At 45.9% G+C, this 70,911-nt stretch overlaps 2 protein-coding genes across 3 annotated transcripts; one reads left to right on the top strand and one right to left on the bottom strand.

Annotated features, from left to right (window-relative positions):
• Positions 1 to 692: 692 nt before the first annotated feature.
• Positions 693 to 57,989, top strand: BAZ1B (bromodomain adjacent to zinc finger domain 1B). Of its 2 annotated transcripts, XM_067309535.1 has the most exons (19): positions 695 to 887; positions 7,793 to 7,909; positions 10,089 to 10,233; positions 11,158 to 11,356; positions 15,851 to 15,972; positions 16,889 to 17,086; positions 19,192 to 20,887; positions 26,104 to 26,242; positions 26,754 to 26,884; positions 32,592 to 32,703; positions 40,267 to 40,365; positions 40,792 to 40,969; positions 41,999 to 42,184; positions 46,645 to 46,792; positions 48,323 to 48,470; positions 50,333 to 50,451; positions 53,126 to 53,277; positions 54,988 to 55,091; positions 55,732 to 57,989. In XM_067309535.1, exons 1-19 carry the CDS (start codon positions 775 to 777, stop codon positions 56,096 to 56,098), a joined length of 4,473 nt encoding a protein of 1,490 aa, XP_067165636.1. In that variant the 5' UTR covers positions 695 to 774; the 3' UTR covers positions 56,099 to 57,989. The 2 variants fall into 2 exon arrangements, with proteins under 2 accessions (XP_067165637.1, XP_067165636.1); XM_067309536.1 differs by lacking the exon at positions 53,126 to 53,277 and having other exon boundaries at positions 693 to 887; positions 55,732 to 55,814.
• A 7,216-nt stretch (positions 57,990 to 65,205) lies between these two features.
• FZD9 (frizzled class receptor 9) lies at positions 65,206 to 67,367 on the bottom strand. The gene has a single exon (XM_013956690.2). The coding sequence runs from the start codon at positions 67,314 to 67,316 to the stop codon at positions 65,565 to 65,567; it is 1,752 nt and encodes a 583-aa protein (XP_013812144.2). The 5' UTR covers positions 67,317 to 67,367; the 3' UTR covers positions 65,206 to 65,564.
• Positions 67,368 to 70,911: the final 3,544 nt, after the last annotated feature.

The following is a 70,911-nucleotide window of genomic DNA, read 5'->3' on the forward strand; positions in this document are numbered from 1 at the left end:
CCCCAGGGCTCCCGCCCGCAGGCCGGGCTTCGGGGCCAGCGCTGAGGGGAGGCTCGGGAAGCGGCCTAGGCCGGACACCTGCCTCCCGACCACTTCCGCGCCCGCGCAGCGGACGTGCCGCCGCCGCCACCCCCACCTCCCGCCGCGCCGCGCTCCCCAGGCACGGCAGCCCCCACACGGCAGTGCAACTCCCCCTCCCCAGCCCGCCATGCTCCCACAATGCCGTGCGGCGCGGCCCGGCGCGGCGCGGCTCCCTTTTAAGAGGCGGGGGAAAGAGGGACACGAGCCGAGCCACGGAAGACAAAGCCCAGCGCGCGGCCCTGCCGCGATGCCCGGATGGACGAAGGGTGAGGGGCGGGAGCGCGCCCCGATTGGCTACCGCGGGAAATGGGCGGGGCATATAACGGGGACACAAAATGGAGTCGCGCTCTCTGCCACTTACATAACATGACCTCTCACCTTGCGCGCGGTGCAAGCGAGCTTGCTCTGTCGGTGGGCGGGGCAAGGTGGCGCGATTGATGAGCGTCTTAGCCAGTCAGACGCTGGCAGCGCCTACCGCTCTCCAATAGGCTTCCAGAGTCAGGCAGCTGGGGTGGGCCTTGCGGGGCGGGAGGCAGGTTCGGGTGCGCGCAGCGAGACTCGGCCCGCCGCCCGCTCGGGAGGGGGAGGGGAATCTCCCGCCATTTTTCAATCGTCCCGCCCGGGTTCCGCCGCCGCCGCCGGGGTCGTTGTGAGAATCCACCGGCTTCGGCCGGGACCCCTGTGTGTCCCGCCATGGCGCCGCTGCTGGGCCGCAAGCCCTTCCCGCTGGCTAAGCCGCTGCCGCCGGGGGAGCTGGGGGAGCGGTTCATCATCCCCCACACGCAGGAGGCCTTCCGCACCCGCGAGTATCCGCTCGGCCTGCGGGTCTGGGGGGCGGCGGGGTCCGGCCACCCGCGCGGGGGGAGGGGGGGTCGGAGCCGGGGCGCCGTGACAGGGCGACGGGAGGAGTGCTCCGGCGGTGCCGCTGTCACCCGCCGCAGCGGCCGGCGGGGCCAAGCGCTGCCTACGGGCCCCCGGGGCGGCAGCTCCCGCCGTTGTCAGCGCTCCGCCGGACGAACCGGGCCCCCACCGCTGGCTGGCGCGGACCTGGGCTCCGCAGCGGCCCTTTCTGCCCCGGAGAGCGCCCGGGCGAGGCGGCGGTGCCGGCCGCTTGCGGCTGCTGGCAGTGAGAGCAGCCCGGGGTTCCCGTGGGCTTGGGGCCGAGGACGGGGCTGTGCAGACAAAGCCGTCCCGGGGCGGCCCCGGGCCCACCGGGCAGTGGGGCGCTCGGGCGGGTTCCGGCTGCACCGTGCGCAGGAGAAAACGTGAGCACCTCCAGGGGTTAAATGCGCAGATTCCCGGAGAGAAGGAGCCCGGTGTTGCCCGGGTGCGGGACCCGGGTGTTCCCGGGGCGCAGGCCGGCTGCGGCCGGTGTGTCTGCCTTAGCGCAGGGACCGTTAGGTAAACATATTTTGACTTTTCCTGTACGTTCAGTGATGGTGTAGGAAGGACAGTTGTTCCCTGACAGGTTTCTAGGCTAACGTAAGATGCGATTAAACAACAGATGAAAGGCAAGTATAAGGCAAATAGGAACACCCCACTTAACTCTGTACAGAGCAATAGCGCTTTGAGATGTTGTTTCCATAAAAAGAAATTAACAGCTAAATGCTGCAAGCAACTGTAGCTGTCTGCTTATTCAGCAAAGGTTAGTAGATATCGATTTATTAACATAATTGAAGCAGAAGCAGTTCTTGAAAGTATCTGAAGCACAAATTTGTGTGAGAAATGTATTCCTTGCATAAGGGATAATATAGAAATCAGAGACTCCCACAACAAGGAAAAGAATAAAATAGGTAATAGAAGCTGCTTGCCTGTGGAGGACCTAGGTTTTCAGCCTTAATGTGAGTATTTTCTTTTGGATTTCTTTTGCATGAAAGATGTTTTCTGTGATTCCAGGAGATTCAGCATGTGACAGTTTTTGAGAGACAGGAAGTGGACGTGGGCAAATCAGATAACTGTTATAGGAGATGTGCAGCTACGTAGACAGAATTACCATCCAGGTTCTCTGTGTACGAATGAAGGAGCAGGGCTTATCCTGCACTGTAACATACAGACTATTACTTCAGGACCCTGGTGTGTCATCCGTAATATAAGAATCAAAATCTGAGAAACTGAGGACTAAAGGAAGGACTGAGACTGTAGTGGAAATGCATAAATATAGAAACATACCTCAGAGATCTTGTCAGCATGCAAAACAAAGGGACTCCAGAACTTATACAGACTCTTGTATTTGAGAATGTCTTGTTACTTCAGTATGCAGAACAGCCAGTTAAAGCCCCTAGGAAGGATTAGGTAGCTTTTGAAGAGAAAATGTGCATTTGAGTGCAGATAGGCATTACTAATGGATTCAGCTCAGTAAAATGAGATTGGATAGGGTGTCCGTTTAAAGATAGATATTCACTTTTTAAATTTATTTCAAATTAGAAAATTCAGTTTGTGACTGAAAATCCTGATGTTGTGATGTACACAAACTGAAAGTAGCTCCATCATCCAACTGACCAGATAGAAATCTGTTCTCTTCCTCTGCAAGGAACGATGAGTGGTCAAAAAGAATGAGTTTAACTCTAACTACTATTTTTCTAAAAGATGTGGCTTTAAGATTAGTCTGCCTTTTAGGAACAGCTTAGAGGAGTTGAGGGACACCTTCTGAGAACACTAATCTGTTAGTTTGACTCTTGTGAATCCATGAGTAGATGGAGGACATGTTTCTGCAGATGCCCGGATGATATTAATAGTAAGGAAAAAAATAAAGGTTACTCAGCATGAAGAGAGCATGGTGTTAGACACAGAATAAGAATGAAAGAGGAAGCATATGCAAACACTAAGAAAGATTCTAGAGAGATGTTCTTCTCTTGCAGAAAGTATTGTACTGGGTGTAGTGGGAGGCTGACTGCCTGACATGTTCCAGAAAACTCATATCCGCAAATATACATCACGAAACTAAAAAGAGAGACTAAGTAATGTTGGGTTTCTATCTTGATTTTTTTTTTTTTTTTTTTTGGCCTAATATAAGCAAGGCAAAAACTGGAACAGAAAATTGCAAATGAGTCAGTAGGTTGTAGAGAGACAACTGTGAGAGATGTAACCTAAAGAAGCTTTGGGGGGGTTTTGGTCACTTCTGTTTATCCTGGATAATGCAAAGAAATGGCATTTGTGAATCCAAATAACGTGCAGAGAGGGACATGTAAAGAAGTACCAGAGTCTTTACTCAAATTGGCTTTTGGTTTAATTCACACCAAGGCCTGGCAGAATATGATCTACTTTTGAACTTCTTTTCTTTCCCTATTGAAGAACTATTGATTAACCCTTGCTCTAAGGGTGTGCAGGTCCTTATACCACGCAGCTATGAATGAGGTATTTGAAAGACATATAAAAGTTCTTTAGACTTTTCTTTAATGACTTGCAGTGGTAGATTAGGTTGAATAAAAAATGGAAATTGAGGTATTGTATAATAAAGATGAGGAGAGGCATCTGCCCTGTAGGCATGTATTTGGAAATTGTCTAAAAGCAGTGAACAGAAGGATAGACTGGTCAACAGAACTTGGGCGTTTATTTGGCTCTGTTTGTTTGTAGCTTTGCATGGCTTCCTTCTACTGCCAAAACCCCTAAAAACCTTTTAAGAGAATCCATGCTGGGTAGAGTGCCTTGCGTTGTAGAGAAGCCTTAGGCTTCTGGTCTCTGACTTGGAACGAGCCTTGTTAATTGTGTGGGTGTGGGGATGGATGAATCACTGGGCAAAGTCAGAAATAGACTCATCTTTGCTGGAGCTCTGTAGGATCCACTCCTGCAGTCATGTGAGGTGTAAAGTAAATGCTGTCTGCTTCATGTGTGATACAGGCTTATCCAGATCGTTTCGTGTATGCATGTGGGAAAGGGAACTGTCTGTGGTGCATGTACTGAGAGTTTAATGTCTATTGAAAATACAAAATTTGTTCTCTTATGGACAAATAATCTTTGCTGTTAATGTGTGGGATTACTATAGTTAGTGTTCTTGTATGGAAAACAGCACAGAAAACATGAGGAAAAGTCAGGCTGCATTCTGCATATAAGTTAAAGACTACAGTTCACATCTTCATGTGTAATGCCAGCCAATTAAAATCTGTTACAAAGACTATACAAGGCAGCACTGAAACATGGTCATGTCACTCTCTGAAAGCTTTGACACCCCTCTAAGAAGTAATATTTTACATAGATACTTTATGGTAAGTTTGACTTCTTAGCTAATACAAGTGGAAACAATTAAGATACTTTAAAGATGTTTCAGAGTTGATACTACTTATCAAGATGCTGATGCTGCCCCAGAAATGAGTAAGTTGTGTATCCACTTAATAGTCTTCATGTGCAGTGGTTAACTTGTTTACTTTTAAACATTTTTCTTTAAAAGGGTCCCTTTAAATTAAAAAAAAACCAAAAAACTTTGTTTTCTGGCTTTCAAAGTCTGAGGGATTTTCTGTGTGATATAATACATAACATTTGTTTAACTGTTACACAGAGAGTAGTCATCTGTTAAATTAAACATGCATGTTATTCATGGCTGTTGGGAGGATGTTTACAAGTAGCTGATATTCAGATTTTTTTATTTCTTATTGTGTTGGGAGTTTGTGGAAGTGGGAGCCCCAACTGTGTGCTGTCCATTGAAAGTGTGGTTGGTTATGGCACAGCAGGAAGACCTCACCTGCAGTCCTGAATCGGACCCATTGTATCATCTGAAATATACTGGGTTTGTTTCCAGTTTAAATGAAAAGGACTAAATAGCACATGTTCAGTGATTGTTTGACATATAGTAAACTTGCAGAAAAATTCTCCTGCTTTTTGTCTTTGTCCTCACCCCAGAATTTCAAAGCAGAACCTAGTTTGGGGGCTTTCTAGCATGACCCACAGGGGCACAAAGGCAGGGTAGACATGGTGGGCCTGAATCTGGAATGCTAGTTAAAGAATGTGGCCAGGGGTCACTGTTAGATGAAAGCTGACCAGCTGTAGGTGGAATTAAATTGCATTTGAGAGACAGAGCTGAGCTGGAAAGGGAAATTGCTATACCTGCTGTTTTTAAAATCGGTGTTGATCTTAAAAACATAGAGTTGTGATATGGTGGGATTGAGCTTGTTCTCACATGCATGTACAAGGAGAAGTCTTGGGAAAATTGTTGTGGATCTTCCTGCCTATATGGGAAACAGTGTTAGAAAAAAATATATGTATTTATCAACTGGAGCTGTGCATTTATTTGTTCTCCTTCCTGCTTGTGAAAGGAAAGGAGTCCCTTTGCAGGACTAGAGAGAACAAAGAGCTGGTAAATGTAGTAGGAAAGAAAACTGTAATTTTCTTCCCCTGGCATATCTCAAATATTTAGTTGTAGTTAGAATATTAAATTTTTTTTGTTGTTTTTTTTTTAATGGAAATATGATGATTCCTTAAAAAAAAAATCAATCTTTAGCACTTATGTGTTATGGCAGCTGTGAGTCCTTAGTATCTAAGTGATGTCTATGGACTTGCAGAAGAAAAGCCCAGGAGAATGTGAAGATGGGGTCTTCAGTTTCATTCAGTGACTGCTGTTGCTTTTTTGTTTAGGTTCATGTCTACTGTGATGACTGAATTTGGTTTTAACTGCTTTTCTTATGGGAAAGGCATAAGAAGGAAGAGTGTTATGACTGCAATTTAGTCATTATTAAAATTGTTAATTGCTGTAAATAGGAAATCAGGACTCCTGCTTGTATTTGATTTTCTGGTTAGTGTCGCTACAGAATTTGCAATCACCGTTTTGATCAAGAATCACTGTTTTGATCAAGGTGGTGTGCTTTACAAATGAGTTACTCTGTATGCTCAATGCTGTTCTACCACAATGATGAGACTTCTTGCCCATATTCTGTAACTCCTCTAGGAGGAAAAGAAAAGCAGTGGGGCTAGCTAGGAGTTACTAGTGTCCTGGTTGGCCAGCTGGCTGTTGAGAAATGGGGTGCAGAACAGTTGAGTTCTGCCATTTCATTTATGGTAGCCTTGATTTGAGACTGTCTTATCAGGCTTGCAGCAGACTGACAAAAAAAAATATGAAAAATTAATAATAACTTAATCTTTTATCCCTCATAAATCTGAGAATTCAAAGTTGGCCAGAGGGCTCAAAACTTATTGGAGGACTGTCCAATCAAATGGACATATCACCCAATCTAAGAGTAGGACAAGGCCTGCTGTCAGAACTTGTAAAACCGCAGATTTTTTCTCAGTTTTAAAATATGTTCCAGGCAGAGGAAATTCTAAGCCATCAGCAATGGCAAATTTCTCTGAAGGTTACCCTATTTCTAGTTTATTTTCTTGCATAGCACCAGTTGCTGTGGATATGATGCATCTGTTTGTCAGTGTTCATAGTGTAGCTGTGTGTTAGCTAAGGACTAGTGGAGAAACGTCCATGAAGACTGGATTTGTTGGAACTGTGACTTGGCTTCCTAATAGAATCTGAAAAATATTTCAGTCACACTAAAATTTTCTTGAAAAACAAAGTATGCTCAGAATAAGATGAGTGATTTGCTGTGGCTGGTAACTTTTCTTTCAGAGGAGTGTAGGGTGATCTGTTCATGTAGTGTGCTCTCTTTCATAATTAGTACTTCTGTGGCAGAGGGCTGAGCCTCTGTAGTTATTATAAGTATGCTTTGTGCTTTCTTTTCTGTTGAAAAATGCACTGAAGGCAAAGGGAAAGATGCTTTTCTTGCTTCTCTGATGTAATTTCTCCACTTAAATTACCACTGGTAAGGGTAGGGCAGCTTAAGCAGGCTGCCACGGGATAAACTGATAGATTTGCACTGTGTTAGTTTTTCTGATAATTGTTCCTGTACATGTTCCATCCATAGAAAGTATAAGGTGCCTTATATCTGTTTTCACTGTCAGATAATTACTTTTCAGGTAGAATGAGTAGAGCATGGACACAGATGCTTACTGCAGAGCAGCCAATGCTGTAATTTGCACTGCTGTCTGTGCTACAGTAACTTGCCTTTGCAGCTATTAATGGCCAGAGTAGCTTGAACTTGAGGCTGGTTATGACATAGGAAGTAGGTAATGTAGTTGATCAGAAAGATATTAATTCTATGCCAACCTAGGAGACTGCTCTTGATGGAAAATAAAGGAAAGGCATACTTTCTTGTGATTTTAATTTCAGGTTTTTGTGGTGGCATTTTTTTTCCCCCCCTCAAAAGATTAAAGGCATTGGATAGACTGAGACTTTGCATTTTGTATTTATAATGCCTTCCTACGGTATTAGAGCAGTAGCACATTACATGAGAGGGTTCCCCAACAGTTGTTTCTGGGCATTCAGAAACAGAGATGCTTAGCAGTCCTTACCCTGTCTGCTTCTCGTGCCTGTGATATTGTTTGTGCTGTTTTTCAGTGAATCAGTTCTGGAAAGCTGAAAAGTAGCTCAGCAAAACCAAGAAACTTTCAGCCATATGTGTTTGCCTGGTGCAGTTTAGCTGAGTTGACAGTGGCAAGGCATCTTCTGTCCTGCTAGCACAGAACAGGATGGGCACTTCAGCTGCAGAAAGTTCCAGTGCATCCTACTGGATTTAATGCAGTATCTCCATGGTAGATGCAGGGTCAAACCATCCTGTAATGTTTCTCAGCCTTTGTGCATGCAAATAGTAAGGGTTTAATTGAATTTGATTGTCTTGTGCTACTTTGGTTATGCTCTCTACTCCATAAATCCTGTTTTCCTGAGCTGCTGCTTCTACAGAGAGTATGAAGCACGGTTAGAGAGATACAGTGAACGAATATGGACGTGCAAAAGCACAGGAAGCAGCCAGCTGACACACAAAGAAGCTTGGGAGGAGGAGCAGGAAGTTGCTGAGCTGTAAGTATCAGTGAAGAAGTTGGTATGTGTCTATCTTTAGGCATTGGGGCAGAAGAGTGGACTTGGGAATGATGCATGTGATTGCTAGTTAGGAGGTAAGTAGCTTTTTACTGGCTGTAAGCAGACCTGGGGATTCTGGAGTTGAAAGCAAATTAAGTCCAAATTTGAGGCCATCACTAATACAGTTGAGTAATGTACTTATTTAGTGTTCTGTATCTTTGTGTTACTTTAACTGAAATTGTTCAGCATATGGTACTTGGCCAATTTTAAAGCTCTCTAAGTAATGGGAATTTTTCAGAGGAAAAAAATTCTTGAAGGAAATAAAGTAGAAATACAAGGACAAGCCACTGGAGGGTTTCACGTCAGTGAGGTCTACAGCTGTAAATATTTTTCCCAGATCTGCATTGGTATTGTGGTGGTGTCATTGTACTATACACAACAAGTATTTTGGAGTAAGAGTTTGAGAATCTGCTTCACTTGAAACAGTAAAGAACAAAGGGAAAACGGCAAGAGTAATTACTGTGTTCAGACCACCACTGTTTCTCCATGGTTGGTGTGTCCCTGACCTCCCCCTCTAGCACACAGGGTAGGGCCTGAAGCCTCGGTTGAGATCCAGTTTGCTCTCTGCTGTAAAAAGAGTTTTCTTCAAAGGTGCAAGTTCTTGGCTGAACTAACATGTATACCTTATTTAACGATTACTGAGCATTAGGAATTGATGCCAAACAAACAACATTTTTCTCTGTTCTATGAATTGGTGATATGGATTTCTGTGGCTTTTGTTCCTTGAATTAACTGGGAAGACTGTCATAAGTACTATCTAAGAGATTACATTTTCTCTTGTCTCTCTATCTCATGCATAATATAGATTTCTGATTCATTGGCAAGAAAATTAATAGCTCTTAGCTTAAGGAGAAATTCCCCATAATGTGGGGTTAATTACATCCTTAAAGAAGCAAACAAGAAATATATTTCCTAATGGTCCTTATTTCTGTGAGGCTTGAAGTACTATTGTGTTCAGTCCTTCCTAACTAATGTTCTTGTTTGAGGGAAGGGTGTCTAGCTGGCTCTGCAAGCATGTAATCTTGAAGTAACCAAGTCCACGTATACTAGTTTAGTGTCACTTTCTTTTGGGTAGTGATGCTGGATTGGTTGGCCACTTCTGAAAACATTCAGAAATGTAAATGGAATATTAATGAAAGATTTCTCAGTAACCCGGTTTAGCTATAGTCTCTCTAAATGTAAAAAAAAGATTCTGTGAAATGCAATTTTGGACTTGTCTCTGTGAAACAGGATTATAAACTTCCTAGGGAGTTTACTGGCCACTTTAATACCTGTCAACAATCTGAATAAAAAAGTTCATTTAGGCAGTTTGTTACAGGGATAAATTTGTTCATGGCAATTGCAGAATAGCAGATACAGCTGATGATTCTGTCATCGATAAATCCCTTAGTTTGGGAAGCTAAAAGAGTTTTGGAAAAAGTAGAGTGTTTTGTTCCTTCTTTCAGTAACTTGAAATGGATTTCACTTTTTGGCTGAAAAAAATACAATATTTCTTAGACCTCATGCCAGCTAGTTGACCTGATCTTTTCATAAAAGAAACAAACCAAGTAAACTTGTAACAGTCCTTTCTCTTGTTTGAATGACAAGTTTTAAGATTATGCAACTGGTAAAACACACAAAGTATTTTTCTGTAGAAGACAGTTTGATCATGGAAGCCTGGGTCTACCTACTCTACTGTGTTAGGAGTCTGTAAGCCCAGAGTTTGGGAAGAAAGAAATGCTAAATGTTCATCAGCGTTGCATTAGTATTAAAAGGAAAAATCTTAAAATAACAAGCCCCATGATAATGACATCCTCTCAGTATATATTTCACTACTAATGGGGAGGCAATAAACAGCAAGAGAGGGTTTACCAACAAAGCTACTCTGCCCAGAATGCTTTACACTGTTCCTTCTGGGAAGGATGAGTGCAAGTCAGTTTGTACTGGCCTGCCAGTGAATGCTTTGGGGTGGGGGAGGAAGAGGGTACACCAAAAAGCCTTCAGATCTTGGCATTCTAATGTGGCATCTGCCTCAAACATTGTCTTGGCTGTTAATGTTCTTGAAATGTGAAATGGGAGGCTACTTTGCATTTTGGCTTTTATTTCCTGAATAATGAAAACTCTTCATGTCCTTGCTCAGCTTGAAGGAGGAGTTCCCCATCTGGTATGAGAAACTGGTACTGGAGATAGTCCACCACAACACCGTATCTTTGGAAAAGTTGGTGGATGCAGCTTGGCTGGAGATCATGACCAAATTTGCAGTGGGTGAAGAGTGTGACTTTGAGGTAAGGATCTGTTTTTCGTTATTTCCCTTGTTTTTGCACAAAGCCACTTTTGGATATCTAAAGGCAAAAGAAGGGGGGAAGGATATGTTGGCCACTTACACTAGCTGAAAAATGATGAGAATGTAATTTCTGGGGAATGCCAGTGACAGCACCTGCTTTTCAAGTAGTTAAATAGAAAAATGTTCCATAAGCAAAGGCATGTGGATGACCTGTACTGATGTAAAGGGACTGACTTGGAGGGAAATGGCGATATATTTGTTAGAGCTGTTTAAATATGTGTGTGTTTGTGTGTCAGTGTGTATAATTTTTAATCAATTAATGAAAATAAAAAACTATATTTTTATATATGTATTTACTCTGCAGTAGTCTTCTCAAATAGCATGTCCTCAGAAGGATTAGCAGTGTTAAACTGACATAGCTTGAAGTCTGCTGCTTGGAAAGCTCTAATGATTAGAAAAATCCCTCCAAAACTTGAACTGATGCGGAAAAATCAAGCTTGTTAAAAATAAGGGAAAGCTTTATGAAAAGTGCTCTGCTGGAAGACTGTTTAGGACTGATTCTCTAACCTGGAACTACTAAGATAGCACTTTGCATCTTGCCCACACACACTTTCTTTAGGCTGAGAAAAAAGTGCTATTAAACACTTGAAAAACTTGCAGGTGAGCAGTTCTCTATTTCTTAATTTGTACAGAACTTCCAGGTAGGAGTAGTAGAAAGAAATCCTATAATCCTTTGATAAGAGAGACAGTGAGTTCCTCTCAGGTAGGACATCAATTAAGTGTTTTGTGAAACCACAGTTTGTGGATCTTTTTAGTTAATTTGTGTGGGGTTTTTGTTGCTTTTTTTCCCCCTCCCCTCAGTGTTAAAGCTGATTAGTTCATGTTCCTTGCTCAAGTTTAGTTTTCATCAATTTTTTTCACACAGGTTGGTAAGGAGAAAATGTTGCCTGTGAAGGTTTTAAAAATACATCCCCTAGAGAAAGTAGATGAAGAGGCCTCTGAAAAGAAATCTGATGGAGCTTGTGATTCCCCATCCAGTGACAAAGAGAACTCCAGCCAGGTAGCCCAGGACAACCAGAAGGAATCTATCCTGAAGGAGGATGACAACAGGAGGGAAAGTATGAGTAAGTAGTAAGACAGCATGCCAAATAGATAACTGCTGGAACTGTGAATAAGTATTTGAATTCATGTACATCTTGGGCCTGGGCTGTGAATGTTGTGTGTGGTATTTAAAGGATATATGTAATTATGATCCTGAAATTTTCATTATCAATGGTGCAGTTTCAGTGTCATTAGTGCTGCTGACTTGCTTGTTTTAAAGCAGAAAATGTATTGTGGTTCTAAAGCATAATACTGAAAGCTATTTGTGGAAATGTATAAGTTTTAAAGGTATACTGAGCATATATTTAAAAAAAAAAAAGTGAGGGAGGGAAGAGGGAAGGAAAGAAAAAGAAAAAAAAAACTAGAAAAAGTTTGTGTGGAATCATTAAGTTCTGCTGTGATATCCCTACCTCATCCTCAGAACAAACATCCCCAGTTCAAAGCTTGTGCTTCTGCAGTCAGAGACAAGCTGTCATTTTCTTTCATCTCCCCAACTGACATTGAAAACAGGTTTTTATTTTGGTTTCCCCCACCTTTCCAGTTTTTAAATGCTGAAAGGAAAAAATTCATGTGGAAAAATGTGTTTAAAAAATTTTTGAAGGGTTCAAAATAAAGCATGCTTTGAAACACTGTTCCCCTTTTTCATATCTGTTCCTCCTTGCTGCAGTACAAAACACTGGACATCCATGGCTTTTTTTTTTCTTTTTTTTTTTGACTCTGACAGAGAAGGCACTGTCAAAAGAAAAAACTGATTAGTTTCATGTCCTGTGCAATTAAAAAAAAACAGGGGGGGGGAATTGCAAAATTCCTTAAAAGAGACTTTTTCAAAAGTGCTTGAAAAAGAATACAACATAGCTCTGATCTGAATAACTGAACTTAAAGGCACATGAATGTAATGAGCTGTGCTTGTATTTGTAAACAGCCACTCTAACATCTGAGGAAGGTGTGTGTGGCCTCCATATTAGAGAAGAAGAAACCCAAAAAGCAGTCCAGAAAACTAATAGCAAAGTCAGGACTTGAATACAAGGTCTTCCAAGCTCTAGTCCCAAACTTAATCATCAACTTTTTTTGATTTGTACTGGAAAAATGTTATAAATTGTTTTGATATCATGCAGTAGTCTGTATTACCAGGGAAGAAAAAAACAACAGAATTGCAGGAAACATTCTGCCCTAAACTCATCCTTTGAAACAATAGTAGTGCTTGGATAGGGACTAACACATGCTGATCTTTTTATTGGGTGATAGTTTTCTTGAACTACCTCCTAAAAGGCATGGAAATAACTTTTATTTTAAAAGTGATCATTGGCCAAATTTACAGCAGCATCTTTGCTTTTGGTGTTTTGAAAAACTTCCATAATATTTTGCTCAGTGTAGTACAGACTTCTAACCAGCTGTGTTCAGCTGTAGTCTTACTGAAATTGCAGTATGGCCTGCTGAAGAGCAATGTAGCTTCTTGGAGGAGGAGATTCCTACACAGTGTTCAGGCTCTGACTCAGCTGACTATGTGTCCTGTGTTCAGTTCTCTCTCTTTCCTTAGAAGATAAACCTCAACATTTTTCAAATCAAAGGTGTTAGCAGCTGAATCATAACATCAGTAAAAGCAGTAAGGATTCATATTTTTAGCTCTTTTCCTTGTGTGTATACCTTCATTCAAAGGATATTTTATTGCTAATGCTTTTATATCCTTGATTATAATAGAATGTGGTTTATAGATGTAAAAATTCATTATCTAGTACTATCTATGTTTCAGAGTCAATGAAAATAATTATGCAACTTTTGGTATATTTATACAGCATACTACAGAAGAAGTAGCAAAGACTTAATGGCATAAGAAAAGCTTTGTTTAGTGGGTTCAGACTCTGAATGCACCTGTAGGAGACTGTATGCAGTATCTGGAGGTCACCTAGTTGCATTTATTTCTTTGACTTTTTCTTTCTAATAAGTTGTATACTTGGCTGTTGTAATATGGGTTGAGGTCAGTACACAAGGAGTATTTAAAAGTAATAGCAGACCCTATATATGAAAGTGTGTGATGTAAAAAGCTGCATCTTTCTGCGCACACACAAGGGGGCAGAGCTAACCTTAGCATTTTTAATAATTCTTGGGTCAAACTTGCTGGTTTCCTTGGAGGAGGAAAGAGGCAGAGCGAGGGAGAAGAACTTCAGTCTCTTGGGTTTATAGTCTTCTGTGCTTCATAAATTAAGAGTAAGGCTTTATAGAAGAGTTATTGCATCATATGTGCAGTCTGAAGTGGCTTTGTATTTTTAGTTGCTTAGGGAGTGAACTCTGGAAAATCTGCAGAAGTGAGAGAAAAGGCTAGTTTTTCCTGAACATTGATGGTCAGCTACTGAAGGCAGGTTCTACAGCTTGAGCTGTAATTGGAATTAATACTGCTTTGGAAAATCCAAAACAATCGGTGAACAGAAGGAGCAACATCATTTGGATGCTTTATGAGGTTCCAGTGGTGTAGTTAATGTAAGTTTTATTATAGTACAATGCAACCAAAAATTTACTTGAAGCATATGTTTTATAAAAATAATTTCAGAAAAGAATGCATAGTTTTTGTTTTTGTTTTAATCAGATATCCAGTTGCTGTTTAATGGAATTCAATATAGTCATCCCTGTTTCTAGAATCTAGAAAGTAAATCATTGCTAAAGGACAGGTCACTAGCCTATCACAGAGGTGGCTTTATAACTCGAGTCCTTTAAAATCTAAGCAACGTGTTGTTATTTCTTAAATGTAAACCTGCCATGCAAGGTACTCACCTCCAGTAAAGGTAACACTCAGCCACTTAAAAGGCATTAAAGCAAGTCTCTCAAAGCAGATCTCTTATAGACCTTGAAGTGTCTTGTGCTGTTGAGCAGAAAAACGTAGTATAGCAAGATTTTTAAAATAAATGTGGAACAAAAGCAGGCGAAAGTTAATTCTCAGCCTGTCTTGCAAAGAGAGGGTTGGTCTCCTCTCACATGCGCTGTAGCTCTTGTTACAAAGTTTAGGATCTTTGACTTCAAAGCAAAACTTCCATAAAGAGTGATGCTTGGAACAGAGACTTCCCCATTGTCTAGAATATAGCATTAATGTGGAACCTAACTGCACAGTTATGCGTATGGTGCATGCAGCCCGTGGCATCTGTGATTGCTTACCTGAGACTGCTGGTTTGGGGGAGGGAGGGGTGTTAGAACTTTTGCTCTGTTTAAGCTATAAAGCGTGTTGATCTTAATTGAAGACTAATTTTGTTACGATTTGGTTATGTTGTAGGTAGAAATATGTTGAAATACTTATTCATATGTTTCTCTGCTTTAAAAAGGAAAGAACCACTGTCATGTTTTAAATCTGGATACTTCCACCTTAAAAAGGAAAGGACCACTGTCATGCTTTTAACTTAGGTACTTCCTCCTTGGTGGCCTGCTTAGCAGGCTACCACATCAATTTTTCTCCTTTCTGTTTAAGGAGCTGTTCCCAGTGTTAAAATTTTGACAAATATTAATGATGTGAGAAAAACTTCTATCAAAGAAATCCATTGCTCTCATCATTCAGGAAGCCAGAGCTGCTGCTGAAGCTTAAATGCTGTAGGACTTAAATTGTGACAGTGATATATATATATAGATAGATAGATATAGATATAGTTTTGTTTTTTTAAATGATGTTTGACTTAGGTCTAGCATCTTATGACTTGCATTCTATGTACACTTAGTAAATAATTATTTCCATCCATCATGCTTGCTTTAGCGTTTTCTTTGAGTCATACCCACAAACGTAAAATTTAGAGGATCAGTGTCTTCAATAAGCTTGGGGTTTTTTATAGGTGATTAATATTTGCAGCCTGAATATAGAAATAATAGACTCAACATCTGTTGCCAGGTGATCCCCTTGTACTCCTTTTGGTTACATCTGTCTTAAGAATAAAAAACCCAAGCTTGTCTAAGTAAGCTTAAAATCTGCAGCTTAACTAGCTCATGTGCACAGGGGCTAATAATAGTAAGGTGCTTGTAATAATTGTATGACACTTTAGAGCCACTGAAGTTAAATCATTTGAAAAGTTATTTTAATTTAGAATTGGTAATTCCTGCAATTGGATTATTTCAGATGTGGTATGGCAGACAGCTAGGGCTTTCGGCAGCAACTCTGGATTGTTTAAATAACCAATAACCTGCTTAGGGAGATTTAGGTGATGAAAACCTCTTTCCTCTTTATGAACCTCATAAAACTTTTCTCCCTTTGTATAGCTAGTTGCAGCTTTCTTTCCATAAAAAGATGGGTTTAAATAGTTCAACTGGTCCTTTATACTCCTTAAAGATTGGTGTTACCTTCTATTTCAGACCTTTGTGGGGACTCTGTTCCCAGCCTGTGTCTTTAGAATGTTTCTAAAACTGAATTTGGGAATCTTTCTTGATGTTCTAGTTTAACCATACTCTATACATAGCAATTGGGGGAGATTCTGTTCCCGTCACGATGTGGATTTAACTTTTGTAACTCTTGACCCTAAGATACTTAATGTCTTACCTTGGTTTATCAGATGATCGAGCACGTAGGTCTCCTCGGAAGCTTCCTACTTCTTTGAAGAAGGAAGAAAAGAAGTGGGTTCCACCTAAATTCCTGCCACACAAATATGATGTGAAGCTGAAAAATGAAGATAAGGTGAGATGACTGCTTGAGTCCTTTCTGGTATGACATGAGCATATAAGTTTGATTTAAATAATCACTATCAGTATGTCTACGCAGCACAACACAGGACTTTCTGAAGGAGCCATGGGATTGGAAGTGGGTTGCCTGCATTTGTGCAGTTGTCTGCTAGGCTGATTAGCTTGGCTATTTCTACAAGTAATTGTGTTTTGTGCCATGGAAATACCTGACAATTTCCTGATACTACCCAGGGAAGCTGAGTCACAATGATATGGTTAGCTTGAGAGTTTTCACTATTAACTGGCTAATCTCTGGTAAGGCAGTTAATGAAGGTTGGTCAGAGGTAGACTAGTAATAATTAGGACCAGGAGCTGCTGCTCTCATTTTAACTGAGGTTCTCTAAGAGTCATGAGTAATTGCACTTCAGGAAGCTCTGTGTGGCTGCAGTACTGCTACATGCTTTTTGTCATCTGTTTGCTAATTTGATAGAAAGGCAGTGCTGACCTCAATTTAATGAGTACAGCTTGCAGAGCTACACCTCTGGTCTTGGGGAAAACAAACAAACAAACAAAACAAACACTAATATGTAAAAGTTTTTAAGTTAGTAGCAAGCACGTGCCAGGGGAAGATCAGAAGTTTCTATTGTTGCCAAATAAAGCAACAGAGTTTGGCAGGAAAACTGCAACATAAATTAATGTTTTTGGTGATGTTTTTGGCTAACTGAATCTTCTACCAGTCTCTGTTACATGTCTCAATTGCAAGTTGTATTTGTTTTGTTTTTGCGTTTTTTGCAAGAGAGCTTTGAAAGAGTAGAGAGTTTGCGGACCTGAAGCATTGTAATGGTCCTTGCTCCTTTTTGCTATATAACATGCATCTGTAATGTCGCTAAAAATTGAATGTTAACAGTCTGTTTTTTTATATTATCTCCAAGATCATCAGTAATGTACCAGCAGATAGCTTAGTCCGTACAGAGCGTCCTCCCAACAAGGAGATCCTGAGGTACTTCATCCGTCATAATGCGCTACGGGCTGGCACTGGCGAGAATGCCCCATGGGTAGTGGAGGATGAGTTAGTGAAGAAATACTCTCTCCCCAGTAAATTTAGTGACTTCCTACTTGACCCACATAAGGTAAGAATTCCTATAAATATCTTCTGGATTTAGTGGTGGGGAATAGGTGAGAAAGCAGTCTTGGCTAAGACTTCTGTGGGCCAGTTAGGTTTTGGTGCCCTTGAGCTTAAATTAACATAGAAAGATGCAGAGCAGGGAAGTCTGCTCTTTTGAAAAGTGTCTCTTTGAGGTTAAACAACTTGAATATGTGAAACAGTGATCCATTTTGAAACTATGAGCTGCAACGTAATGTGACTCTGTTTTCTTAGCTTTTCCCATAGTGATTTCATTACTTGTCTCTAAATAATAGTCAGGATTTCCTTATGAAATCAAATAGACAAATAGAAGAGCTATAGTCCTTAGCTGGTAATATCAATTATTGGACCATTTTCATGGTCACAATGGAAGAGCTGGATATCTCTGACTTTACGATACTTGGTTCTTCTGTGGTGCTGGATTGGGAGATGGCTGAATGTTCTACAAATGAGGTTAAATATAAGAATATATGCACAAGTAAATTGCAACAAATGGTGTCGCTTGTTTTGGATTATGTATCAGATCACGAAAAATTGAAACACATCTGTGGATCACATCTTGGACCCAAAAGATACTTTTTTTGTGTGTGTGCACGTTGTATGTAGGAACTTAATCTTGTCCTTTGCGTAAATCCCATCGCATGATTGCCATCAATTTCAGAACTGCTTGGATAACTGCATGGCAGATGCTGCAAATCTTTGTACTGAATGCTCCAAATAGCTGGGACGTTTTTGTCCCCAGCCCTTTGTAGTGACCATCCAAATATGCTGTTAATGGAGTAAATGCCATACCGTTCTGCTGTTTTAGAATCCATCTTTGGGTGTAGAAAGCACTTTTTTTTTTTTTTCTATTTAGTAAACTCGCTTTCACGTGGACTCAACCTTTGTCAAATTTTGTTGTAAAACTAGAACAGAAGTATCTGGTATATCATTTTTTCTCATTGGGAAGATAGCTTCCGTGGGCTCTTCTGCAAATTTGTAAATTTGCTTAAAGTAAAAACTTAATTCTTCATACATGAGCTGTGTTTACCCTGCTATACTATTTGGGGTCCCACTCTCTTACTAGAAGGTATTTCGTGGTGGTGTTCAATTTTTTTATTCAAAGCACTGATGGATGGAGGCATGCTTGTGGTAGAAGAAAAAATATGCACCTGTAACATTTTAGGTGTGAGTTCTATAAGCTTAGCTTTATGTTTAGGGATGGCACTTTCCATGGCACATTTCCCACTTGAATTTGCATTGAATTTTAAACACTGAGAAGTGGCTGAAGAATTTAGTAATCTAGAATTAGTGTTCTGGCAAAATAACTTTGTTGTACATGTGACAGTTTAATATATGGTGTAAGCTGTAGATCTAGTATTTGTAATTATGATTCATATCAGTGCTGAATGTTTTCAGCTTAAATAATTCTCTTCAGCAAAAATGTTGTCACAGAATTTTTGCAGAGTGAAGTTAAACAGACAGTGGATTCAGATAGTATGCTATCTTCAGTACAGATTTCTCTATCAGATTAATGGAGACTTTTAAATCAGGGGTAAAACCTCTAACAGTGAAAATCCAGAAGCCAGAAATATAAATATTTCTATGACATTCTTAACTTGATGACATTGTGTATATCTGTTTGTAAGTAAGTACTTCTTTGGCTGTATTTTTTACTATGCTTACTGCTGCAGTTTTGTTTGTTGTTGTTGGGTTTTTTTGCTAGTAATCTTAACTTTTCATCTCCTAATTTCTGGTAATTTTACTCATAACCTAAGGGTTATATTTCTGCAAGTGTCCTATATTTTATTTTTTACTTTTTGAAATGAATTAATATTCTGGGTGCACTCTGAACCTGAATTTGAGGTGGTGAGATAATTCTGAAGTCAGTCTCTCTGTTTGGCTTCGAGTCAAACTATTTTATGCTGAAAGTAGGCTAACAGGCGGGTTATTTAAAAACAATCAGATATTCAGTGACATTACTTGAGAATTGAATCCTAATCAGGACTGAAACCGGACTGCTCAAATTTGATGCAAGAGCTAGATTCCCGTTATCCATCACTTTCTTTACCTTGAAATATTAATATAAAATTATTCTTTCTTTAATCTTAGTATATGACTCTCAACCCATCAACCAAGAGGAAGAGCTCTGGATCACCGGACAGAAAACCTGCCAAGAAATCCAAAGCTGATGGATCATCCCTGGGTCAGCCACTGAGCCCTACTCTGTGGTGTCACGTACATTTGGAGAAATCTATTATTGGGTCTCCACTGAAAGTGAAAAACTCTAAGAACTCAAAATGTACCAAAGAGGAGTTGGAAGAGGTGATGAAAATAGTGTCGCCTGGTAAACTTGGCTCTAACTTTCACATTCCAAAGAGGAGCCGATTGGGAAAGGGCAGCAACAAATCCTTGGACAAAAAGCAGAGAGGCAAAAGGGTTTTAAATGGGCAGAAATCATCTGGGAAATCAAAGTCTCCTAGAAAAGGCTTGAAGACTCCGAAGATGAAGATGAAACAAATGACTCTACTGGACATGGCAAAAGGTACCACTAAGGTGTCCAGGGCTCCCAGGAATTCAGGAGGCACCCCTAGGTCTTCCAGCAAACCCCAGAAACATCTGCCTCCTGCAGCACTCCATCTTATTGCCTATTACAAAGAAAACAAAGACCGGGAAGACAAAAAAAGTGCCCTTTCCTGCATCATCTCCAAAACAGCCAGGTTACTCTCAAATGAGGATCGTGCCCGTCTCCCTGAAGATTTGCGAGGAATAGTACAGAAACGCTATGAGCTTCTAGAGCACAGGAAGAAATGGGCCACCATGACAGAGGAGCAGCGAAAGGAATATCTGAAGAAGAAAAGGGAGAAGCTGAAAGAGAAACTGAAGGAAAGAGCGAAGGAGCGGAAGGAGAAGGAGATGAAAGAAAAACTGGAAAAACAAAAAAGATATGAGGACCAAGATATTAAAGGGAAGACCTTGCCTAGTTTTAGACTGGTTGATACTCCAGAAGGACTTCCTAATACTCTCTTTGGGGATGTAGCCATGGTGGTAGAATTCCTGAGCTGTTATTCTGGGTTATTGATGCCAGATGCTCAATATCCTATTACAGCAGTTTCTCTGATGGAAGCGCTTTGTGCAGAGAAGGGTGGCTTTCTTTACTTGAACCGGGTACTGGTCATTCTTCTGCAGACCCTGCTGCAAGATGAAATTGCTGAAGATTATGCTGAGCTGGGAATGAAGCTTTCCGAAATACCACTTACTTTGCATTCTGCTTCTGAGTTGGTCCGCCTGTGCTTACGCAAGTCAGATGTACAAGAAGAAAGTGAGGTCTCAGATAATATAGATGAAAGCAAGGATTCAGCGACTTTTGAGGATAATGAAGTACAGGATGAGTTTTTGGAGAAACTGGAGACATCGGAGTTCTTTGAGCTGACTCCTGAAGAGAAACTGCAGATACTGGCAGCGCTATGCCACCGGATTCTAATGACTTATTCAGTGCAGGACCATGTGGAGGCCAAGCAGCAGATGTCAGCTGAGCTATGGAAGGAGCGCCTTGCTGTCCTGAAAGAAGAGAATGACAAGAAGAGAGCAGAAAAGCAAAAGCGAAAAGAAATGGTAGCAAAGAACAAGGAGAATGGGAAGGATGAGAATACAATGGGAAGAAACGAAAAGAAAAAGAATGAGATGGTGAAAATAGAGCACCGGGTAGAAATAGAAGCTGACGATATGATCAGCGCTGTGAAGAGCAGACGCCTTCTGGCCATCCAAGCCAAGAAAGAGAGGGAGCAACAGGAAAGACAAATGAGAGGTAAGAAAATTACCAGGGGAGTAGAACATTTGTGTGTCACGGAGTAGGTGAGAATAAATGAACTAATGGTGAAAACTGACAAGTCTATTTCCAGGAGTGTTACCTGGGTTCAAGGAATTTCCTAGCTGGATAAGTACAGTTCAGTTGCTGTAGGGCTTTATGAATGACAGCTTGGGAAAGATGTTTTAGATGTTCCTGTGGTGGCTCAAAATCTGGAATGTTAGGAAAAAAAGCAGTAACTGATTTCTGTTTTGTATCTGTGGGCATCTTTTGTATGGTAACTTTCTAATTTTGTCAGGCTCAGGAAAGCTGGAGTACAGAAACTTTGTTTTGGGGGCAGAAAATCATGTTTGTCCATGCCCAAATATCTTTTGCCTCTTTTATGTACAGAGGAGATACTTCCTGATCAATAGTTAATTCCCACAGCTACTGCTGTCTCTGCTGCCATGCACACTGTCAGATTGATACTAGCAGATCTCCTCCCAGAGGAGGGCCTGGGCTATAAATTTCAGTTTTTAAATTCTCATTTTAAAGAACTAGTTATGGAAGCTTATAAATATAAACTGTTCAGTCAGACTTCTTCAAGTCATTAGTTTTATTACCAAATTGTACGTGCCTCTGTCTGTGCGGTGCTTTTTGCTAAGGAATATGCAACATGAAGCACAAAACACTTTGATAGATGCACACTACAGGGAATTTTTTTCATTGCAAATGTGGGTACTGGGCATATGGAAGTGGACAGTATAACTCATCTAGGTTGTCATTTCCCTTCTGAAACAGTTGAGGGAAAAGCTTCCCACATGGAGCCTGGCTCCTGTGCCTTAGCTGGAATCTGGAAGTTTTTGTTCTAGGAGACCAAGAATAGCTAAGTAACGTGGACTTCCCTAAGACTCCTCAGGGAGTGGAGTGGTTACAGCCATGCCTCACATTAAAAATAATTAGACCTTTCAGATCTTATGTTAAGAGCTGTGAGTCTCAGAAGTATCAATAATCTCTAAAACAGATAAAACTTTGTTCACTTGATTCTCATCTAAAGGGTATTCAGTAGAGACTTGTTTGTTTGTGCTATATCTTGCACTGTTCCCACCACAGATTAGTTTCTGTCTGTCCAGGAGCCCCTTATTAATACTATGATGCAAGAATCTTGATTTTTACTAGTGTCTGACCTATTTCCTTTTACCCAGATCTGAACCTTCTTTTTTTCTGTGAGCTGGTTCCTTGCTGTCCTGTGCTGTAAGCTGTATTTACCACACCCAAACTAAAGCAAAGAGGAAATTCTTACTATTCCTGAGTTTTCTGGTTGCATTTTATACAACTGGCTTCTCACTGACTGATTTCCTTTTGGTGCTGTCCTTGTTCCCCTTCCACCCTGGAGTAGCTGAAGATCTGGTGTGCTCTAATACCTCTCCAGAAAAACAAAGTACCAAGTATCTAATGTGCTGTAGCTGGATTGTCTCTGGGCCCTGATTCTTGTAGTTTTCCAGTTGTTTGATGGCAAGTTCAAATAGGAAGGAGAGAAACATTGAGTTGACAGAGATGATTAAAAATCATTTGTTTTGGGTGCTCGGGAAATGCAATTTGGGGTGACTCCACAAGGAAAAAGAGGGGTGTCTGGCAGTAAAGAAAGGATTCAGCCTTTCGTTAAGGTTTGAACTTGTATTGCTTCCTTTCCACATAGCAAACCCTAACATTTCAGCCACCCAAGCCTCCTTTTATCTGTTAAGCAGCTGGTACCAAGGCATAAATATACTCGCAGATCTTGGTGGATGTCAATGAGTGCAGTATTTAGGGCTGCAGAGTTAGCAGCTCTGAACTAGTCTGTTCAGGACTTCAGGCTTGGGGACTGATGTGGTTTCAGTATCTTAGAAACTGAAAAACAGTTCAGAAAAACAGAAAACCACAATTAGAACTGTCTCGTATGCTACTACTATGACAGGGCTTTTTGTCGCCCCTTTTCAGTATGCAGGCTTTCAGGCCATTTCAGTTGCATTTGCTTTGGATAACGTTAATATCTCTGGGGGAGTAAAAGCTGCTGACAAAACACTGATTGTGCAGTGGTTTAGCTGGGGTGTGTGTGTGTGTATGTATGTATCTATCTATCTATCCATCTATCTCACAGTCAGAGGATGCCGTTGTCACCACTTCGGTAGTATCAGTAATACTTAGAGCACTAACCTCTTTTCAGTTAAACCTATGACGGTCATGGCCAATTCTTCCAAGCTATTCTCAGAAAAGAACCCAGTGTAAGAAAGCATAAATGTATTTTTTGTTCTTTCTTGACTTCTTTTGTAGTTAATACTAGTCATGTATCAATGCAGGAAGTTAATATCTCTGTTTTCTTGACAGTAAAAGCCTTGTCGCTTCTATTTCCATGTTATTCTAGCACTTGCTAATTGTTCTTTGCCTTATCACTCCATAGAGCAATAGGATATTTCCTGTAAGTCTGTTGGAGGAGAATGGAGAAATGGAAGTTTGTATGCCTAAAAGAGGCCTGCTAGAGAGAAGAGTACCAGCCAAGATTAGCTTGCAGTCATAAATGAAAATGACAGGCAGGTTTTGTTGTCGTTGTTGTTCTCATCTTGACCGAACAATTTGGGCACATGAGAAAAATGAAGTTTCTATTCTTTGCTTCGTTTCTTATTCTGGCACTTGATAATACCTGCTACAACTGATCTTTGCAGTTGGATAGGAAAAATACCTGTCTCTCATGTTGTAGGCATTCAAGAGTTTGCTGGCAGTATGGCTTGTTTTGATTGGATTCTTTGCTCTTGAAGGGAGGGTGGTGAGGAAGAAAATGTACTTTGTGCTTGCTAGAATTGCTGAGTATTCTTACCATCAGCCGTGTTTAATGTAGGGGGCGTGGATTCTGGAAAAATTGAATACTTGATTACAGAATTGAAAATCTTACAGAGAAAAGCGTGAAAACAAGCAATGCAAATTTAGAATATGATTGGAATTATTTTAATATTCTGGCTAGAATGGTGGGTTTCTTCAAGACCTCTTGACCATGAAAGCCAAGGGCACCTTACTAGTACTGCTTCTAGAATACTATTTCTGATTCTTTCTCCAAGGCCGTTGACACTCATGTAGATGAAGTTTCTGTGTTCCTTCTGGGTACAAATTAAGCTGCAAAGTATGTTTTTTGTGCTATTTCTCCCACCTTGCCATTCTGTGTAAAGAGGTGCTGTTGTATTGTAGCTCTGGTTAGGTTTAAGTGTTTAGAGGAAAGCAAGTCAAGGACTGTTGTGTATCTGGCTTTGAATTGTCTGCAAAAAGATTGTTAGGGATGTGGGGGTAAATTTCTGCTGAGGAAGTTCACTAAATCAGTTTTGCCTCAATCCTCTTTTCTCTAACTGTGTGACTGTGTAAAACTTTCATAACTTTACACCATCTTACAAACTGTTCATAATAACTCTATAGCAATTCTGATAGCACCAGACTGTGCTTCTTGAGACTAATTTTCAGCAGCTGTGACAAATGTCATAGCATTAATGCAGGTGAAAAACAGGCATCTGAATGATTGGGGTTTTTTTCTTTTTTTTTTTTTTCCAAACCAACTCCTTGCTTTCTCTTCATGCATGATCTTTTTGAGGTTCAAGCTGTTATCAGTGAGCCGTCAGCCAGGTGGTCCTCATTATGTCATTTGGCTCCCTATGGAAGAGGGGATCTCTTTTTGTCAGCTTAAAAGAGGACTGTTTTTCATTTTTCTTGTTTTTGGTAGAGGTGTACTGCTCCAGTGCATTTCTGTCCTTTATCTTCCCCTTATCCATTCTGCTGTACAACCTGTCTAAGGATTAATGAAATTCCAAAGATCAGATTGCTAAAGTGAGCAATTCATTTAAGAACATTTAAATATATTTTGGCTGAAACCAGCAACAAATTAAAATACCAGCAAAAAAAAAAAAAAAAAAAAAGGAAGGCAGTATGAGTGGGGAAATCGGGTGACCTTAGCAAGTCTTGAGAAGGAGCCAAGAAGAGAAATCATGGGGAAATCACTTCATCTCTCTGTTTTCTTTTTCATAAAAGGGGAGAACAGTACTTCCTGTAGTATGGGTCTCCTGTTGCAGTTTGCAGTGCTCAGATGTCGGTGATAGAAGACATTCAGCCCCATGAGAATGGTTGTTGCTACTTGTTCTAATTTCAGTACCTTAACAGAGGGATAAGTTTAGGGAAGAGCTGGCAATTACAAACATACAGCTTTTGCAGCTTCTTACGGAAGGCCTTCAGCTATGGTTTAACAGAACAATTCTCCCATGCTGCACTTAATTAAGTTGTTATATTGTTGGTATATTATTACATAAAAGTTGGTATATAAAGTTGGTGTAACAAATGCAAGGGTCTGTTTTTCAGCATTTCTCTTCTAATCAGTCAGGATTGATTACATTGACAGGACTTCAGAGACTTACCAGGTATTTACTAGTCAATTGTTATCAAACCTATCTTGATACAGAAGATGGCTGCAAGAGAAAGAGTAGATAGTAGCCCTGGGAAAAGTCCTAGTAAGAAGTTAGCTTTCTCCTTCAGACAGTAGCCAGCATGTGACCTTTATACTCTAGCTTTTACGTGCCCTGTCCCACCTCACTCCTAGGGTTGTCCCACATGATAGCATGTCTGGGAATCCATGAGGAGATAGGATATGTGACTTCTTGTCACTAGTGCGAGATGCTCATGCCTGGAAGCTGGCACAGTTGACCAGTGTGCCACAGATCTGTTCATTTAGTAGGTAAGCTTCTGGGGAGAGCATTCCCAACAGCTGCAGTCATGGAAATGCAGGTATCGATTATCCATGCTGACTTCCATGCTGTCATATCTGGACTGCTCCCAAAGTTTGAACTGTCCTTGTGGTACATTGTGCTGTAGTTCAAGAAAGACCTTCGGCTCTTTACTATATGGAGTTGAAAAATGATGGATACTACTTCATTGGTTTATAATGAGGAATAACTTCTCCAGTCCACTGTCATCCAAACTTTCCCCTATTCCCAGCCCAGTTCATCCTTATGCCTTGACTTTTTTTCCCTCATTTTTGGTGAGTTTTTTTCTAGAATGGTGGGTGGAAGATGAGATAAAGGGTGGATGGCTGTGCTAAAAGAATATTAACCATATTCATGAATAAATTATTCCATTCCCCCCCCCCCCAACAATCTAGTAAAATAAAAGAGAATATTGATCTCTAGATGCAGTAAAAGACTAACACTTCTCTGTGCTAATTCCAACAGTAAAGATGGAGAAAGAGGCAGAGGAAGAAAGAATCCGGAAGCATAAAGCTGCAGCTGAGAAAACTTTCCAGGATGGAATTGCCAAAGCAAAGCTGGTGATGCGCAGGACCCCAATTGGCACTGATCGTAATCATAACAGGTAGGAAAGGCAATCATCCCCTGCCCCACGATCTCCCTTCTGGTATGGGCCTTTCGCAGATATCACCCCCAAGAAGTATTTATAATGAGGTTATTTAGAATACTCCGTGTCAGCTTTCAACTGTGGAGGAGAGCAGAAGTGAGTTTTTCATTTATATAGAGTATAATAACCCTTCACTATTTTACAGACCAGGTTTTTCTGGCCTTCTCATGGAGGTCAGTATCTGCTAGCCAGTGGAGCTTCAAGTGCTTGCATCGGTACTCAGGAATCTACTTACTGTCTTCTCCTTTTCATGTTTGTTGCATAGGAGTGCTCTTAGAATGGATTATAATGAAAACTTTTCTTGTTTCTGAATTGCGGCTGTACTAATGATATAAACTCGTTTTTTATTGAGTCAAGCACACAGGTTCTTCTCCCCACAGACACACCTTATGCAAATAAAGATGGATGGTGTGTGACTGTAGTCAGAAGTGGAGACAGATAGCTGTTCATTTATATGTGTTCTTTACAGGTATTGGCTGTTTTCAGATGAGGTTCCGGGCTTGTTCATTGAAAAAGGCTGGGTACATGACAGTATAGACTACAGATTCATCCTTCCCCATCAGAAAAAGGAGGATGTGAAAAAGGACTACAGCCCAGTAGGTATGATCAGCTAGCTTATTTATGTACTTCCTTTGCTATCTGACTGTTAGAATGGATTCATGAATGTGAGAGAGAACTGGTTAGTCTGAATGTCTTACTGTGGGTCCTCCAATCTGAGTCTGCTGTAAACTCAGGAAACCTGCGCACAGAAAAGTTTGACATTCATGATGATCTTGCTGCTTCTGCAGATCCTGAGACACACATAAGGGACATGGGATAAGATCATCCCCTCACTTAAAAGCAGTCAAGGTGATGTCAGCTGTGGGGTCACCATACTATTTACTATATACCTTCTGGGTTACAATGTGCCAGACTTCTTAGACAAGTGATCAGTTGTCTACTGCAGTGAGTGAGGATATCCATCATAATGCTAATGCTCTATCAGTGGGGGGACTTCCAGATTAATCTGCTTGCCACAGAAGACAAGTATGCTGCTTTTGCTCTGGAGGTGCAATGAGCTGAGCTGCTCACCAGATGCTTTCATACTGTAGAGATCTCAAGGCCTGTTCAGCCCCTTCCCATAGTCCCCAGCATGAAATTGTGTCAAGCAGGGCAGTCTTCTAGATGTCTATACCTTTGTTGGTTGAGGCCATTTTGTCAGACATCCTCTTGCACGTGTCCTTTCAGCCTGCTCTTCACCTTTTACTGAATGTGCAGATGAGGTGCGATGACTAGCTGGAGGTCTAGTGCCTCCTCTATAGGTTTGCCTTGGTGACTTGGAGGTTGGGTGGTCAAGCGTTGCAAGCAGAACACGGACATATACAAAAATCCTTCTGCAGGGAGGCAAACTTAATGTTTCTGTGTTACAGAAGACCATGCTGTAATCTGATTAAAGTTGCAATTTCAGTACTGTTCATTTGCTGCTTTTGAAACATCATAGGTTCATATTGAGTCCACCTACAGCAATACTGCACGAAAGAGGTTGTACTGAGTTAAATCAGAGGGCCCTCACTTGGTATTCTGTCTTAGGCAGCAGTCAGAATAGACATCTGTGGAAGAATAGACCACAGCAAACATACAGTGATACTTCTTCCAGTGTGTATCTTTCCAGCCACCTGCGTCTTGTGGACTTGTTGAACTAGAGGTGGTATTCAGCAGCCCTCAATGGACTTTTTTTTGTGTGTGTGAATTTGTTCAAATATTGACCAGTCATGTTGCTATATATCAACTTGCTTCCAGCAAGTATTAATTCTTCAAGTGCTGCCTAAGTATTTACCTAGCTACTATGCAAGATTTCAGCACTTTCCTTTTGAAATTTCATGAGCCTTTTTTTAAATTTATGTCAGACTGTTGGATCTGTCACCTTCTAATTGTGTATACCTGTGTGTGTACATTGTGCAGACTGGGGTGAGTGCCTGTGTGTATGTGTGTGCTGGACTGCAGCTTCCTTTTCACAGATTAATGAACTCCAGGTAGAGTTACATGCACAGTGTGACTGAGACCTCACTCAAAGGTGTAGCTAGAGGTTTTATAAGTTAATAAACTTTCCAGTCTTTCCCATAGCCGATTGTGATGACAGGTGAGGTGATGCATATATTTTGTGTGATGCTAGTTTGTTAACAGAATTACGCTATTTTGGATTGCCTTGTGGCTGTATTCACTGTATTGACAAGCAAAGCTGTCTCCTTGAGCAACTGCAGGGAGATTCTCTGTAACAGGCTGGTAAGCTTCTTTCAAAACATGCATCGGTAGAGCACACAGCACTTGAGCCTGCGTTAGGAGCCTAGCATCCTAGAAAGCAGGACCGAAAGAATCCTTTCTGTCCAAAGCAATCTGAACTCTAGGTATAAACATCCTTGGCAGGCTTTTGAGCAACCTAAGGTTGAAATTCTTCAACAGTGGAGAGTGCATCCCTGCTAAGCAGTCAGTCTCGTATTTGTCTGTTCTGATCTTCCTTAATGTCTAGCCTAAGTGGTCACCTGCTGCATTCAACTGTCTGAACTTTTTCCTAGCAGACCTGGGAAAAACGATTTGTTCTTTCTCTGCCATCAACCTCCTACATACTTATGAGTAGTTATATCCACCCTCATTTCCCTACTCCCCCTCCCCCAAGTCTAAAGTCCCTCTATTTTATGCCAACCTCCCTAATTGTTTTCCATAGCTTACAGTTTTTAAGACCCGTCTGGTCAAGTTAAACTCTCTCCAGCTGATCCATTATCTTGACTGAAATGGAGTTTCCAAAACTGCACGTGGAAGTCAAGGCTTCAATAACAAGTAGAGTGGAGCAAGACTGTTTCATGTCTCCATAAATTATATATTTCTGCTTGCATTACATCAGTGTGGTGGCAGCATCTTTTAACCAACGTGACTGTTAGCTGATTTTCACTATTTGATGTACTGGAACACCCAGCTGCCATTTGAACAGCACTTCCAGTGAAGTATTGTTCCTTACCCTGTATCTGCCATGGATTTTATTCCTGTTTAAGTTTAGAAGTCTGCCTCATGCACTGAATTGCTCTACTTTTTTCCTAGATCAATATTCATTTTTTGAGACAATTTTATTCTCCAAAGTGTTTGACACAGCATGTGAGATCTAAAGGCAGCAGTGTAGCACAAGCTGCTGATTTTGTTAAATGCTGTGTCCTCAATATGGTAGCTAGATTTGATGCCAAGCTTTAGGCAAGCTTTAGATCTGTTACCTATATCATGCAATCAGTGCAGCTGGTGTTCCTTCTATCCAGCACCTCAGAGCAGAGCCTGCTTGCCAGTCGCCTGCAGTGAGTTCACTTTGACACATACTTGAATAAGCAAATGATAATAGGCGATTTACCTGCCCTTCAAGATGAAGGTGCCAGTATTGTGGGCCAACCTCCACATCTGCTTTTCAGAGTGCTGAACACATTGGACTTGAGGAGAGGCAGGTTTACTTCATAGGGGACATGCCCGTTTGCGTGACTGCCTGCCTTTGCCAGCTGCAGTTACCAGGTGGTGATCTATGTGTAGGCTTTCCCTGGCAAAAAAGAAAAAGGCAAACCTGTGCTGCCCAAGCCACAGTTCAGAACAAAATGAGAGGTTACCCTTAGGTCATCTGTGGTTCTAATGAAGTGATCTGCAGTTGTGGGGGGGGTTGTTTTTTTTCTTTTTTTTGGACTCTGAACTGAAGTAAAATTCAAAGCACTTTCATGTCATTTTAAAGAGAATAGTCTACGTTCTCTCTGCTCTTTCTGGCAACAGTTTGTACTATTACAGCTATTACTCTTTAAGATAGCCAAAGCTGGACTGTTGAAAGGCAGGGTATTTGAAGGAGCCTTATTATGACCGCAAGGTACGGAGAGAGAATTGCTGCCATTTGCCTTCAGAGAGAATGTATGTCTATTGCAGTGCTGGAGAAGCTGAAATGAATTTCATTCACCCACCTCTCTCATGCTTTCTGGACTTAAATAATTTTAACTCTCTGTAGAGGAAATGCTTTTCTTGGCATAAGTGTCCCTTTCACAATGCTTACAGGTTTTCTTTAGCTGTTGACAGGAGACCCTGTTAGCTACTTCTAGTTTACTTCTCTTCCACTAAGAATATTCGGTTACCTTTTCTCTGGTCAGAACTGCAAAAATGCAGTTGTCATCAAAGAAGTTCTTACATGATTGTAGTGTTAGATTTTTTTTCTTAGGGTGCACCATGGCCCTCTACTTGCTTTTCACAGAATCACAGAATCGCTGAGGTTGGAAGGGACCTCTGGAGATCATCTAGTCCAACCCCCCTGCTCAAGCAGGGTCACCTAGAGCACATTGCACAGGATTGCATCCAGGCGCGTTTTGAATATCTCCAGAGAAGGAGACTCCACCACCTCTCGGGGCAACCCGTTCCAGTGCTCTGTCACCCTCACAGTGAAAAAGTTTTTCCTCATGTTAAGATGGAAGTGTCTGTGTTTCAGTTTGTGCCCATTGCCTCGCGTCCTGTCGTTCGGCACCACTGAAAAGAGTCTGGTCCCATCCTCTCGACACCCTCCCTTCAGATACTTGTACACGTTGATAAGATCTCCTCTCAGCCTTCTCTTCTCCAAGCTAAACAGGCCAAGCTCTCTCAGCCTTTCCTCATAAGAGAGATGCTCCAGTCCCCTAATCATCTTTGTGGCCCTTCGCTGCACTTGCTCCAGTAGTGCCACATCCCTCTTGTACTGGGGAGCCCAGAACTGGATGCAGTACTCCAGATGTGGCCTCACCAGGGCTGAGTAGAGGGGGAGAATCACCTCCCTCGACCTGCTGGCAACACTCTTCCTGATGCACCCCAGGATACCATTGGCCTTCTTGGCCACAAGGGCACATTGCTGCCTCATGCTTAACTTGGTGTCCACCAGCACTCCCAGGTCCTTCTCCGCAGAGCTGCTTTCCAGCAGGTCAACCCCCAACCTGTACTGGTGCATGGCATTATTCCTCCCCAGGTGCAGGACCCTGCACTTGCCTTTGTTGAACTTCATGAGGTTCCTCTCTGCCCACCTCTCCAGCCTGTCCAAGTCTCTCTGAATGGCAGCACAGCCCTCTGGCATATCAGCCACTCCTCCCAGTTTTGTATCATTGGCAAACTTGCTGAGGGTGCACTCTGTGCCTTCATCCAGGTCATTGATGAAGAAGTTGAACAAGACTGGACCCAGGACTGACCCCTGGGGGACACCGCTAGCTACAGGCCTCCAACTAGACTCTGCACCGCTGATCACAACTCTCTGAGCTCTGCCATTCAGCCAGTTCTCAATCCACCTCACTGTCCACTCATCTAAACCACACTTCCTCAGCTTTCCTATGAGGATGTTCTGGGAGACAGCGTCAAAAGCCTTGCTGAAGTCAAGGTAGACAACATCCACGGCTCTCCCCTCATCTACCCAGCCAGTCATTCCATCATAGAAGGCTATCAGATTGGTTAGGCATGATTTCCCCTTGGTGAAGCCATGCTGACTACTCCTGATCACCTTCTTTTCCTCCACTTTTAATTGATTTACCCCCTCCCCACAATGATGTATGCACGTGTGCACATGTGCACACGCATACACATGCACTCATGCAAACATGTATATATAGTGCATTATTTATTTAAAAAAAACAACAAAACACAGCTTCCAGTTACTTTCTTCCGAATGATTGCTCTAAGACTAACCAGTGTTCCAGAGTAAGGGATATGACAGCTGGAAATCCTATAACATGAAAGACATTTAAGAAGTGGAGGAGGAGGGAGATGGCTTTCTTTAAACAGTTAATTTCATATATGAATCTTTAACTGTGTGACCAGCAGGAACTGTTACATGGATTTTCTGTAGTGTAGGAATACACATTTGGCATAATAGGCACTGTATTAAAATATCCACTAATAATTTACTGGTATTCAAGTTTTTTGTTGGGGGAAGATGCTCAGAAATACAAATTCATTCTATTTATAACACATACAATTCTAAGAGTACTTTGTCAGTATATAGCTAAAGAATGAAATTAGTTGTACATATTTGATATAGTAACAATTCTTCTTTTATTTTGTGTATGTACTTTTATAATGCAGTAATATTTTCTTTAAAGATTGGCTATCATTTTGGTGTTTCTATAAATGGATATACCATGTTGAGTTTAGCAAAGTAAAGCTAGATTAGTTTTCTCTGACAGACTGCTGAACTACATGCTGAATATAAACACTTTAACTGGAGACAGTTTAGTTTTGCAAAATAAAATTGCTGATTGAGGAGAAATGTGAGTGAGAATACGTTTGAGCTTGTGCTTTTCTTTTACAGATAAGCGGAAGAGCACAGCCACGGATGGCAGAGTGAGCATACTTCATAGGTCTGTGCATGTTGCAGACATTCCTGCAGAGACCACTACACCTAAACAGGGACAGAACTTGTGGTAATACATGCTTTTATAGCTGTGAAATACTCAAAGCATAGAGGTCAAGGAAACTATATAGAGATTTCATTTGATACAATACAGAATAATCAGTAATATCTCTTGAACATGTACTTTCTCTTCCTCCTGATAGCCGATGGTCATCTTGGATCCTATTACTCTTTCAGTACTTCATTTAGCAGCCTGCCAGGCCTCTATTATTGATATCATTACTAGTAGTGAATGGGTAATAGGGCAGCTGATCCAAGAGTCAGTAGAACCATTCTAGTCAGCCTAATTAATCTGACTTAAAGCCAATGTAAATTAACCTAGGAAAACTGCTTTGGTATATTGTTTTTTATACTCGAAAGAAATGTTAATTCTTTTGTAGTTGCTGTGGACTTTTTTTACATACTGGTAAACAAAACAACAACAACAAAAAGCTGTGACCTAGCTAACAATGCCTAGTTTTTTTCATGGCTCATCTCAGCAGATCTGAGTTGTGGCACATGTGATCCTTGAGCACATGAAATTGAAGTCTTCATTGAGATCTTTGGAGCCAGGCCTATGCCCTACATGTCCTTGTGGTATGTGAGACATGCAGGGCCATCCTCCCACTCTTCCTCAGTGTCTTCTTTCTTCCTAGGTTTCAAAATGGACTGTGGTGTTGTCCATTTGTTCTCCTGTAGCATCACACCATGGAATCGATTTCTGTAGCTACTGATAATTATTATAGCTTAGCAAAATTATTCTTCTGTGTAGACAGCCTGTTATGTCTGTAATTCCTCCCTTATGCCAAGCAGTAGCCAGCAAAATGTCTTTTAACTAAATGAATCAAATCTAAATTCTGTACCTTCAAGCAAATCTGGTTATGACTCACTCCAGTGATTGACCCTGCCAGTGTCTCTTCTCTTTAAAGAAAATTCCCTATGTTGACCATTGCCGTACATGGTAAGGAGTGATCAACAATGTCCCCATGCCAGAAAAGTTGGCTGTAGCTTTACTTACTAAACTGCCTATGAGGGACTCCACATTTAGATAATTCTGAAAAGTAACTGTCACAAAGTATTTGTTCCTGCAGCTCCTGTTAGCACTGGCTCTTCCACAGAGTTTTCCACTACTGATAAAGTGATATTACAGCATCTTTGCTAAATATCACCAGTTGTAAGCTTAGCTCCAAAGCATAGTTCCACTGCTGCCACAATAAGTCAGAACTACTTTACTAAAAATGTTCCTGCTCCTGCAAGCAGGAAATGTCAGAGACTGAAATTTGTGTACCTTTTGACTCATCTAAGTGATCAGCATTGAGTGCTGATTCTTTGGATTGCTCTACCCATACTTTTTCACTGCCAGCAAGTCTTGGGAGACAGCAGTTTCCTCTGCATGCCCTCACCCTGTCTAATATTGCCATGCCAAACCTCAGCCCCTTCCTCAGTCTAGTCCTTTGCACATCTTGTCACATGGCCAAAATTCAAGTAATTGAGTATTCTAAAGGAGTGAATGTTAAACAGGAGATCTTAGAGGAAGAGAACAGTAAGATCCACAGGAAAGTCCTCTCTGTTCTCCCTAACTGCCTCTTCTAATACTAGGTCTTCATTTAGCAGAGATGGCAAGATGTGCACCAGAAGGACAAATTATATAAGGAAAACGGTAGCTTATATTAATGGTGGAGGATGCTATAAATTGAGAACAGCGCAAAGTCAAATCAGATGAGTTAACAAGCAACACAGTCCCTGTGATTTGAAATTCCAGGCCTAAGATGGAAGAATATCATATTTGAATAGCTTGATCAAGTTGGCAACTCTCAATGACAGACTGAGAGAGATCAGAGAGGTTAAAAAGGTAGGAGTGCTTTATAGAGTAACTAGTCACAGAACCCAGAAGAGGAGAAGCAGCTCTTTGAACCAGGTCCAGTACACTCTCAGGACTGAATTATATTATATTATTGAAGAGCTGCTTTGTAAGAAGTGACCATAATGTGCTTAGATCCAGTATTCTCACAAGAGACAACAGATTTGCTACAGTCATGCTTATTTTAAAAATGAGAACTACATAAAAAATTAAGATGATTTCTAAAAAGAAGTGTGGGGGGAGGGAAACTCTGGAAATTGCAGCCAAAGACCTACAGTGCTTTCAGAGAGATTGTCTTGAAGTTTCCATACTAGTTGTTCAAAGCAAGTGCCTCTTACATTTGAGAAGATTTGAGGAAACTTGGAAATAAAAAAACAACAAAAACAGTGTCAGTATGGTTCATGTCAGGGTAAAGGAGTTGTTAAAAGAAAGAAGACCTACTTAAAAACCATGATTGTTTTTTAACAAACCTAAATGAAGGAGATAAAAAAGAACATAAACCGAAGTACAAAATGAAGGCAAAACAATCTTTTTTCCTTGAGGAACGATCTGTTTTATTAGATCTGTTGCTACAGGGCCTGAGAGAAGCTAAACTGCCCTGGATAAGAGGGAAGATCTCACAAGTGAATAATTGATTAAGAAATAGGAAATAAATTACAGAAGTAATGAGTCATTTTTGTGCTCAATGGGAGGTCTGTTAAGCTAGAGAGGAAGGGAGAAGTCTCCTAAAGAAAGAGTATTTTCTCTTGATACAAAAACAAGGGGTCAGCAAATTAAACTAGCAAATGGCAGTTTTAGGAGAAAAAGGAAAGTACTACTTCACATTGTGCAGTTGGTATGTGCAGCTCACTGCTACCAGCTGCTGTGGATCTTCAAATCTGTACAGATTCAAAACACCAGTTGGACAAATCACTGAAAAAAGTTTATGAAGTGTTAAGCACAAAGATTCTAGTCGCGACACAAAGTTCTCAAGCAGTAGATGCTGAAATCTGCAGGGGCAGGCTGAGGAAATGTCACTACGTGCCTGCTCTGCCCTTCTGCCATTCAAAAATAAGACACTGGACAGTGTAGGGTTTTTTTGTTTGTTTGTTTGTTTTGGCCTGGCTCTTATGCCACATGATCTTTGATTTCTTTCCATTTTGGGACGTGCTAGGAAGGACTGCTAACAATCACAGCATTTGCTGATTTTTACTGGAAGAGAATATCATGCCCATGTGCATTGTTCTCCCAAGGAAATTGGCCATGTTAAGATGTCAAGGTAAAGCAATACAAATGGAGGATCTGAGCCAAACTTGGACCTTCGTGCTCTTAAAGTGAGCAGGGGGCACAATGGCCATTTGTCAAGGATAGCCACTTCTAACTTAGCCTTCTTCTGTACTGTCTGCATGACTTTCTCCAAACTGACAGGGCCTCCTAAAGCCATTCCTACAGATAAGCAGTAAGCTTCTTCAGCTGAAAGACTTTTTTTTTAAAGCTTTAGAACTGCAAAGAGCCTGTTTGCTAAATACTTGTCTGACAACTATCACCATTCACAGGTAAGCTTCCACCAAGGAAAAAAAGAAAAGAAAAGAAAAAGGGACAAACTGAGATATGTTATTTCAGAGGATAGCCAGTAACTAGAACTTCCATTTGAGGAAATCTGTGTTCCTATTATAATACTTTACTCTGTGGCTGTTGCCATTGATCTGTTTCCAGTCTCAAGGACTCCCATGAGCAATAGATAGTTACAGAAGAGTCTCCTCTGGCTGCTTTTTGCACATTGTCCTTGCACACACTGAGTAGCTCTAAGATCACACTGAAGTCATTGGATATCTACACCCCTATTGTTTGGGTACCAGAGCTGGTTCAGCTATAACTCAGAGTGCTAGCACGTGGTGCATAGGAAATTTCATTTCTTTGTGTTCTGCTTTAACTTCTACCGTCTGTTTCTTTTTCCTAGTTGTACATTTAAGGTGAGATTAAGAGTAGCCTCACAGTGACAGTAGAACTTCTTTGGCTTAACCCTGTTTTTATGCTTTACCCAAGATCAATGAGTCTTGGAAGTGACTACCAAGTTAACTCCGTGAATAGTTGTATTTCACAGTCCTGCCCCTTTTCTCCATGAGGATGGGAGCTCACAGGACAAAGATAAGGGGAGAAAGATTCCATTCTTCTGCCAAGAGCCACAGAAGCTGTATATCATGGAAGTGGTTCTGCTTTCAGTGCTTTGCCCCCAAAAAGAAGAGGGCTAGGTGTTCTATCTATCAGAATGATAAATGCCTGGTTATTTGTTCTAGCTCCTGTCTTCTCCAGACAGATGGGCCAGTCCCGTTTCTAACATTGTTTACCACTTTCGCCAGTGTTGATGCTTATTAAAAAAGCTCCCCATTAAAACCTTCCGGGCACATGGTCCCTGAAAAAAATCTTTTGTCCACAGTGTAGCGCTTTATAAGCTATGTACATACTTGTCTTTCCTGCAAGAACCACAGGTTAACCAAAACCTTTGTAGTATGCAGGAGACTTCTCACTCATCCTGGCCAGAAAGCAGTTGAATTTTGGAAATAGTGGCATCTCTACAGAGTAACTCCCGTTGTTCTTCATCTATTAGGAATACACCATGATATGGCGGGTCCCCTCAGCAGACAATTTGAGTTAACCATGAGTGAGTGCTGAAAGACTCCATTCTCACGCCTATATTCTACAGATGGAGTTGCCCTGTTTGCCACCAACCCTCCAGAGCAGGTACTGATCCTGGGCTCCTCTAGATGTTGTCCTCTTGATTTCTTCATTCCCTAGTCTGCAGTCCAGGTTTTATACCTTTCTTTCTGTCCCTCACAGTCTGTAGCCTGAGAACAGGAAGGAATATTCAACATGAGTGAATGCTGATAGCTCCTTTTGACTCAATGCTTGTGTCAGTTGTCCCATCTGTAATGATTGCTGACCAGTCTGCTGGCTTGTGCTGCCAGAATTGTGAGAAAAAAAATCTTGGTTGTTATTTAGGGATACAGACATTCCCACTATAAGATCAATTTGAAGTCCTCCATCTGGGCGTGACAATAAGGTCTCAACTCTCCCACAGGTTTCTTTCCCCATCATTTTGGATTATTTTATTGTGCATAAGCTCTGTGTCAGGCCACATGAATGGCATCAATTATTTTTCCCCTCCCTCTTACCAAGCCCCACAAACTAATGACCCTATTGCCTCCCCCCATTAAAATGCCAGCACTGTTTTATCACATCCATGCTCCCAGCCTCATGCTGGTTGAGACCCTAGTTGGAAGCACAGGTGGTTCCTTCAGCTAGTAGCACATGGGACTGGATTGAGAACCAGGAGCTGTGGCTGCACAGAGCAGCAAGGTGCTGCCAGTCAAACTAATGTCACACACTTGAGTTCAGGCTGATGTAGACAGTTCTCACTCCCTCAAGTCCCAGTTCTTGCTCCCAGGGAGAGTTGGCAAGACCCAGGTGCCGGTTATAGATGCTCTCCCATCCGTGTCCCATTTCCTTTTCAGTGGGAACCTATTTGTGCTAGGACTTCCCTCTAGCTTTCTTTCAAGGATGATACCTGCTTTCTCACTCTAAATCTGGCCAGCAGCCTGTGTTGTCTTCCCCAAACCACATAACATTGGTGAATCCAAGCACCATACCTTAACTGTTTCCAGTGGCTTTTCGTTTTTACAATAGGGCAAAACGGTGCAGGGAATTCCATTTTTACATTTGCAGCTGTGGGGAAAGCTGAGAAAACTCGGGCAATGTCTTCTCAGCTATTTTCCAACTGGATTCCTTGGTGTACCATCAGCAGTGATTAATGCTTTCATCCTGACCTAGACAACCTTCTCAACATGTCTGTGTAGTCCTCTACTGGGTATCTGCAGGGCAACTGTTTTGAGGTTTGGTTTATGCCGTTCCCATATTGTGACAGATTCTTCATACTTGAAATAATGGTTTAGGATCAATACCAAGGTTTGTCCCAAGGTTTTGGAGGCTAATTTGATACCAAATATTCTGGAGAAATTTCTTTTTATTTAGAAGAAGTCTAGTAGACTTAGAAATGCTAGACCTTGCAGTAGTCTGTGTGTAGACCTTTCAGTGAATGTAGGAATGCTAGTTAGTCACCATAAGTAGCATCTGTAAGAAAAAGACACAAGCTGTATTGCTACTTGACTTGGGTTTGTGTGAATGTCTGTTGGGTCCCATGACCAGTCCTCAATCACTGCCACTTTTGAAGTGCCTATGCTAGGCTCTAGTGAGTGAAAGATGTTTGGGGCTGCTCTCTCCTATTTGTCCCAGGGAAGGTGTGCAGAGGATAGGGATGGCCAAAAGATTAGAAATCTGTGTGCAAAGTGAGGGTGCTCTGCAGTGTTGAAGTGTGCTGAAGCAGGTGACTGGCAAGCAATGATTCTTCTTCCTTTAATTCTTAGTTTTTAAACAATCAATCCTATGTTTTATTATTGTAATTAATTTACTAAATAAATGCCAAGTAAGTCAGCCCATTTCTCTAATTTGAGCACATCAGACCTCTGAAACAGTTACTTTTTAGATATGTTATTCAGTAAGTATTTCTGCTGGAAAAAGAAAATATTGCAAATACTCTTATTCCAAGAGGAGCTAGGACAGCATCTTTCTTTAGCTTTTGCTTGTCTCTTCTAAGCTTGTGCCCAAGAATTAAAATTAGATCTGGAGTCTTCACTTTGGCCAGTAAGGATCACATAGTGACCCTTGCAGCTGTTCCCATTTAAGGTCAGTTTTGCCATTCCCACGCTTCCCTTTTTAAGGAGCAATTCTCTTCTAGAAGTTGTATCATCAGCATCAGTTTATGTAAATGAACTCTGAAGCTCAAGCTGAATTCCACCTTCCTCCCTCCCAGGTGACGAAGCTCCATGGCATTATAGAAAACAGTGGTAGGAAAAGTGCAGAATTTGAGACTGTCTTAAAGCTATTTTAAATCTGCAGGCCAGCATTAAAGCTAATAGGTAGATTGCATTGAATTGTACTCTGGAATCGCTTGTAGTGCCTTGTGTAGAGAAGTCTTCAAAAGTTCTGCCCTTTTAGATTCAACTAAGGGCAGACTACCATTGCTCTCCTTAAAGGCTTTCTGAGGAAAAAGGTTTAAAGCTAATGAATATGGTTTTCACATATTGTATTTGAGCTTCAAGTTAATGCTAGCTTCTTACAAATGAGAACTTCTGCACTGACAGAGGTCATAGCCTTCACAGTCACAAATCTACAACTTCAGCAATTATGGTATAAATATGGTATAGGACATACCCGTTTTTAATCTAGGGACTTCTTGGGTTAATGAAATAAGCTGAAGGCTCTGCAGAAAGAATGATGAAATTGCCATGCTATGCAGTACATAACATGCTAATCTTTTTCTAGTGTGTTAAAAATTATATTCAGATTACTTAAGATGACTGCAATTTAATAAATCTAATCCCTAGAGTAGATGACAAAATTCAAATGCCAATGTTTTAATAAACTTAATGGGGGGAAATCCGTAAATCAGTTCTGTGTTTCTTTTGCTTCTGTTTTTCCTACCCTGAATTTGGCTGAATTTGGGGACCTTTAAATGAGGCCAATCTTAGTCAAAATTCTTATACCAGCATAACTGGAAGTGTTTCACCTTGCTCCATGGGGTTGGGATAATGGTTAGTTGTCATCCCTGCCTACCAGTATTTGTGAACTATTTAAGAGAAAAATCTGTCCTGCCACAGATATACTTGAGCTGATGTTGGTGCATGTTATATCTTTCAGGTTTCTCTGTGACAGTCAGAAGGAGTTGGATGAGCTGCTGGATTGCCTGCACCCACAAGGAGTAAGAGAGAGTCAGCTAAAGGAGCGTCTGCAGAAGAAGTGAGCCTGCTGGGGTTTTTTTTCTATGTGCTTTCTCAAAGTCAAAATATATCCACTTCATAGCAAGCCTTTCCATTCCTGGGGCACATGTTCCATGCTTTGCTTTGTGCATGTGCTGGAGAGGAGAGGCTATTTAGAATGAGAAATTACTCTTTTTAGACAATAACTGCAAGTTTTTGATCGGTAATGGTCTAAACTGTGAAGAGGTTCTGTCAGTTTTTTAATTGCTCCTTGCAACTGGAAGCAAAGGCAATGTTGTTTCATCCACAGAGGCAGGACTACCATGTACTTTCTTGAGTGTTTTCAAAGAATATTCTGCCCTAGTGGAGCATGCAGATCACACAGGATGCTGTCGTTGCCCCAGTGCCCTCACAACATACAAGGCACTGGCCTGCACGTGTTCAAAGGTTGTTCTTGATTTTGCAGGTATCAGGACATCACACATTCTATCCATTTGGCTCGGAAACAGAACCTGGGCCTTAAATCCTGTGATGGTAACCAGGAACTGCTGAACTACCTCCGAAGTGATCTAATTGAGGTTGCAACCCGGCTGCAGAAAGGAGGGCTGGGATATGTTGATGTGACACCAGAATTTGAAGCCAGAGTGAGTGAAGAGGCAAAGTAGTACCAAGAAAGACAAAACATGAGTTGATACCTTTTGTGGAAGCTCTTGAGTCTTTGGTTCTCCTCAAATGAGAGGATCGGGAAAATCAGTAGAGTTTTCCTGTGCATGTCCTCTTTCCAAACTGGTATTTCAAGATTACGTAGCTGCTGGCTTAAGATCCTTTTGGTATCGGTGGGTCATAACTTTGAAGCTAGGTGTCCTGCACGTCCTGTTTCCCACATCTGATGGCAGACTTCTTCAATGTGCTTTAGCAGAGCTCTTTGTAGCTGACTTTTAGCTTCTGTGTCAGAGCCAGCATGTTTTGTAATGAGACAGCAGTTTTCCATTTTGAGGGTTTCAATAAATTCAAACCACTTTAGGCTTGGGGTAATGATTGTGCTCCACTTCCAGGAGCTAAAGGGTGTTCTGTTCATGGTTTTGTCAGCCCAAGGAAGCTGTTGTGCAGTGAACTACAGTATGAATTTTCAGTGTTCTAGCTACTTCAGCCTAATTCACCTGAACAGTCCTGGTGCACTGAATCCTTTAAGAGGGGATAAACCTACAGGGTACAGGTAGAGCGTACACTCCTTTGTTTAGTGTATGCTCCTCTTACCAAAGAGCCACGTTTTCTGGTTTGGAGTGGTTCATGTTCTGTTAATCTCCATCTCAGTCACTGCAGTGACTTCCCCATGTAGATGAGACCATAAGTTTTAAGAGAAGGAGAGGAAAAGTGAAGTGATTAAAGGAACAATTGCTTACTGCTTGGTCATCATGGATTTCTTTTTTTAACGCATCATGTTTTTTTTTCTGAACTGACATTAACATTAAAGTGCTATGCATGATCATCAGCAGTGTATTAGCTCTAGCAGAAACAGCAGCAATACGCTGAATCCGTAACTATATGTGGAATATGGTGGATAGCAATAATGCATTAAGCATCAGATGTATCCATTTGCAGGACAGACTTACCTAAAAACAGAGTGGAAGGTAATGTTCAATTGTTACATGGTCATATGCTCTTCCTAACAGATATACTCACTGGAGAGCTTGAAGGATTTTGGAGAGTGTGTGGTTGCACTCCAGGCTGGTGTTATTAAGAAGTTTCTGCAAGGCTTCATGGCCCCCAAGCAGAAGAGAAGGAAACATCAAGGAGAAGACTGCATTGCCAAGGCTGAGGAGATAGATGAAGAAAAGAAAATGGCAGAAGAAGCTAAGGTATTGGTCTTCAGGGCTCCATTTTAGTCCTATAATATAACTCTTATTTGGGCAGGGATAGTACATTTCATCTAGTACTAAATCCTACATAGCTTCTCCCCATTCCAGGTTTTGAATGCAATCGATTTGGAGATATGGGGCCGGATGTTCCCCAGTTATTTTGAAGAGGAAAGATAGTATCAAAATAAAAATCATGCTGTGGAGTTGTGGTTAATTTTCTCTCTATACACAGGAAATGAGGTGGTGTATTTCATTTTGTGCAGTTCCTTACACAAGTTGGATACTTGAATAAAAGCTTTTCATAGGAAATATTTTTAGAGAACTTAACAGAAGAAATTGTATCCATGAGAGAGGACTGACTAGTAAAATCAGTGACAAATTATTCTTAATGCCTTTTATCCATAAAGAAGAAGAGAGACATGTAGAGGTTTGGGGGACTGCGAGGGAGTAAGGTTCAGATAAAGACAGGTGATGTGCAAGAGGACACAAATCATCTGGATAGTGACACCCACAGAGGATGCTAAGCTGTGGGTTGCATACAGCTAGTCTGGACATCTGAGCTGTATGTTCCTGCAGTAGAAAAGCTTTGTTGTGGGGATACAGACATAGCCTCCCAAATCAAAGCTCAGAAGGCATGGAGAAGAGCTGCAGAGGTTTTGGTAGGGTCCTGCAGGCCGTTGAGTTGCACCACTATTTCATCCCAAGAGGAACACTGATGCTTAGGGTAGTTTCTATGTACCAAGTTGAATAGGATGTTAGTGACCCATGATATGATTCTTTTTTTTTCCTTCTCCTTCAAAGTGCCCTGCCCTGATTGACCACTGACTTCAGTAAAAGTAGCAAGACCAGAATTGGATCAACAGATGCATTTGCAAGTCCCAACTTTGAAAAGAAAGAGTAGATGCTTGATTGATGTGGGTTTGGGTTTTTTTGTTTAGGGGACTTAGGGGGGGCGGGTGTTAGGCTCTTGTCAGCATATGCTGGACCCTTGTCATTTGAGCATCAACTCTTTGTTAGGTTGTGACATTCCCATGTTAGCAGGATAATTAGAGGCACTTGAAATTTTCACATTCCCCATTTGTCCTGCTGTACTTAATTGTATGAGCTCTTTTAAAAATAGGTGTTGAATCTTCCAGTCCATAGCCCAGTGGGAATGGGAAGCTACCTTATCCTAAGAGTTATCAGCAGAAAATAAAACTATAAAAATCAGTTTTGTCTGGGGCAGAATCACATTTCTCTGGATCATTACATTTCATATATCTACAGCAACACCAGATCTTACCTTGCTTTCAAAAGTATGTCTTATGGGTATAACTGTTCACACTTGAAAGTAATATCGGCTTTACTACAATAACTAAATGGATAGCAATTTAGCAATACAAACTCTGTATTTGAGCACTAGTTACTTCCCTACTAATGCTAAAGCTATCTCAGATTTCAGAACTAAGCTTTTATCTGCCTGAAATGTGAGCCACTTTTGATCATGAGTGTTTGATTAGTTTCTCCATTCCACCTTAGAGCATTGCCCTCCTACAGAGGGGCATGGTTACAGAGCATAATTCATTATAGCAAAGCCAGGTTTGTCTAACACACTTCACTCCAGCATGTGTTGAACTTGGCTGACCCTGATCTCATCAGAACTGGAAATGAGAGATTTGGACATCCTGTTTTCAAACCAGGTTAATGTAGTTGAAAGTGTTCGTTGTGACTGGATCATCTTAATTTGTACTTTGTTCCTCTGAAAATCAGCTGGGGCAGTAGGGTTTCTGAATGTTGCAGGACATGTAATCATAAGTGTTTTTGAAATTCTTTGTAGTCACGTTAGACAAACTAGGTAATATTAGAAAACTTTGATATACAACTCAGGCTTATAGGGATATGGACATAGATTTCAGCATTGACAGAGCACGGCATTGACTATGTGGTGTTGCAGATCTTCTTACAGAGCGATGGCTTTTGTGTCTCTGGAGCATTTTTTAATGCAGTGCAGTGCCTTCTTTATCTGGCTCAGAGTTTCCTAGACATACATGGTAGTACAAGGAGTGTTTAAATTCACATATATTTTTTTTAACCTAAGTTTATCTAGAATATGCTTTCTTTTTGCCAAAGGGGGAAATCTTTTCAGATGACCTTGAAAGAGCAGCCCAAATCTTAGATATATTTATCTGATGAGAAAACCTGACTGTTCGGCTTTTAAAAACAAATCTGCATAGGCCAAGAATTATGAAGTCTTTTAGAGACAGACGTGCACTGAGAGTGCATAGCAGATAAAATATAGCATAGCCATATTGGAAAAACACACTAAGTGTGCTTGCAGACTATACCAGCAAAACTGCAGTCTTGCAGTATGGTTGTCTCATTCTCCTGGGGAGAAACAAGTTATGGCTTAGTAGGCACCCATATGCTGACATAATTGTCTATACTAAGGGTTTCTGCTGGCTCAGCTACATAGTTGGAGATCACACTGCTGAGTGGCAAAAGATTGTGTTGCAGACCTGGTGTATGGCTGTTTCTGAAAACCATTCTTTTGCCTCTGTTTTTATGAAAATGTTTCCTTGTGGTATTAAAACTCTGGAATATCCCAGAACAGGACGGGGAATTAGCTATATGCCCTCTGCAGTGTGATATGTAGCGCAACTGCCTGAGCACAGTGAGAGAGCGTGGGCAGGTTGTTCATCCCTGTTGCTGGTCAGAGGTGTTTGCAAGGGAAAAGGCTGAGGGCCCAGTTTTCACTTCTAGCACTGGACTGCACCAGTCCCTGATTGCAGACAACGTTTCAAAGCACAGTTTCACAGCGAAGCGTTTAGAGTTTCAGTGGTTCAGAGCAATTTCTGTAGTCTTAGGATACCAGATGAGAGGCTTCCTAGCTCGAGTTTTGTCCCTCCTTACCAAAGCAGGCATTTTCTGTCACATTGGAGATGTAATGTGACTGGGACTTCCACCTTTGGTATGTTTTTGTTTCTTTGTTTTGTTTTCCCTGCTAGATTGCTCCTCTCCAGTCAGGAGAGTATTCAAGTAGCTTTTTCAATCTCCTGTTTTGCCTGGTTGGCAATCTGAACTCCCTTGATAATGGTATTGCTAAAATGCCATAGTCTCAGGATGCTTGAGAAGCAAGGCTAAAAATCTGTTAAATTCCACAGACTTGGGGAGAAAAATCTAAGCAAAACTTGCCAACAGCTTTTGCAGATTTATCTTGGCCCAGCAGTTATCCAGTATGTTAACAGCAAAAACCATGGAACAGTTACTTGGAAAATCAATTACACAGTATGTGAAGCACCTCAACAATGTTCTGCAAAAAAATAGCACAGCGCCATGTAATCTACCACAACATGCTGTGCAGGTTTCCATTTGTCTTGGATGTCTCCAGCTCCAGGTTCCACACTAGCAATGACAGCAAGGATATTGATAGCAAGGATATAGAACACTTTGTGTGTTTTTCCAAGCATCTAATATACACTGTGATTCCTCAAATTCAGTGGGAGGGGAATGTGCAACTCTGCAAAAATCCTGGGTTTTGTCTGGCTCCCAAATTGCTGTCAGCTGCAGAGTTTAGTTTTTCCCATCTGACACTTCACTGTTTGTTTTTTCACTCTCCTGGGGTAGAAGAACATTGACTTGAGTCCTATTATGTCCCTGTCATGTCTAGGCCATCACCTCATTGTTGTAAAGCAAAGGATTAATGTTTTCATTGAACATGCAGTGGCCCTGGATTACTTCTCTGTTCTGGTGCATTTCCGATTTCCCATAACTTTGTTTCTACACCTCCAGAGCTGAGCTGGAGATTTCACGTGTAGCTTAATATGTGCAGACTCCAGCAGTTGCCTTCGTGCAAATCTCAGGTTTAATGCTTTTCATCCTCACTTACAGCTAATTTTGGGATTTCACATGCGTTGAGGTCATCATGTCTCAGGAAGGGGGCTAATTTCATATTTGGGGCTCAGAATGCTTTGCTTGTCAAATCTAGTCACAATCCCCTTTGCCAGCTGAACAGCTTGGAGGACCAAGTGTGTGGCAGATCTTGCTGATGGACTTGAGTGTGTTTCCAGTACCCACTGGAGGGCAGTACAGGCTGCTTTAACCAACCACAGTCAAATGGTGTTGCCAGCTGTCTCCTAACTTTCATCTTACATTTTACGGTGCTAAATTTCTGCCTTTTATTTTCTTAGACTGACAACTATTTGGGTTAGACTTTCCGAGTAAAGAATGTAGTGGAGTTCTCATAGGTTGTTTCAGCCGGGCCATGAAGTGCAAAAGAGCTGTAGTGTTATGAACAAGCTGTCTGGACCGGTGAGGCTGATTATAGGGTAAACCACAAATAAGACTGAGGCTATATAGAAGGAAAGAAGTACAGCAGTTGAATTTTGGTCATTAAGGGCCCAGTTAAATGGTATAAAAACATCTTCAGACTGTGGCGAGCTGTGTCTGTATGCTTCGTTGTAAGCTGTTAGGTCTGTCTGCAGGTTGCTTCAGCCATGGAGAAGTGGAAGACAGCAATCCGTGAGGCCCAGACCTTCTCCCGTATGCATGTGCTGCTCGGGATGCTGGATGCCTGTATCAAGTGGGATATGTCGGCAGAGAATGCAAGATGCAAAGTGTGTCGCAAGAAAGGTATGCATTCCTGCCCCAAGCCTACGTAACAGTCGGACACTGTCACCTCTCCATGCCCTGCTTAGGCAACATGCCCTTGTAGTCTGTCACTCTGTCTTTGACTATATTTTGAGGTTTGAGCATCAGGATTTACACAGTCAGAAGCACTGATCTCACAGAAGCATTTGGCCCTGACTGCAGTGAACCATTCTTAAGAAACCAGTTCACAGTCTTGCAGAACATTGCAGAGCTGCTGTTCCCTGAATATTTAGAGTACTTGGACACAAGTCATCTTCAAATCCTTCTGGAAACATTTGTGCCACTATCCCCTTCCTGGTTGCATTTTTGAGTTGGAATTGTCTTAGGATTAATTCACAAGGCTCAGAGAGCCCATCTCTTACAAAAGGAACGAACAAGAAGAGTTGGGAGAGGTTAATACTCTGTGACTGAAGGGGAGAGAGCAAGGTGGGATGATGCCAGTTTGAGGCAAGAGTGGGAGCAGAACTGCTTGATGAGCTGGAAGAAGCAAATTCTTCTGCACTTGTATGCACTATATGATGAAGGCTTTTAGGTGGAGGGGGAAGTAGAAGCAACCAGTAATAGATTTCTAGTAATTGTTCTATCATAACATCTCCCTCCGGATGAAAGCACGGAGAGGAGAGCTTGGTAGCACGAACTTCCTCATCATGTGTTTTTTGTCTCATTTTCCATTTGTGGAAACACTAGTGGGAAATGAGGACAGACAGACCTCCGGGGAAATGCTGGGCCACTTCTGTTTACGGAAAGGCTATGCTGTTCACTTCTTTAAAGAAATGAGGGCTGAATTGGTGCAACATCTTTCTTCACTGTAGAGCCTCAGAGATCTTCCAAAGCAGTGCAAAAACTTCCTTGTATGCTGTCAAGAGGGTAATCCAGGGAAATGTAAGAGGGGGTTCACCTGCGACTAATGGATTATAGTTTCACAGAACTAGCAAACTGGGATGTCAAAGAAAGAGACATGCTGGGAAACTCTCTGCACTTTATTTTAATAGATGAAATAGCTGGCTCAGAACTATTTTCTTTTTCCCCTTCATCAGTGAAGAGCATAGAGAGACTAGCTCTGCTGCATACTGGTTTTCTGTGGGCTTGCTACTTTCAGTAGAAGGGGGATGCTGTGCAGATTGACCAACTTGAGGCTAGAATCAGAACAGCTACATTTGTAACTTCTTGCTAGGCTCCTGGGCATCTCTGCAGCAAACATCTCTTGTCCTGTGTGTTGTTTGGGATTTAGCCTGAGTGAAACCAATTTCACAGGTTTCTGTCTCAAAGGAAATCCCTGCAGGGCTGTGGACTTCGCTTTGCTTTGGGGATTGGGCATTTTGCTGTGTGGGGTTTTAAAATGCTGCTGGTTTCCACTGCAGTAGTAGGACTGAGAAGGAAGAGTCCCTGCTATCAGAGGGCACTTTGCACCATTTTCTTCCTTTGTCCTGACCTCCAGTGCTGCGGCAGCTTCTGCTTCTCAGATTGAGCAAGGCTGAGACACTCAGTTACAAATAAGTTGCCCTCTCTTAGGTGAGGATGACAAGCTGATCCTGTGTGACGAGTGTAACAAAGCCTTCCACCTGTTTTGTCTGAGACCAGCGCTCTATGAGATACCAGATGGTGAATGGCAGTGCCCAGCTTGTCAGCCTTCTACTGCCAGACGCAGCTCACGGGGCAGGTGAGTGACCCTCCGTTCCTTTTGAGCTATTGCAGATGCAGAGTTCTAGCCATACTTTCACAATGAGACAAAAAAACCTTAAATAGAGCCGCTTTTACAGAATTGAAATAGCCAAGTTAACTCAATGGCACCTGAACAATAGAAAAGCAATTTTTTCAGGCTGTAAGTTTAACACACCTGTGTTGTACTGACCCATGACAACTTCAGGGGCTTTAATAAATAACTTCAGTGCAGCAGTGAAAACACACAAAACATCAACCGAAGTCCTGTGTGCTAAGGGCTGCTGTTTTGTTTGACTGAGCAGTGAGTTGGGTTGCTTTTTCATAGGAATGTAGTTGGTAGCACTGCAGCTCTTGCTGTATTCCACTGAGTTAAGTTACTGTTGTGTCCTTGTCAGGCTAAAGCAGATATTACTCCAGGCTGTTGCTTAGTCCCAGCTCTGCTACAAAAAAGCAGGCTATGAAATGCCACTCTGGCAGTTGTCCGGACCTGATAGGCATTGGCACCTTAACAAGGCAGCAACCTTTATAAAGACACAGAGAGAACATGATTTGAGGAGGAATGAAAGTTGCAGCAGAATTCAGTCGAATTCAGTATTTGCATTCTGACAGCAAGAGGGTTGAGCTGCATTGTGAACTGCAGGATGGAAGTTAAATGTATACAAAATATATTTTTCTGCTCACAATGGGTAATGTATGTCCTCTGCTAATTGCAACTCAGTGCTGCATCTACCTGCTTGTCAGCAAGGTGAGGCTATCAAATGGCATCTGAAGCATAAGCAGTCAACAGATCCTCCCTTCTAGAGTGGCAGCACAATAAGAGGTATACTGGCTTGTAATATGCAGGTGGTGTGTGGCCTTAAAAGTATTAGTTACTCACTGGGCACTGTCTAAAAGAGTTCATGAGGCTTGTACAAAAATGACAGGGCTTTAACGCAGCTGTTCTAGCCTGAGATCATAGTTGCTTTGATGTGGCAGAGTCACCTGCAAGCTGCTTGGCTCCTGGATGAGAGCCATCAGGTGGGGTAACACCTGTCTTGTTATCTGCCTTGTGCTCTTGTCTTCCTAGCTGAGGCAGGAAAAAGGTGTTGATCTTGGAACTCTTTTGCCCTCTGTGCTGTGCTTATTCCATTTAGTGCTCAAGATTGTCTTTCTCCAGGGCAGAGGATTGGGATAGCCACAACAACTTTGCCTTTGTCCCCTTCTGCCTATACATGCTACTTTATTTTCCTGTTTCTGTTATATTTTGAATACTTTAACAGACACATGCAGAAAATTGGAACTGTCCTGGGCTGGCAATCTTTGGGGTTTCTGACATCTGTACATAAGAAGCCTGAAGTGATGCTCTGCTCAGTAATAAGTAGAAGCTTAGTTTCGAACAACACTAAATGAGCTCTGTTTCCTACAGCACACACACAAGTGGCATGACAGTGGAAGGGGATGAATGGGGAAGCATTTCAGCAGAAACAGAGAAGTCCCTCTTCTGAAACTCCTTGGGCCAGGCCTTTAGACCTAGCTAAAACAACAGCCCCTCCTTTCAGTGAGGAATTATTGCACAGCAGTCACCATTATCACATGGCCTGGGCGTCTAGAGCAGCAAAAAATGCTCTTCTATTGCACAAGTTCAGCTGTCGGGAATTTCAACCCAGATATTCCAGATGATAGTGTGGGAAGTGCCCTTTTAGACATAGCCACAACATGATACTCTCTGGAATACATTAGATTGCTTCAGTTTGAAACTCGATGTTTATTTTACAGTGAGGTGGTCAGCAAGTCTCTGTGAACAAACAGAACAGAGAAACTCCCAGGGCCTCTGACACCCAGGCTCTGGTACAGCATATGTGTTTACATGCCTTGCTCTAGGAACTATACAGAGGATTCTGCTGAAGATGAAGCTGAAGAAGGTGAGGAAGCTTCTGATGAACAAGATGCTGAGGAGGAAGAAGAGGAGGAGGAAGATTATGAAGTTGCTGGACTGAAATGTAAGCCTTTGACCATGCAGAAAAGTAATAGAAAATATAAAGGCTCTGCCTTCACTGTCCAAAGTACTGATCCAATTTCAGGCTTGTGCTTTTCCTCACACAGAACAGGTTCTTACTTTGAATCAGTGGGAGATTTCACAAGGGAATGCTGTGGCCGCGTGATACATATCTGGGTAGCTGGAATGAATTGTCTTCATATCTTTCTTCTGTGACTGAGACAGCACTAGTAAAGATTGAAACTGCAGTCAGCTCCTGCTCACTGACCAGTCACTACCCTGGGGCTGCTGCTGAGACCATTAAGACTGCTGCCAGGCAGTCAGCAGAGGCTGCAGCAAGGAGGGGTTAGGGAACAGCATTACTAGTTATTGGTATTGGTAGTCTCTGTGCCTTCAGAGTTTGTTGGTAAACTGGGCACTGTTAATAGATCCTTCTGAAGCTTTAACCACTACCCCCTCTCCTCACTCTTTCCCTACCCACCAGCTCATAACCTCTTAAATGGAGGGTTTCTAGTGATTTGGCAAAGTGGCATTTGCAATTAGTAGAACTAGGACTTCCTCTTTCCATTTCTGTGAGAAGGCACAGTACTCAAGGTGTAACGTGACCTGGACTGCCAGCACCCTTTGTCTGCATACAGAGACCACTCGGAATACATAGCTGACTCATTCCTGGGCAGCTGAATGGAATAAAACAGCATTTTCTAGACTAAAAATGGATGTTTCTCCACCCCAAGATAGAGTATAACTACCTATCACTTTCTGGTATGTGTATCCACTTTTTTTAGGGGAATTTGACTGTCTCATTTGGGGTAGCTTAATGCACTGAAAAGATCAATCTTGAAATTGCACACAGGCAGCATTTGCTTTCTGTCAAAATGTCCTTGATTGACATTAAATTAGCTCTAGACTGTCTTTACCAGGGCAGATGGTGGAATTCAGAGACTGAGACCCAAAGGTTTTTCCCGGTGTTCTTTCAAGGGTTTCCATCCAGGTCTGTCAGTCTCGATTCCCCTACTTTTTTCTAGTTTCAGGGATGTTCACTGATACCCTGGCTATATATGCTGCTTGTTGTTCTGCAGCGTATCCATGTCCACACTTGGAGTGTGTTCAGCCCATATTGTGTGGCCAAGTCAGGAGCAAAGCCAAGGTTTCCAAACAATAGCAAAAGAGGGTTGCAGTCACTAAAAATAAAGCACTAAATGCAACCCCTGGTTTTAAAGAGCATTAGTGTGGAAAGGTCATTGTGGAAAACTTTTGTTTTAGTAGAGAAGTCCCATTAATCCTTGTGGCGTTTATCCTGAGGGATATAACCTAGAATGTTGGATTGTCAAACATTCAACACATGCCACCCGCTTGACACACAAGCAGGAGTGACAGCAGACAGACGTCGCACTGCCCTGACACGCTCCTCCTGCAGGGGGGCCTGGCAAGATGATTTATTGGACAGGGCTGGATTAGAGGCCACAAATGAAAGTGCTACAGCTCGCTGGATGCGGCTTGCTTAAGTGCTTGTGACCAGGTGGAAGGAGCTTGGCTGGGGCAGAAGACCAGTGCATTCTCCCAGTACAGAGGGGTCATGGGAGAAACGTAAGACAAGAGAGTTTATCAGCATACTTGCATTTCCATCAGTTTAAAAGCCTGACAGGATACTGACAAACGGGCAAAAGCATTTCTGCAGAACATAATGCAGCAGCCCCAGTCCTGGCAAATAAAATTCCATTGTTTTCCACTTGCAGCACATGGAGCAGCTCCCTGCTGCAGTAACTCGACACTCCCTCTGCACACAGTTTGCTTTTCAGGGGGGCTTAACAACTGGCTTATCCCACTGTGTGGGCCACTTGTAAACGCTTGGAAGAGCACCCATCCATGAACTGGTGAGGAGCAAGTGGACAGCAGGAAACAAGAGTACTTGTGCAGGTTGCTGCTTCCAGTGCTTTCAGAAAGGATGTTGCAGTTATGTTCAAGACTTGATTATGTCCCCACATTACTTTCCCCACCCTCCCTCAAGTCTTGATGTGTCTGGATTTCAGCACTTTATTCTGCAGGCTGAGGGGCTTTCTATTATAACACTGAGAGAGCAAGCAAGCCTTAACTGTGGCAGAGTAGCCAAAAGCCCCCAGATCTCTCCAAAACTAGAGGATCTGCAAGCACTGTAGGCTGGTATGTGTGATCACTCTTGAACAGAAGGCTGTTGCCAGACAGCAATGGCCTTTTTTTGGACAGGAGGTGTTTACCCACGTATCTCATCTGGAGAGAGTATCAAGAGCACAGCTGACATGAGCATGTGCTGAGTGAGGAGGGACTGACAAGAAGCTGGGTCATTCTAGTCATCTTCGGGTTTACTAGCTCTTCTGTGCTGTGAGTGAGAGTCTGGTGTGCATGGCTGGGCAAAGGACTGGTGATCTCTGCTTCACGTATTGGATCTAGAATGGCTGTGCTTTGTATTTGACTCTTTGAACGTGGGTCTGTTTGTGTGTGTGTGTGTGCGCGCAGACAGTGCTCCCTGCCTCAGAGAGGTAGCGTTGCTTGAGTCAGCTTCCCACAACCAGGTGAGAAGAGGTGAAGTTAATACTACCTACTTGCTCTGTCTTTGATTTGATTTGTGCAGTTGAGAAATGTGCCTCCACTTCCCTTCCAAGTTAACCCATTCCTCTAAGCCCATGGCTTATATGTTTCAGTGAGACCCAGAAAGCCAGCCCGGGGCAAGCAGAGCACAACCATGTACTCCTTGAGGCAGGGAAGGCACCAAAGGAAGAAGCAGTCACTGCACTCCACCAGGGGACCCCGGCAGCGGGCTGCACCTGTCAACGGAGCAGACATTGATGAGCTGGTAAGAGCCAAATTGCTCCCAGGAGGCTGCTCACATCATGAGTTATAAACGAAACAGGTGTCACACTTCCTCCCTCCCCTTCGCAGAGAAATACCCTGAATTGTATTGTGAAACCCATGCTGGGCTGAGGTCGGGTTAACAAAGGAGGCATATCCTTAAGGGCCCAGCACAAATGGAGCACAGATATGCTAGGCATCTTTCCCCAGCCGCTTTCACACATTGTCCTGCTTGATTAGCAGGCAGCCTGCAGCTTGTTAAAGGGTTTTAAATAGTATCCATATGTCTCTGCAGAGAGGGGGGGGGCTGACGGGGTCCTGGACAGTCAGAGAATGCCAGCGATGCAGGACCATTGCTCCCCAGCCTTGGCCATTTTCTGACAGTTGTCCGTACACTCACTCCCCAACCTCCAGGACATAATTCAGCTGGTTTAGGTTTCACTTGATATTTAAAGAATAAAACCTTATGCTCATGAACAGAGCAATCTTGTGCGTGCGTGCTAGGCGGGGTGGAGCTGCAGCATTCTGTGCTATTTGTCCTGGAGAGGGACACACCACAGGGGATACGTGAGGATACTCTAGCCCCATGGGTGACGTCACAAGCTTCTGCTAGATGTGCCATGTGTCTGCTGGTCAGCACTAATAGTGCTGCTGGTGTATCCTGTCACTTTTCTTGGTTGCCCTTGATCACAGTCTTTGCTTCTTGTGTAGGGTATGTGGGCTGGTTAGTGGTTCTGCAGTGTTCTTTTAGCTGGTCTGTGTTACATATTGGAGGCCAACCAAATGAGCAAGTCCAGCATGGGCTGCCACAGCCAACTTAGAGGGATATTCAAGTGGGAACAGTCTTCCTGGAGCAGCTGGCTCAGGACCTTTGACAAAACACTGACATGGGAAAGAGGGCTCTGCTAGAGCTCTTCCACTTACTCTTTGTTCTGGGAAAAAACAGCTGGCTCAGGAGTAAGTGCCCTGTGTTGTGGAGCCTTGCTGTCATCTGACGTATCATAAGCAGCGATACCTCTCAAGCTGTGTGGTCAGAGCTGGGATAGATGCCCCTCTAGTGGGGGCTGACCCTAGGCAGATCCCTAGGCAAGTGGCTGACCTTGTGTTCTGCTTTTGTACTTCTTCAGGACAGCAGCACTCAAGGCATCAGCAGCTGTTTGGTATTTAAAAAGGCATGGTAGTCTCTGCAGTGGGCCTGTTAATACAGCAACACAAGTGCTTTCTCCCTCTGCCTCTCGCATGCTGTCCGCCAGGGGCTCAGAGAAGGGAGAGGGAATTTACACACTCCATTTGCTGTCATTTATTCTTTGGCTGCTTGTTTTGACCGTGTTGCCTTTGAACCTATCTTGAAAAAGCTTGCTGCCCCTAGAGAAAAGACAGGCTGCATGTAAACTATTCCCGTCAGAGCTTCTGAATGGGGTTCCCATTCTGTAACTCAAGCTGCCACGGCATGCCTTGGCTGTTACCATCAAAGGTCCCGCAGCAGTTTGCCTCTTGATTACGGGGAGGGAGGGCTGCATTTGAAAGACTTAAACTTTGTTTTTGCAGCAGTACTACTTCTCCCCACCCCTTGAGACACTAGCTTGTAAGTGAGAGGATTGAAAAAGAAAACTCTGCTAGGAACCAGCTTCTTTGGCCTAGAAACTGTTTGCTGAACACTAAGCCCTATAGTGGTTCCCCTCCTTTTAACAGCATCTCTCCTTTGTGTGGCCAGGTCCTTCAAACGAAGAAGACGGCACGTCGCCAAAGCCTCGAATTGCAGAAATGTGAGGAAATCCTCAGCAAATTGATCAAGTATCGCTTTAGCTGGCCCTTCAGGTGAGGGCAGATCAGCCTCCTTCTCTGTGTGTGCTGGGCTGTCCCCAGACTGTGGGTGGAGGTGGACTGGCCATGCTGTGGGCCCGCTGGATCCACTTGCTGGCTGTGGGACCTGGGCTTCAAAAGCAAGTTACAGAAGGGAAGGAAGGGAGCAAATCTGCTTCAATAGAAACCACCATGCTCTCAGTTCTCTGCTGAGCATAGGAAGTGGGGCTCTTTTGAGGTAGCGTAACAGCAAGGGTGGTGGGCCGTGGGCTGAAGAGAGGAGGATGGGATCAGTGCTTTCTGCAGCCTTCAGCGTGTGCAGAATGCTCTCCGGGCTGCATGACTGAAAGAACATAGCTCTGACCTGCTGGTGCCAGTCCTTGTCCTCATACCACCTTTCTGGGCAGAAGGACAGGGTGCTGGCCTTCCTGCCATCGGTGCTGCTGGCCACCTCTGGGCTTAACCCATCTTATGCATTGTCAGGATACTTGATTTTATTACAGCACTGCTGGGATGAGCAGGCTAGGGCTACTGCTTGTGCAAAGGGACAGTGCGGAGGGGCATGTGATTCACACTTCTCTACAGCTCTGAACTGTGTAGTTGGCAGGTCCTGACTGTCATTTTCTTCCTATCTTTGTGGCCCTTCCTTCGGCAGGGAGCCAGTGACCACGGAGGAAGCCGAAGATTACTTTGAGGTCATCAGCAACCCTATGGACTTCCAGACTATGCAGAGCAAGTGCTCTTGTGGCAATTACCGCTCAGTGCAAGAGTTCCTCTCTGACATCAAACAGGTGTTCTCCAATGCTGAGCGCTACAACCAGAACGGGAGTCACGTACTGTCCTGCCTTGAGAAGACAGAACAGTGTTTGATTGACATGGTGCACAAACATCTGCCTGGCCACACATATGCACGCAGGAAACGCAAGAAGCTCTCTGCCAGGTGCCAGGGACTGGAGGAACAGGAAGGGGACAGTGAGCCAGAGTCCCTTGAACATTCCCGGGGGCGGAAGAGGAAGAAATGAGGGATGGGGAGGTTAGGGGGAGAGTCAGAGCTGGAGCAGGTCTTCTGGTGCTGCTGGGCAGCAGGATGGGCTGTCTGGAGGGAGTTAGGAAGCAGCAGGCACTTCTCTATTAATCCAGCCTTTCCTTTGGCCCATCCTAGTTCTAATTTTTCTGCAATTTCCTGAAGTATTTGGACATCCATTGAGTGAGCAGAGATGACTTGCTGCTTCCTGCAAAATAGACAAAGCTCTTATGAGACTGTCCTGCTAGGAGGAGAAGGTGGGAGGGCAAGGGGAAGGCCTGGCCAAAGCCTGGCTGGGCAGGGAGCATGAAGCCTACTCCAGTTTGGGCACTGTTGGCTTCCTCGAAACGAGCCGCTTCCTCCCGTCTCTGTGAACAGCCAGCGCTGGAGCATGGTGGGACCTCTGCTGTCTGCTGCCTGTGATGTGAAACCAGCCTTGAGCTGGCGTGGGGAGGGATCATATTGCTTCACAGAAGGACTGGGTGTGATCAGGCCAATGGGCTGCTAGTTCTTGTATGTATATATTTATATGGTGTTAATTTTGAGCCCCCAATGAGGGGCTGCGTAGGGCGAGCAAGCACTTACATTTATGGAGATAAAGCTTTCACCAGCATCATAATACAATTGGCTTCAAGGTGCTCTTGCTTTTTCCCTCTCTCTCTTCTGGGGGAGCGATCTCTTGAGGTTGTGCTCTGAAGAGAGAGTTCTTCTGAGCTCAGCACTTCACGTGTACATGGCAAAGAGCAGACAGTTGGTTTTACTGCTCACCTTTAACAGCACATGATCATGTAGCCCTTTGAGTGGATGAACCAAGTGCCAGAGGCATATTGAAGGCATGGTTTTCTGCACGCCCTGTAGGGAAGTCCAGGGCAAAGGGAGCAGCAGAAACATGCTCTGTGTAACTTTTTAAATTAATTTTCTAGTTATTGAAAGTGGCTTGTTTCTAGCAGTGATCCTGTATAAAGAACACCTGTAAGATACCATTGTCTTGCTTTGGCACATGTACAGTTTATATGAAATCGTGTTTGCTTTATATTTTCCCCCTCTCAAACACTCATTTTCCTCTCAGTAGCTGGAGTTACACAGGGGGATTTGGTGGGGGTCTCCCAGTCCCTCTCTAGCCATGCTCTTATCTCCTTTTATAGTAATACCTTCCCTAACTTACCTTCCCTAACTCACCTCCCTCGCCCTCCTTCAGCACAGCAAGGACCATCTCACACTGGCCAACCAGCAGAGAAGCCCGATCTTGCTGGGAAGAGTATGAAGCTGCTCTGTTGTGGCCCCAGAAGTGGGTTCTGCCACTCGAGATACTGACTTTTCTCTAAGAAAAGGATGTTTTTTAATCACTTCTCCCTCTGTCATGACAGGTTTTGATCATACAATCAGGGTTTGAACTTTTTATTATATAGATCCTTAATTTGGAACAAAAGGATAACAAGGCTGTTCCATACCGATTTTTTTTTTAACAGAAAATACAAAAACCGCTGTTGCAGCTCCTGTGATTTAAGAATAAAAAAATCATCAATTAAATTGCAGCATAGTTTTGTGGACTTTTTAATTGTTTAACGATTCCAGGCATTTGTTTCAGTTCTGGACTGTCGGTGGCTGCAAAGACTATGACAGGTTTCCAGCCATTTCCTCCTTCTCTCCCCAGCCCCAACACCCTGCCCCACAAAATAGCACTGACGTTTGTATTTCGCACGTCCCCTTCAGAGGCTTTGTTTTGTCCCGTTAATATAGAACATTTTCTGCAGGTCCTACATGGTGAAACCTTTGGAACTGTACATTTTTTAAAAATAAATGTCATTTGTGGGGGGAGGGGGTTTCTGCTAAGGGCTGTACTTGTAATAAATTGGAAACTTAAAAATAAACATTATGTACCTGTGTTTGTAAAATTAGCTTACAGCAAATCCTTTGCAGTGCGCTCTGTTTGTGCAGGACTGTCTGGGATACCTTGCCACTTGCAGAGCTCTCCCTTCCTCAGAGCCTCTGTCAGTGATGTCACTGCCTGATTTCTTGAGGAAAAACGGGGCCACAAAGCAAGGGATCAAAGGAACAGTGAGTCTGGGTTCAGTCATTTTACAGCTCTGTGAAGAACCCTCTTCTAAGCCAAACTCTGCTCTAGGCTGGTTATACCAGCCCCTGGGGCATGCTGCTCATGGTGCCAGGTAGCACGGCCTACTCACTGAGCATGCTTGGGCAGCTGGGTTGCGCTGCTGTAATTAGCTCTGCAGCAAGGCTGCTTTCACACAACACCTCTCCCAAACCTTATTGGGTGGAAGGTGACTGCTGACATGGGCATGCGTGTTCTGTGCTCCAAGCTGGCCCTGTGGATTATTTCCCCAAGAGGCAAAAGGGCTCTGCTCTTCCTGCTCCTGGACAGCAGAAGTTGACCAGCGTGAGGGAGCAACCCTTGAGCTGGCCACCCTTCTTGATCCCTTGCCTCCCTTGGACTCCCAGCGTGACACTTGTCCTCCTGCCACAACATGTACCACTTCTCAACTGCAGGGTGGTGCCATGGGTTGCTCTCCTGATGGGAATATGAAGGAGTGATGGGGGCAGTTGAAACATCTTTGCTCTTTCACCTCAGTGTCGCTTGGCTGGATGAGCATCAAAACTTCCTCCCTAGTTTTGTCAATGTGTATTTTGCAATCGCAGACTTGTTTGCTTCAGTTCAGAGAGCAGCGAGGAATGGTCGCACTGTGTCTCCAAAGAGCACAACTCCCAAACTGTGCTGGTCTCCAACAGTGTAACAGGGACACTAGCATACCAAGCTCCAGAGCCAGACCAAGGCAGTACTGATTTGGGAGGGACAGACTGATAGTGATGTGCAACCAGTCACTGATGGAACTAATGTATTGGCCAAAGTTTAATGTCTGCATTTTTAACATTGCCAGGACTGTGATACTTACCCAGGTGTCTTTATAGTCCTGGTGCAGAAACCAAGCTAGGCAGTGCTCCTGGAGCTGGCCCAAGGTGCATGTGTTCCTGTGGGTCTAACAGTTCCTACCAACCTCTGACTGCATTTGCATCCTGTGATGAAAATCTCTGTATAGCAGGGCAAAGCTTAACTGCCTACAAAGTGGGAGGATGGTTCCAGAGTGTTTGCTGGTCTCAGTCTCCCGGGATGCCTGGCATGCATGGTGTCAGCCCTGTGTTGGTGTCACAGCCCCTGAAACACCATGGACAAACACTCCTTCTCCCAGAGTAGCCTCATCCTCTTGCCACAACTGAGTTTTTGCTTGCTGGGCATGCAATAGGACCTGGGTGAATCAGAGCGTGACTCAAGCTGGGATGTTTCCAGCCTTCAGTGTGGAGCCCTCACACCAGCATCTGCTACAAGACCTTTTCTGAGACTTGCTTTTTATAGCAGCCCCTGCCTGGCATTGGTGTCCTGTGCAAGGGCTATAAATAGCTATCCCCACTTCTTGCAGGCAAGTACGCAGGGCTGGCTGGCAGCAGTGGCCTTGCTGCTTGCAAGCCCAGACTGTTGGCACTGCAGGCCAGCAGGTGATAGAGGTGCTCCCAGCATGGGTTTGTCATATGTCAGCCCCGCCAAAGTGGCAAGTGCAGCTGGATCCCACTATTTTCTGGCCCTCCAATCTGATCTGAGGAGGAGGGCAATAAGACTGCCAGGGACCAGACACCAGGAACCACTGCTTCTGTGGCTCGGTACCCCCCCCCCCCCCCCCGGCTTCCTCACGGCTTAATGAATAACGTTAACGTTCTGGCCTCCTTGTCATTGGTTTTATTGCACTGGGGATGGGTGTCCACGGAGGCTGTGACCACCCAGGAAGGCCACCTCGGCAGCAGCACGGCTGTGTCAAGGCCTGCTCAGCTAGCCTGTTCTCCCTTTAAAAACAGGCCTCTGGGTCACTGGGCCCAAATTCTGCCTGGGCAGAGTGCTTCTCCTGGCCTTGGTGGGGGCAAGCTAGGGCAAGCCCTGCAGGAGGGCTGCTCAGAGCAGCCAGGGCTCTGGGGACTGGCAGTGGCTGCGTGTGCCATGCACGGGTGGTCTGCGCTGCAGCAGCCAGGCCAGCAGTATCAGCTGCTGGATTTTGGCTGCGTATTTGAGGATTGCTCCAAGTAGGATGGAGGGGGGATGTTATGCAGGGTCTGGGACGAGCTCGGTGGCACGAGTGTAGCAGAGAAAGGCTGGCCCTCCCCAGGGCATGCTGGGCTCCAGGGGTACAGATGTGGCAGAACCTGCTGGCACTTTGAGAGGGGCAGTACCAACTGGAGTGGCCCGTGAAGTGCTGAAAGCTGCTGTGATGCTGGGACAGGAGGTGCCCTTGGCACAGGGCAGGACAGAGGGGCACCTCCGGTCTGGGGATGGCTTTGCTGAAAGGCTCTGTGTTCACAGCGGGGCTGCCTGCCCCAAGTCCCTCTGGGCCCTCCATGGCCCGGCATTGCAGGGCTGTGAGAGCTGGCTTCCTCCAGCGGAGCCAGCAGGGCTGCCGGGGCTGATAGTGCAAGGTGGTAGGACGCCAGTGGGCCCCAGCGCTGCCCGATAGCTGGGGCCCAGCGGGACCCGCTTATCTGGGTGAATGCTTGAGAGGCAGCAAGTTACTTGGCACATGCAAGGGGTGCTCAAGGGCAGGCCGTCCCTGTTGGACTCCACCAGCCGCCTGGGGAGCCAAGACAACTGGCCACCGCCACCCCCACCCTGGGCTCCCCCAGCATCACCTTCATTCCAGGGGGTGGAGGGAGGGCAAAGGCACACCGAGTTACCTCAGGGCTTAGCACCACATGGTTCCCCAGTACCAGGCCCCGAGCAGCCCTGGGTGGGGGGGCCTGGCAGGGCCCATGGGGCACAAGGTGGCCAGTTCACAGGGTGCATGCCTGGCACAGCACTGCCTCTACTATCCTTGCTGCTGGGCTGGCCCCAGCAGTGCCCTGTCCCTCCTGTGTCAGCGGCGCTGTGCGATCTGGGCCCGTGGGCACAGGGTGGGCCCTGCCTGGCAGAGGTGGGAGCCAGCCATGCGGGGAACCCAGAAGAAGACCAATATGCAGCACCCTGACTCTCGGGCAATGCACGAGAGCAGTATTATGGCATTATAAACATGATTACAGGGTGCCTTCCACTCCGTCCCCTCCCCACCATGTCCCCCTGCCTTGTGCCACGCAGAGTTCCCCGGGACAACCTGTCCACACGCACTGAACTTTGGAGCCTGTCCCCGGAGCCAATATTGACTCTCCTGCCCCAGGTCGTGCCCCTTTTATCTTCCCAAATAAACCTCCCCATGGCAGGCCAGGAGGAGCCTGTGAAGGACTCCCTACAACCCCCAGCACCGGAGCAGGGGGACCCTCATGCTCAGCCAACAAGGACAAAGCCACCTGGCCACCCAACCTGGCCAGTCCCCAGACAGTGTCACTGGGGCTGGCCCTCGAGCAGAGCCATGCTCAGGCAGTGCCCAGATATCGCCAGTGGCGTGCGAGACATTGGGCAAGTGGGTGCTGCTTGGCAGGAGGGTGGCACTGGCTACAAGAGCCACCTGCCAGGTGGGTCCCTGCCCTGGCACCCGCCACTCTCAGTCACGGGGACAGGTAGCTGGGTGTCCACCTGCAGGCCCTGGGCAGTGCCTTTCCCAGCCCCCGAGGGGCCAGAGGGTGCTGATACCCTTGCCATACACCCCGCCAGGGCAAGGTAAATGCCCAGCACCATTTGTCCTCTCTGCAGAGGACACTGTGAGCACATTGGGTTTTGGCAAAGGCTGAGGGGGTCATATCCCGCACGTGGGGACCAGCCTAGCACTGGGGGCAGCATCGCTGGCCCAGCAAATGCACGGTCCCCCGTGCCTGCCCTGGTACGCTCGCCTTGCTGTCCCCACCAGCCGATACCACCAGATATCCAAGCACCACCTGGGCTCACGCACCAACACGCACCCATGCAGGTGCCCCCTCCCAGCTGGCAGAGTGAGGCTCACAGGCTCGAACGCCTCGCTGTGCACGGCCCCCCCATTTCTGGGCCCTTGAGCATGGGGCCCCGGCGGGTGGCAGCCAGGTTAGTGTCGCGAGACCAGCTCTCTGCAGAGTGCAGCTCCCGCTCGGTTTGAAAGCGCGGACTCCCAGGGGAGGCGGATGTTTTCTCAGATCAGTCACTCAACTTTTCCCAGCGTCCCAGCACCCCCGAGGGCGGCGGGGGGGGGGGGGGCGGATTAAAGGCACTTTGCAACATCAATCACAGCAGAGCGAAGCTGGTGCACAAAGCCGTGCTCAGCTCTGCGGCCCGCGCAAGGCAGCTTAACCCTTCCCCTGCCACAGCCTCGCTCCTTCAGCCCTTCCTGCCTGCCATGTCCCCAGTAGACTCCATGCTGGCACCAGGCCAGGTCACAGGTGGCCAGGGAGCTCAGTGGGGCTGGGGGTGGCAGCCAGCGATCTGCACCACACCGTGGGCCCCATGGCACTTGCCTGTCCCAGGATACCAGCAGGAGTCACGACTCAATGGCGCTCTCAGCTCCATCGGCCAAGCTGAGGAAGGTCCAGCAGCTCTCCAGCCCTGCGGTTGCTAGCCACAAGGCTACTGGATGGCAGCGAGCAGGGATGGATAGATCAGCATGCCCTGGAGCCTGCCTCGGCCACTGCCATTGTGCCCAAGGGTGCTCAGAGGCTGGTGGGCTGAGGGAGCAGGGGGCCAGTTAGACCTTCCACTTCAAACTGGGCCAGTTCATGCAGCACAAGCGACTGATTCAAGGGTACGAGGGCCAGGTTGAAGCTGAAGGTGCATACAAACCTGGCTGCCATGCAAACCGAACCCTCAGCTTTCCTGCGGGCAAGGCCAGAAGCAGCAGCCACAGGGCGGCATGGGACAGGCATGCCCTGCCCTGCACTTGGGGGGGCCATGTCTGGGGCGGAGGGCACCACCCCCAGACAGGGGGCTCTGAGTTTGGAGGGGACACAGCTGGCCACACAAGCGAGCCCTGAGCTGTGCCATGCCTATGGCGCCCATCCCCATGGCCCCGAAAGGAGGCTGCGGTCACTCTGTGCCCACAGCCATCTGGTGTCTGCTCAGGGAGGACTTCACCAGCGGCTGATGCTAACAGCAGGTTTGTCTGGTGTAGATTGACAGAGGCTGCTAATTCAGGTGGTGTAACAAGGGTCTCTCAGTGGCTTATTACTCCCCTGCCTCTTCCCAGGGGCAAGGGACAGGAGGCCCCAGCCGCCCTGGCTGGGGGACCAGCACCACCCCAGCCCACACACTGGCTAATTAACAGGCAATTAGATGATGGACACGCCTGGATATTTGTCTGCCATGCCTGCTCCAGCACTGCAGGCCACCGACCCCATCAGTTTGGACCCTTCCGTGCCAGGGCCTCAGCTCCAGACAGAGTCACAAAGCCAGACCCCAGAGCCTGCTGGCAGCTCTTGGACCTACGCGGGCCTTGCCCTTGCCTGCAGGGGCCCAGGCCTGCCAGCTCGCCCGGCCACAGTCCCTGGCCCAACACGGGGCCCAGGACCCATTCTCCCCACCAGCACCGGGAAGCCCATTACAGACAGCTCCCAAGGGAAGACCAGACAAAACAGCAAAGCAGACCTGGAACAACGCTATACCCTTTGCAGAGACAAGCTTTCTCCCCCCAGTTTTTTGGCTAAGATTGGGGGCAGTGGCTGGTGTCACTGAACTCCCTGCAGAGCAGCCACGCAAGGACACCAGGAGAGCCCCTAGATGGGCGGCAGCACCCAGAGAGTGCAGGCAGTGGTGTGCTCGCTGGGTGCACCGGCAGTGCCAGCCTGAGGGCACGCAGAAGCCCTGGGGACCACACACCGCACCCTTGGCCCGCGTGCCCTGCCTGCAGCAAGGACGGCCCCGGCTCCCTCCCTGCCAGCCCCCAGGAAGCACCAGCTGAGGCTTGAGTTTCCCTCTGGACAATGGGGAAGGCGAGATGGGATTGTAACCGGAGCAGGGGATAAATAAAGCTGCCCAAAAGTTTCCATTACCGGCACCTCAGGCCTCTGTTTGAGACATCAAAGCCGAGAGCTGAGCCCTCTCTCTCTGTCAAGGTCCAGCACCGTTCAGCCCGTCACCCCAGCTCCTGGCCTGTGGCATGCTCCCTGGACACTGCCCCCCCAGCCCATGGCCCCACTGGGACCATCCTATTCACTCCCCGTTTGGTGTCCGAGTGCCGATCTCTCCCGTCTGGCGGGGGGCACCAAGGCCCCAGCAACACAAGGTACCAACACAAATCACCTACAGAGAGCAGAGTGGAAAAGATTATTCATTAGCTTGACACTCGGCATGAAAAACCTGCCTCCTGCGGCTGGGGGAGGCGGGGTGGTGAGCCAGGTGCCAAAACTAGCACTGGGGAAGCCACAGAGCTGAATGGGCCAAGCTGATGGGGAGGGAGCACCCAGGGAGCCCAGGGCTGAGGCTGGCTCCTGGGCACCAAGCGCCTCGCGGACGAGCGCTTGAGTTGGCAGGCCCCAGCAGCTACACGGCCCCGGGGCCCATGTCGGCCCGCAGCTGCAGGAACCCTCCTGGGAGCACGTGCCACTGGCACCAGCGCCCGCTGCAAGAAGCCAGCAGCGCTTCTAGGGAAGGGCCCCAGCCTGCTCACAGCTGGGCGCGAGGGGAAAACCACTCTGGGCACACAAGATGTGGGGCAAAGGGAATCCCCCAGGTTTTTCCTCTGCTGGCTCAGCTCTGCTTAGGGTGCAGAGCACAAACCGGAGACCCTGGAAGAGGAGGACAGCACAGCACAGCCAGTCCCGACACCCAGCAGAGGGGACACACTCCCCTGGCCCCCTCTGCGTTCTGCACTGGCATGAAAACACCCCAAACTGGGAAGAGACTGACTGGTGCGTGCCCCTTACTGCCGCCCTTCCTAGAGACCACGGCTGGCACAGTCCCGAACCCATCTGCCTTGCTCCCCCCAGTGCAGCACCCTTTGAGTTGGGGGGGCACCTGCACGGCTGCTCTCAACCCCCTCAAATTCCTCCAAACAGCACGAGGCTCAGTTGAAATAACACATCCAGGGTTTATTGTTTTTTCCATTCCTTGCAGCTAATGATTAAAAAAAAAATCTAAAATAAATTACAGAATTAAATAAACACGAACTGGCTTATTCCCCTTCCTGCCCCATCCCCCTCCATCCCCCCCACCATCCCCCAAAAGAAAGCATTAGAACAGTCACTGAATTTGGCAACAGCAACAACAACAAAACAATCTCTAGGAAAAAGCAGCTACTTGTCAGGGTCGAGCGGTGCCGGGGGAGTTCCCTTCGGGTCCCGCAGGGCTCGTAACCCCCAAACCAGTGTGCATTCACCCTCCTGCCGGTCAGTCTCTGCTCTTGCCCCTTCCCTGCACCTCGCGGCAGCCCCTTGCCACGGGCCAGCCCTGCTCCAGAGCAGACCCCAGTCGCTGGGGTTGCTCCAGTCCCAGGAGGCTCTCGCCATGCTCTCCCAGTCCCTTACCCGTGACACTTGCTCTCCTGGTGCGTCGTCCCCAGGGAGAGGCAGACCCCACTCTAGACGTGCGTTGGGTTGTCCAGATAAGGGTCTGTTTTGGTCATATGCAGCATGACCGTCGGGGCTTTGTAGTGACAGTGCACCCCGCTGCAGCTGACCCCACTGCACGGCTTCCCCCTAGTCCTCATGCCCAGCTTTCTGTTGCACAAGCTCTGCCAGGTCTGCAGCGTCTTGGAGCTCCATACCCACACTCCGCTGGTGATACCCACCACCAGGGACATGAAAATCTTTAGCATAAAGACAGCCACAGTGGGCACTGAGGCCTCCAAGGAGCAGTTGGTGGCACGCCTGCCAGGTAGGGGCACGCAGCCACGCTCCAGGGCCCTGAGGTTCCAGTAATCCATGTTCAGCCGCTCGTAGAAGTAGCAGACAATCACACAGGTAGCTGGGACAGTGTAGAGAATAGAGAAGACCCCGATCTTCACCATCAGCTTCTCCAGCTTCTCTGTATTGGTGCCTCCTGTCTTCATGATCTTCCGGATGTGGAAGAGGGCAACAAAGCCCGTAAGGATGAAGGAGGTGCCGATGACCAGGTAGCAGGAGAGCGGGATGAGGACGAAGCCAGTCAGGGCACTGACGTCCATGCTCCCCACATAGCACAGCCCCGTGAGCTCGTCCCCTGCCACCTTCCTCATGGTGAGGATAACAATGGTTTTCATGGCTGGGATGCCCCAGGCAGCCATGTGGAAGTAGCTGCTGTGGGCTTCAATAGCCTCATGTCCCCACTTCTTCCCAGCAGCTAGGAACCAAGTGAGAGTCAGGATAACCCACCAGAGCGAGCTGGCCATGCCAAAGTAGTAGAGGATGAGGAACACGATGGTGCAGCCCGTGCTCTCCAGCCCCTCCTGGATGATATACAACTCCCCGTTCTCCCGGTCACAGGCAATGTTCTCGGCCCCTGCTACCGAGCGGATGATGAAGGCCACAGAGTATACGTTGTAGCACATGGAGAGGAAAATGATGGGTCTCTCAGGGTACTGGAAGCGATGCGGGTCGAGCAGGAAGGTGAGCACCGTGAAGGCGGTGGAAACGAAGCACAGGGTCGACCACACAGCCATCCAGATGAAGGCAAAGTCTTTGTCTTCCCGGGACCAGTAGACGTCCACCCCAGGGGAGCACTTGGGGGCACAGGAGAGGCTCTTGTCCACGTACTGAAACTTCTCGGGGTTGTCGCAGGCCCCCAGGCCATTGGGTCCCCGACCCTCAGCAGTGCCCGCCGGCCAGGGCCGGGGGGCCACGGGCAGCATGCCCTGGCCCTTGTGGGGCTCGCTGGCAGAGGCATTCTCAGGGGCCTCCATGCACAGAGCGTTGGGGTCATTCTTGGTGGGCAGCTTGCTGCAGTCGAGCGACTCCGGCCAGCCGAAGTTGAACTGCTCCATAATGGGGACGCACTTGTGGCGGGCCTGCTCGCACATGGGGCGGCAGGCGGGGATGCTGGTGCTCACCTGGTCGGTGCACATGGGCGCGTAGAGGGAGCAGAGGAAGAAGCGCAGGTGGACGTGGCAGCCGTACTCCACCAGCGGGGCGAACTCGTGCAGCTTGAGGGCGGCCTCGCGCTGGTTCTCGTGGCCCATGAAGTTGGGCATGCGGGTGAGGTTGTAGCCGATGCCCTGGCACATGGGGATGTCGATGGGCTGGCACCGCGCCGCCCGGCCGCGCTCCGCGTCGTAGGCGCCGATCTCCAGGCCGCGGCCCGCCGCCGCCAGCTGCCACAGCACCGAGAGGGCGAGCCGCAGGCGCAGCGCGGCCATGGCCGGCGCCCCGCCGCCCGCCTCGGCTCCGCTCGGCTCCGCTCGGCGCGGCTACAGCGCCGCCATGGCGGGGCCCGCCCGCCCCGCCGCCGCCCGCGCCTAGGGCCGCCCCGCCGCCCCCGGGGCGGGCGCTGCGTGCGGCGGCGCGGCGCCGGGGCAGCTCCCCCCGCCGGCGGCCCGGCCGCGCCGCGCCGCGCCGCGCGCCATGCGAGCCCAGCGGAGCGGAGCGCAGCGGGACAGCGCCGGCCGCCGCCGCCGCCGCCGCAGTCCGCTCCGGCGACACCCCCGGGGCGGGCCGCGGGCGGGCCCAGCGCCGGCTCGGGGCCGGGCCGCGCCGGGGCGGGGCGGGGCGAGGGGGGGCACAGGCGCTCGCACACGCACACAGGCACACACACACGCACACGCACACGCACACACACACCCTCACGTGCACACACACACACAGAGCCCTCCTTCACACAGAGACGCACACACACAGAGCATCCCTCACACACACACACACACACACACACACACACACAGAGCCCCTCTTCCCACACGTGCACACATGCACACTGCCCCCCCACATACATACAGCCCCACCGTACACACACACACTACCCCCCCACATACCTACAGACCCCCTCACACACACACACTGCCCCCCCATACATACATACAGCCCCCCTTACACACGGGCGCACATGCACTGCACACACACACACACACAGCCCTCACACGAGGGTGCCCGCCCCCCCACTCTCCCAGCACCGCCCTCACACGCACAGGTGTGGGGGCACACAGGTACACAAACACACACTCCCCTCACACACACACACAGCCCTCACACGGACAACTTCCCCCTACCCTCAAGCCCCCTCGCACAGGCTCTTCACACGCGTAGGTTTGGGGGTGCGCGCACACACACACACACGCACATACGCACTCACACACATCCCTCTTACACACACGCAGCCCCCCCACACACAGCCCCCTCACGCACACATACGCACCCCTCACACTGCAGCACCCACACACACGCACAGAGCCCCCTCGCACACACAACCGCCCCACACTCCTCACCTCCCCACACACAGGGGCACCCCCCCACACCCCCCCCACACCCTCACACCGCCCCCACTCACACACAGGTGTGGGGACACACACACACACACCCCTCATACGGGGGCTCTCATACCCTTCAAACCCACACACACACCCCTCACACAAGGGCTCACAACCCTACACACACACACACACACGCACACACCCATCTCACACACTCACACGGACAGGGGGTGCACAAGGGCACCCCCCCCACACACACTCCTCACACACAGACACACACCGCCCCAATGCCATCCCTCACGCGCAAACCTGGGGGCACGCACTGACACACACCCATCACCCCCCCGTCATGCACACACGTCCCTCAGACCCACACATGCATGCGTCACACACGCACACACTCACCGCCCTCAAGCACACCCTCTCTCACCCCAATGCACCACCCCACAGCCCCACACGCACCCCCTGCCCCACTCACAACCGCAGCACACACAGCCGGACATGGCCCCCCCAGCCCGGCCACACCAACACACGTGGGGCCCTGCTGTGCGCAGCCCTCGCATGCAGCAACCCGCACTGCTGCCGGGGCTCCGGGACCCCTCGGAGAGGGCCATGCCGCTGCCCACAGGCCCGGCCTGAGGGGTTTGCCCTGCGGCCCCCAAAATCCTCGGCCGAAACGGCGGGCCCCGGCCCTGGGAAGCAGCGCGAGGCGGAGGCAGCACAGCTCCCTTGGCCGGGCGCGCTCACAAGGCGCTTTGAAGATGAAACGTGCATTGTGTATGTGGCACACGCGGCCGAGCAAAACGCAGCACCCAGAGGTTGGGATTTCGCTTGCCAACACTTGTCATAAACAGAATATTTAATAGCTGGCATGGCATCAACGGGTCCTCAACACAAATGCTCCTCCGGAAAAGCACTGAGCTGCCCCTGGGGCCTGGATCACCCGGGGGCTGGGGTGGGATCAGCCTGTGGGGGGGGGGGAGGCAGATCCTGCGCACCGCCAGGGCCCTGCATGTCTGGGCGTGGGTGACTACATGTGTCTGGATGAGTCCAGAGGGTCAAAGTACACTTATCTGCTGCTGAGGCCAGCCGGCAGGCGGAAATCCCACCCCTGCTTCACGCCGGGACGGCTTGGGGCTGTTTGCCGTCATGGACTGAGCTGTCCTAGACAGAGGCAGACGTTTTATTTCCCCTTTAAAAAAAAAAAACCACCTCCTCCCCTCACCCAGCTGGCAAGGAGATGCACCTCAGCTCGGGTACAGAAAGTGCCGCTCCACTCAGGGCCCCTGGCTGGCGCTGAGGACTGGAAAACTCGGGCCGTTGCGGTGTGATCGGGCCCTGCCCTCGCCCACGCACCCTGCACAGAGCGGCGTTATGCATGGGCAGGCAGCTGCTCTTTCCTTCCCCCTTCGTTTCTCCTCTTGTCCCTCGAGGGAGAAGAGCTTTTGATGGCAGGGCAACTGACAGTTTCATTAACAAAGCCACTTTGCGCACTGGTAGTATTCGGCTGCACGGGGCATGAGCATGGGGGGGGGGGGCTCTCGGTGGCTCACTGGGGCCGGCCTCCCTGCCTGGCAAATGGGTCCCCGCAGCTGCGTCCCTTGGCACCCCTCGTCCCCCTGACATCACCCAGGCCTGGCAGCAGGGGCAAGACACTGGGCTGGCCCGCAGGCAGGGGATGGAGGTGCTTCCTGGCACCAAGCACTGGCGATGCGTGGGGCCGAAGCAGGCCCCAGGGTGGCCTGCATGCACCCTGGCGGGGAGAAGCAAGTCAGTGTGGTGGAGAGGAGATTAGGGCTGCCAGCTCCCAAAATCTTGTGTCACAGCCCTTTGGCACCCTGGAGCGGCCGCAGATGGCTCCATGGATAGGTGCAAGGGGCGGGGGAGTGTCTGTCAGTTAGAAGGTGGGGGGCTGTACTGGGTGACAGGGGACTTTACAGCTGGAAGAGCCAAGGGCAATCAGGACAGTGATAAAAATATGACGGAGTGCTGGCACACCTTGCGTAAGGGCTTTTCTGCTCATGCCACTATCATTGCCACTGGCACACGGTGCCAGTCACTCCTCTCCAGGTCGGGGGAGTTGCTGTTCCTGTGTTTGTGCCTGCAACACCACAGCAGGATGCTCCGTGCCCAGTGCATGTTTGGGATGGGTGCAGGTGGAGCTGCCAGCAAGAGGGAGGCAGGACTGGAGAACAGGCCTCCACACAAGACCCTCCAGGAGCGCAAGGGCTTGTCCCAGGGCATGGTCCAGTGGATGGGGCACACCAGGTTGGTGCAGACAGCTGGGAGACAGGGGAATTCAGACAGGGTCCCCAGAACACCTTGCAAGGGACAGGGCAGGGCTGTGTGGACACAGCACCCTGCGTAGGGCGCTGCACGCCTGTCTGTGCCCATGGCATGGTGCAGGCATGGGCCGGCGCCTTTAGGTGTGGGTATAGTGCTGTTCCCAAGCATTCCTGCAGACAAGACTGAGCCCTGTTATTTATTTAGTAACAACATAACAGGCTGTCAACACTGCTCCTAATCGCCAGCCCCATACAGACACTCA

Source organism: Apteryx mantelli, chromosome 22, assembly GCF_036417845.1.
Source record: "Apteryx mantelli isolate bAptMan1 chromosome 22, bAptMan1.hap1, whole genome shotgun sequence".
NCBI classification, from domain to species: domain Eukaryota; kingdom Metazoa; phylum Chordata; class Aves; order Apterygiformes; family Apterygidae; genus Apteryx; species Apteryx mantelli.

Excerpts from the sequence above, each read along its gene's own strand:
- FZD9 (XM_013956690.2), bottom strand. The coding sequence starts at position 67,316 with ATGGCCGCGCTGCGCCTGCGGCTCGCCCTCTCGGTGCTGTGGCAGCTG.
- BAZ1B (XM_067309535.1), top strand. The coding sequence starts at position 775 with ATGGCGCCGCTGCTGGGCCGCAAGCCCTTCCCGCTGGCTAAGCCGCTG. Across the intron at positions 26,243-26,753 it reads ACTGATCGTAATCATAACAG|GTATTGGCTGTTTTCAGATG; the intron begins GTAGGAAAGGCA and ends TGTTCTTTACAG. Across the intron at positions 53,278-54,987 it reads GAGCAGACATTGATGAGCTG|GTCCTTCAAACGAAGAAGAC; the intron begins GTAAGAGCCAAA and ends TTGTGTGGCCAG.